At 37.4% G+C, this 60,948-nt stretch overlaps 1 protein-coding gene across 3 annotated transcripts; it reads left to right on the top strand.

Annotated features, from left to right (window-relative positions):
* The first annotated feature begins 33,787 nt into the window (after positions 1 to 33,787).
* LOC108997936 (FH protein interacting protein FIP2) lies at positions 33,788 to 58,852 on the top strand. 3 transcript variants are annotated; one of them, XM_018974320.2, is made up of 11 exons: positions 33,788 to 33,943; positions 34,115 to 34,224; positions 40,131 to 40,265; positions 40,372 to 40,530; positions 41,418 to 41,501; positions 41,699 to 41,745; positions 41,827 to 41,900; positions 55,481 to 55,539; positions 56,281 to 56,340; positions 58,157 to 58,237; positions 58,512 to 58,852. In XM_018974320.2, exons 1-11 carry the CDS (start codon positions 33,844 to 33,846, stop codon positions 58,563 to 58,565), a joined length of 963 nt encoding a protein of 320 aa, XP_018829865.1. In that variant the 5' UTR covers positions 33,788 to 33,843; the 3' UTR covers positions 58,566 to 58,852. The 3 variants fall into 3 exon arrangements, with proteins under 3 accessions (XP_018829865.1, XP_018829866.1, XP_035545489.1); XM_018974321.2 differs by having other exon boundaries at positions 58,157 to 58,219; XM_035689596.1 differs by lacking the exons at positions 58,157 to 58,237; positions 58,512 to 58,852 and adding an exon at positions 57,803 to 58,001.
* The last annotated feature ends 2,096 nt before the right edge of the window (positions 58,853 to 60,948 follow it).

Raw genomic sequence — 60,948 nt, forward strand, 5'->3', positions numbered from 1 at the left:
AGACATGAGCTTATTTTTTTCACTTTGTTTCTGAACTTTGAAAAAGAGAGCGAATATGAAATTTTGTACATAAATTATGTTGAGTAATGATTTTGTTCTGTTCTGAAGATTTTCTATACTTTGATATGATCTGATGTGATTTCTGAAAACCTCTAGCATAACATTCTGTTTCTATTTCTGTTCTGTTCTGACCTCACCACAGGTGTAAAATTATGGCCTTTATTCGGGTTGGTACCAACTTTTCTGTTTCTGGTGCACCCACTTTGGAAATAAAGTGGTTTTCTGCGTGGTCTTTCCTATGTGCACACTCAGAGCTCTGTGAATGAATAAGGGGAAGATTCACATTCTGTTTCTACTCGGTTAGCTACCGGGGTTTGCACAACCCTACCACGGGGGTTAAACATGGTATTTATTCCGATATGATAAGATAAGATGTGATGTGATGTTTATGCTATGCCAAAGGGATTTTTATTATGAATACTTTCGAACTTTCGCTCTGATATTTTTGATAACATGTTCTGACGCTGCATTTTGAAAACATTATTCTGATTCTGCATTCTGAAAGAAAATATTTTTGTTCTGCATTCTAAACTCTGTAAATGCTCATGTTTACACACTAGTATATGTCATTTGCTTACTGAGTTGTTGATAACTCACCCCTTATCTCCATATACTTTTTCGATATTTTTTATGATTCAGCTGGAGAACAAGAGTAGAAAGTTTTAGCAGGTGTGATGATCAGAGTGGAATAAGTACTCGAGGGTACAAGTGCTTGTTTGAGAGTCGTAGTTAGTAAACTGAATTTATGTTTTGGATATTTTGATTTGATGAGTTAAGGATAATTTCGAATTTTATAGAGTTTCTAATTTATGTTATTGAGATTTTCTTTATTGTCCCTATGCAGGAACTTAGATATTTGGATTGATTAAATTGATTAATATTTTTATTGGATTTTTCAGATTTTATAGTTGTACTATTTAAGTTGATTTGAGGTATTAAGAGTTAACTCTCCGGATCTCCGGGAACGGAGCGTTACAGTGTGTGTGCATTGCATGGGCTGCCGAAAACCCTACACTTCCCTAGAAGATTTTCTTTTCACCACACTTTTTGGACAAACAAGTGATTGGTCCTTTTTGGCATGAAGAACCTTGCCCTAGCCGTCCACTTCAAGGGATTTCTTACACAAAACATCCTTCTAGAAGCCTTGGGCGTGTAGCCTGCCTCCAAGCTTGATCTTGCTCCTTCCAAGAAAACTTTTTTACCTACCACCATGCATGGAAGACACTTGGCAAAAAGCAACCTTTTTGCTCCCCCATTGTTGACGTCCATGGCCTCTTGGCCTTCCCTTGTTTTATTTTCTCATATTCCTAATCATTTCCTTCTAGGTTCCTTCCCCATAGTGACATGCGTGAAAGGCTTCCTCCACAAGTAAAAATCTTCATGCATGCGTGACACATGGCAAAAAGGTGCTAGATTTTCCTATGATAGGCGTGTAAGCCAAAACCTAGCTCCTTCTCACCGCTCTTCCCTTATTTCCATCTAGATTCATCAAGTCCTATACATAACCTCATTGGATATTAAGTACCATGCATAAACCTCAAGTTGGGCGTGAGCCCTAATTTCATTGGGCTTCAAAAACCCTAATTTTCTACAAGGGCCAAAACTTCTCTTGGGCTTTGAAAAATAATTTTACACAAAAGCCTCGAAAGTCTTGGTCATCACACTTGGGGACTTCTAAAATATTGGACCACCCTCTTAACAACAAGCTTTAGCCACTGTTGTATTGATGTTGTTACTTGATGTATAGGGGTGATTGGCACTAAGTTTCAAGGAATCAAGAATTTTGACTAGCGATACAGGAGACAATACATGCGAAAGCTTATGGTTTCGGGAGACGATCTATGTACTACCAAAGTATGGTAAGAGTTGACTTGGTAAGTGTGGGGTTGATTTAGAGAACGATGTCTATGTGGAAGCCTTAGCTTTAGACATGTTGATAAGGTCACTAGAGTTCCTAGCAGAAATGTTGCACCTTGTAATATGATGGTTTAGGAGTATGTTTTAATGAATATTGAGGAAGCTGCTTGCGATTTGGAGACCCTATAGGAATAATTATTACCACTACAGTCTTTCATGGGGAGATGCTTATGCCATAGGATGCATCGATGATTATTAAAAGGTTGAGGTCATAGGAGCTTGCAGGTAAGCAAAAGCAAGTGTGATAATGGTTTGGATGTTAGTTTTTAGGCGTCAATCATGATTAGTGTGATTAGACCTATGAGGCACTAATTCATAGGATCCTTGGATGTTGTAGATTAATTTGGTGGAATTGAAAGTTCTGATGATATCTTTGGGGTTGTAGATGACGTATGGTACTAGAAGAATTGATCATTGTCTTTTTATGTGATTAGTGATATAAGAACAATCACATTATGAACTCTTGTGTGTGATTTTGTTTGAATCTGTTGTGACCTTGTATGCATCAACCATACCCTAGAAACAGGACATGGCACGACATAGAAAAAACCTCGCGTATGTTTGTGTCTTCAGTGGTGCAGATGAGAGAAAAGAGAGAGAGCATAGTCCCAGGAACCATTGCAGGTGAAGAGACCAAATGATGGCTGCTCACTGGCAACAGATGGAGAAGTTTGAGCACCATCGCAGTCATGTAAGGGATGTGGACTCTCGAGGAAATATTTTTCTATGCCAAGCGTTACAACCTTAGCACGACCCGTTGGTATGGAAGGACGCCAAGAAAACACGTCTACTCAAGAAGCAGGGTCTAGTCACTCTACAGAAGCTCCCGCAAATAGATATATGCCCTTTGAAACTTCGGACACGTCTATTGATCCTATTCGTTTCCATGAGGAGAATTAACCTAACGAGGATACGGAACTTGAAATAGACCATAAGTTGAATGAGATGCGGGTGAACATGTGTTTTGATTATGACTTAGATGCAATATTCTATTTTTTCACAAGATTCGGTAATAGAAGAGGATGACGTACCACCCCTATTGTCATCAGAAGATTCAAGTGGTTAATATTATTTTGAGTTTTATCACGTGCCGATTTCGAGTATGAAATCTATTTTTAAGGGGGGAAGGATGTGACACCCCGAATGTTTGCTAAGATTCCATTCGTAGTTCTTGTGGATATTATTTACCTATTTATTTATTTATTTGGATTATTGGCCAAGTGTTGAAAGAATTCGTTAAGCCACTTTCTATTTTTGTTGGATTGGATCTTGGAGTTCTAAGTTAAAAAACCCACAAGAGAAAAATAGAAGAAAAGGCTAATAGGAATTCGGCCCATCAAATTTAGCCCATCGGCCAATAGGAATTTGGGTTATTGGCCAAGTGTTGAATGAATGCACGCACAGCATCCAATGAAGGGCGATTCTTCAGAAACTTGAGCACAACGAAATAGCGAAATGGTTCCGCTGAACGTGCGATCTCCTCTTTTGAAAATAAAAAATAAACCTCTCCTTGCACCGTCTTTGGAAGTCTAGGCGCAAGCACCATCTCAGGCATGGCTTTGTAAGCAAAGAAAAGTTTGTAGGTATACACTCAACTTGCTCTCGATTAATACTTGTATATATTTGTGTAAATCCTTTCATTGTTATGGTTGTTTTGATTGCTATTTCTTGTTTGCTTGCTTGAATATGCTTATATGACCTTGGAACATGAATATGATATGAATGGTATGATTCATTTTAAGAAGAAAATGGCAAGAATGTCCTTTACATGTTTCAGTTCTAAGGAAAACATTGTTGTCAATTTGTGATACTTGATGATTTGGCTATACCATGCCTTAGAAGTTTCGGATCTTGGCCAAACACCATGATTTTATATTTTGTTTCGTTATGCTTTGATTTCTAAGCAAATATGTTTGAAAAAGAAGCATGTTTAAGTGATGATTCTTCATGTTTTTGCACCTACATGTTTCAGCCAAGGGACGTTTTCATAGTTCAAAGTATGTGTTTTGATAGTCCATGTGATCTATGTTATCATGCCATGAATTGAACATGTTATGCTTGGTTATTCCATACACATCATTTCATACGCCATATGTCAAGTGTAAGTACGTGTAACGCCCCAATCCCGAAGGTCCGGAGAGTTAGCTCTTAATATTTAAAATTTACTTAAATAACACAACTATAAAATCCAGAAATTCCATAAAATATTAATCCACTTAATCAATCCAAAAATCTAAGTTCCTCCATGGCGACAATAGAGAAATTTCCAATAACATAAATTAGAAATTCTCCAAAAACTCAAAAACATCCTCAACTCATCAAATCAAATACCCAAAAAAATAAATCAGTTTACTAACTACGACTCTCAAATAAGCATTTGTACCCTTAGGCACTTATTCCACTACGATCATCACACCTTGCTAAACTTCCTACTCTTGTTCTCCAGCTGAACCATCAAAATTATCTGAAAAATAAGTGGAGATAAGGGGTGAGTTATCAACAACTCAGTAAGCAGAGGACATATACTAGTGTGTAAATATGAGCATTTATAGAGTTCAAAATGCAGAACAAAAATATTTTCTTTTAGAATGCAGAATCAGAATAATGTTTTCAAAATGCAGCGTCAGAACATGTTATCAAAAATATCAGAGTGAAAGTTCGAAAGTATTCATAATAAAAATCTCTTTGGCATAGCATAAACTGAAACATTACATCTTATCTTATCTTATCATATCAGAACAAATACCATGTTTAACCCCCGTGGTAGGGTTGTGCAAACCCCGGTAGCTAACCGAGCAGAAACAGAATGTGAATCTTCCCCTTATTCATTTTCGGAGCCCCGAGTGTGCACATAGGAAAGACCACGTAGAAAACCACTTTGTTTCCAAAGTGGGTGCACCAGAAACAGAAAAGTTGGTACCAACCCGAACAGAGGCCACAGTTTTACACCCGTGGTAAGGTCAAAATGGAATTGAAACAGAAACAGAATGTTATGCCAGAGGTTTTCAGAAATCACATCAGATCATATCATAATACAGAAAATCTTCAGAACAGAACAAAATCATATCACAACATAATTTATGCACAAAATTTCATATTCCTTCTCTTTTCAAAGCTCAGAAACATAATGTCAAAAATAAGCTCATGTCTACACCAGTCATGATAGAAAATAATTTTTTCTTAAACAGAATCTCATGAGTAATGCAGAACAAATAACTAAGGTAGTTCAAATTTCTTTTCAACATCAAATATGTATATTTTCCAAAAATAACCTCAGCTCATTTTATTTTGATGCAAAGTCTAGCATAGGAACCCCGCTTACCTGGACTTCTTAGCTTGTTCGGAAATTCCTTCAAAATGTCGAATAATAATTAATCGTCACCTAAAAAATAATCACGTAATTCTCGTAAATTTCCAATTAATCTCATATTTCAATATTTAATCCTAAGCTTCTAAAATAACCTATTTAATTCCTCAAAACCTAAAATTTCAAATCATCACTTTCTAAAATCATCATTATTGATTTAATAACTATAACAAAAACATTTAAGAGTCAGACCTATTTATTATTGAAAATCAACTATAAAGTTTAATACTGGATAATATAATTATCCCAAAATATTTTTAAAATAAACCATAACTATTTTTTAAATAGACTAAATCATATCTAAAGCGTAATAAAAATAACATTACACCAATATTGTTTACTCTTAAAATAAAACTTTACTTAATAACATGATGAAATACATAAGTGATTTTCTATAATCATAATTAAAATGTTCAAAATAAAATTTCACACTTACTATAAAAATAATACGCTACACTTAGTATAATTTAAAATCCTATATATTCTCTATACAACATCTTGTACATCCCACAAAGACCACGTAAAACATCTTAACAACAAAAATCCCAACTACAGCCATCCAATAAATGGGCAATATTGGAATTACTAATCAAAATATTTCCTAAAACTACGGAAGTTTAAGGAACAACTAAAATCATACTAGAAACAAGGCAACATTGCGCAGTTGGAGAGTAACGGAGGACCTACCGAGAGAGAAGATGTGCGGCGCTGGGTGCGGTGGGAGGTGCTGCACTCTGCTGCTATGCACTGGACGAGAGAGAGAGAGAGAGAGAGAGAGAGGTGCATGGTGAGAGAGAGACAAAATCAAGATATACAGAGTGAAACACGGTGTGTGCATGGAGGTGCTACCGAGAGAGTTACGCGCGGCAACGGCCTAGGTGGCTAACGACGGTGGCACGGCTAGGCGTGGCTGAGATGCTGGACTACGACTGCCCTTTGCGCCGCGGAGGAGACGTCTGAAAGGATTGGTCAAAGAGCAAAAAAATTTCCGTGCTTGGAGGAGCAACCAATTACTCTGTTTTTGGGACCCAAAACATAGCAGTTTCGGTCTACTAAGCAGGTGGTTGTTCTTGGCAATTGGTGGTGGTGCAGTGGTGGTGAGGAAACTGGGAGAAAAGGAAGAAAACTAAAGCAGCAGCTCTAGCTTTAGGTGGAGGATGGCTACGGGTCTGTGTGTGACAAGGCTTCTATGTTGGGCGGCTTAGTGTGGGGTACGGTGGTGCAGAACATAGTCTTGTGTGAGGCGTTGCTATGGTGCACTGCTGTTGTTGGGCGTTTCCAGAACGTGGAGGCAATGGTTGTCTTTCGGTGTTGGTGGTTAGCGGTAGAGGGGGTCTGGCAAGGTTGATGAACGATGAACCGAGAATGCAGAGAGGTAGTGAACAAGAGGTTACAGTGGGTGATGGAGGCTGAGGCGTGAAAAAGAAGAAGCGGCAACTCTAGCTTTTTGTTGAGGATGAAGAACATGCAAATATATAGATGAATGGATGACCAAAAAAAAAAAAAAACCCTAGAGAGCCGAGAGAGCCGAGAGAGAGAGACATGTGCGCGGATGTGCCGTGTGTGTGCATGGAGTGGATGGAAGAACTTACGGTTGAAAAAGAAATATAGACAAAAAGAATAAAACGTGCGGAAAGAAAATAAAATAATGTGTGAAGAAAATAAAATGAACTAAAAATAAACAAATAAAAATAAAATAAAAAATTTGAGCATGATTGGGTCCGGGTGTTACAGTACATATGCCTTAAGTCTCATGTCACATGCATTTAGGGAAAAGCGTTTCGAGAAAGTGTTTTTCAAAGAAAATAGTTTAAAAGTTTTATCATGACCCCAAGTGCTAGGACAGGAGAATGTCCTAGTGGAACTCCTCTGTCCACTCTGGAGTGCTTAAAAATGGAGTGGTAACCCATGGGTTGACAAAGAATGACAACGAGCCTCAAATGGATTCTTTTTAAAGAATGCCGGAGTGAGAAAGCGCCTAATGCTAGTGGGTGCATAAGGCATGTAACCTGATGAAGTAAGGTTGAGTTATTATGAAATCTCTGTTTATGTTGTATTCATCACAGTGTACGGATCGTTGATGGTGTGGTAACTAGTAGGAACACGTGGTGCAAAGGGGAACCGTGTTGTGTCCACCCTCTGAACAATAATAGGAGCTCATATGTTATGGATAACTTGATGAAAATCTCGCGATATGATAAGATTCACTTGATGAAAATCTCATGATATGATAAGGATCACTTGATGAAAATCTTGTGATATGTTCTGATAAGGCAAGCTCTTATTAAGATCAACATGAAAACAGAAGTCAAAGAAGCTTTCTAAAAATGTTAAAGTCTCTATTACAAGTCTATTAAAAATGGTCAAGTGCATAGGTCAAGTTCTAGTTAAGTCATATTACAAGTACATGTTCGTGCACGCATTTCATGATATACTTCTTGTATACTTGTGTTAACTATTTTATGTTACGTGTTTACTTGTTGAGATTTCTTGAAATCTCACCGTGGTAGTTTTCACTCTCATTCCCAAACCGGAATGATAGAACCTTTAGTAGGACCAGGAGTAGCGAGTCAGGATAATGATGAAGGCAAAGGATGAGCTCAACCTAGAGGAAAGAACGGATCCAGTCATGACCTACTTGGAGATAGCTGATAATAGAAAGATGTTTTAATGATTTTTTTGTTAACACCTTTTTAGAATACTTGTTATGTTAAGTGTAAACAAAGAGCTTGATACTCCATTACTGAGAAGTGTGATTTAAAGCTATGAATGAAGAAGTTGGGATATTAGTTTATTTTGGTACAACATTTAAATGACTTATTATGGTGCGATTTATTGCATACTACTAGTATTCATAGGTGCATGGTATCTTATCTGTCATGTACGAGGGGTATGTAGTCTTGTGATGCATGTCATGATGTTTCAGTCACTGTCCAATCGCAAGTAGGAGCTGCAGGCGCCACAATATATATTGCATGTATGAATGTTTTATTTTATGATGAAGCATTTTAGTATCTCTTGGTTATGATGAAGCATTTTGGTATTTCATGTATCTCATGAAAGTTCTAAGATTTATTGACATGTCACATGCATTGGGATTGTGAAAACCCTTTCTGAAAGGAAAATAGTCTACTTTAAAAAGTAAAGTTTTTATCACAACCCCAAATACTGGAACGGGGGAATGTCCTAGTGGAACTCCTAGTCCTCTCGAGAGTGATTAAAATAGAGGGATACCCCTGGATCGACGAAATACTGTCAGCGGATCATGAATAGTACCTAAAACAAAAGGATATCGAAGCGGGATCGCACCTAAAGCTAGTGGGTGCACCACCGGTGAAGGCGAAATGCGAGCTGCCGTATATGAAAGTCAAGACGTAATCACCTTGGTCAAAGTGGCCAATGGTTAATGCGGTAACTAGCAGGGAACATATGGTGCATAGGGGAGCCGTGAGGTATCCAATGTTATGTTATAAGTCAAAAAACTTCGTGAGCTCATAAGTATGTTAATGAACAAGTATGAAATGATGAAAACATGTTTATGAAAGCAAAAGTTATGAAATGTCATGTTTTTATACGAGGTCTTTGAAAGGTCAAGTGCATATGTATAAGTTCATGTCCATGCATTCATTGTTAAGTGTGCTGCAAATGCTTATGATATCTGTTGCACGTTATTTGTTTTACTTACAGAGATTTCTCAAAATTTCACTGTTATATTCACCCACTATCATTCCTCACTAGGAATGATAGAAGTTGTGATAGGTTTAGTCAACGCAAACAACGTAGAGCAGGTACCTCCTCCACAGAGGATTTTGCCTAAGATGGTTATAGGCTCACCTGAGCCTTCCATTTTGGACCATCTCGAGTCTATTGATAAAGTAATTACTAGGGGTGGGCAGTAGGGCCCACCCATGCAGGGCGGGGGTTCTGTCCAGCTCAAGCGGGGTGCGGGGGGCCCTGCCCACACCTCAGGGTTCATGCGGAGGTGGGGGACGAAGGGGGCAAAGCCTTGGTCCACTTTTCCCCTGCCCCGCTTATATATATATAAATTAAAATTATATATATATATATATATAAACCATAAGTAAGTGAAACGGCGCCCTTTTTTCCATGACAAAACAGTGTCGTTTCACTTTTAGAGTTTAGTTAAGCCTTAACTAAAAAAGTGAAACAGCGCCGTTTCACTTTTTTAGTTGATTCAGCCCCAACCCGCGTCCAGACACCTCCTCGAACTCTCTTCTCTCTCACTCTCAGACTCACTCCCTCTCGATCTCTCTCGCGCTCTCTCTCTCGCTTGATCTATTCTCTCTCCCCATCTCGCACAATTGCACGAGCAAGATCACACGGACTCTAGTCACTCCAGTCTACACCTCCATTGACTCGTGCGAACCTATTTTGAAAGTTGAAACTTCGCATTCGCCGCCACTCAAAGGTAAGAAATTCGAAACCCTAGATTTTAGTTTTTTAGTTTTGGATTGAAGATTGGAGGAAGGATGGGTTGAATCGGAGATGGAGGATGAGAATAATTATGAACTTGTGTGTTGTGGAGAAATTTGTGCATGTGTTTGATTCGTTGTGTGTGTTTGGTTGTTTTTTTTTTTTTTTAGTTTTTTCACTTCCTGGCCTCTGGGTGTTCAAATTTAGAACCCTAAATCAATTTAGAGTTCCAATCCGAAACCCATTCTTTCAATTTAGGGGTTTCAATTTAAACCCCTAACTAAACCCCTAAAATTTCAATTTAGGGGGGGTTCAGTTAATTTTCAATTTAGGGGTTTCAATTGAACCCCTTAAATTTAAAATTAAGGGGTTCAATTCGAAACTCCTAAATTGTGTTGGTTTTGCACTTTGTCTTGTTTTTTCATGTGTGGTGTACTATTATGATTTTCTTATATCGTGTGTTGATTGATTTTATAATTTTTTATTGTATTGCGGAATCAGGAATGTCTTCTCAAAGGGATTTCATTGATAGCTCTCATACCCCTACTAGTACCCCTGCCCCTACTAGTACTCCTGCTCCAGCACCTAACCCTACTCAAACCCTAGGGAGTGGAAATACACCTTGCCCCGCCCCCAAGCCCACACAAAGCAAGAAACCTATTTCCGTAGTTTGGTCTCATTTTACCAAACTAGAGGGTGGTGACCCCAATAACCCCAAAACTAAATGTAATTATTGTGGGAAAATATATAGATGTTATTATAGGAAACATGGTACATCCCAGTTAAAGATCCATCTAGAGGAACAATGCAAGAAGAGTCTAATATTAAGATCCTTACTGGAGAACAGTTAATCTAGATTAGAAATTGGACTGAAAAAAATGGCGGATGGGAGTAGTGGGGGTCCAACGTTGAAGGGGTATACAAAGTATAATGCTGATGAGTGTAGAAGGAAGTTAGCTCGTATGGTTATCATAGACGAGCTACCTTTTCAGTTTGTGGATGGGAGAAGGTTCCAAGAATTTGTCCAAAAATTGGAACCTAGATTTACGCTTCCTTCTCACCACATTGTGGCAAAGGATATTAAAAAGATGTACTTGAAAGATAAAGATGTGTTGAGGGGCCAATTGGCGGGTTTGGTAGTTTGCCTCACTACCGATACTTGGACTTCTGTCTAAAATTTTAATTATATGTCTTTGACTATTCATTTCATTGATTCTGATTGGATTCTTCATAAAAAGATTATCAAGTTTTGCCAAATAACTGATCACAAGGGTGAGACGATTGGGAAGGCCTTAGAGGCCTCAATAAATGAGTGGGGGTTGGCACGAGTTTTGATAGTCTCGGTTGACAATGCCTCATCTAATGACATCACCTTGGGATATCTGAAGACTTATCTTAGAGAGGCAAATAAGACATTATTGGGTGGTGAATATATGCATGTTAGATGTTCTGTACATATCTTGAATCTAATTGTGACTGAGGGGTTGAAAGATGTCGATGACTCGGTTGCACGAGTTAGATTGGCTGTGAAATTTGTGAGGTATTCTCCTTCTAGATTGGAGAAATTCAAGATTGCTGCGAAGAGTGTGGGTATAACATCGAAGAAGGGTTTTTGTATTGATGTTTCTACCAGATGGAACTCAACTTTCTTGATGTTGGAGGTGGTCCAAGAATATAAGGCAGCCTTTCAATTATTGGGTGATGAAGACATTCAATATGTCAAATACATTGATGAGCACGGGGGTTTAGGAAAGCCTAATGATGATAATTGGGAGGTAGTTGCTACTTTTGTTGATTTTCTCGGGCTTTTTTACGATGTCACGTTGAAGTTATCTGCTTCTTTACACCCTACATCCCATGAATTTTGTCAACAAATATGTAAGGTAAAAGAAGAATTAGACGACATGTGTAGGGGTTCCAATCTAAGGATGAGGGGGATGACATTGACCATGAGGGTCAAATATGACAAGTATTTGGGAGATTTGACTAGACTAAATATTTTGTTATATGTGGCTGTTATTCTTGATCTCCATCTAAAACTTCAGGCATGTTATATGGTTTGGGACTTGTGCATGATCAGGCATGGACTGATCTTATTGGTGAGATGGCCCGAGATACCCTTTATAAATTTTATGATGAGTTTAAAAGTAATTAAGGGTGGTACTGCATCTACTACACCTACACATACCCCAACACCTCCTCCAGACACCGGGGCAACAAAGAAGCGTAGATTGGCATGGATTAAGACCCTCGCACATAATCCAACCCTACTCCATCAATCTATGGAGGTGGTTTCAGAATTAGATAATTATTTGTCAGGGGATCTTATTCAAGATGATAATGATTTTCACATATTAGGATGGTGGAAGGCAGCATCAAAGAAATATCTCATCCTCTTTGAGATTGCCCGTTGTATGTTGGTCATCCCTATTAGCACCGTTGCCTCGGAGTTTGCCTTTAGTACCGGAGGGCACATATTAGATCCTTTCCGCAGTTCATTGTCTCCTACAATTGTGGAGGCATTGATATGCACACAGAGTTGGACGATGAGAAAATATATTTATATTCCGGATGTTTTAGATTTTAAAGAGACCGACGAAAAGGGTGGTGATTAGTCTAGATCTAGACTATCTGGTAATTATTGTTTTTATTTTATTATTTTGATTTATTTATATTCATTTCAATTTCATCAGTATTAATTTTAGTATTGATTGTTGTAGCAACATATGAGACGACTCAGACGATATCTACCTCTACTGCAATATCTATATGTGTTCAAGCCTCAAAAGACTACCCATTCGGCCGCCCCAAATGTCACAATTAAAGACCCAAACCGCTCGCCTCTTTTTTTAGATTATTAATTTCTTAGAATATTGAAATTTGAATCAGTTGTACGCATTATGTATTTGATTTGTAATTTTGTAATGTTGATACAATGTCCCTTGGACCCTTGGACACTTTTTGATTTTGTAATTTTGTAATTGTTTAGACTTTCCATTTTATTTTTATAATAGCTTAGTTATTATTATTATTTTTTAGTTTATTACATAGTAGACTTGTAGTCTATAGTAATACTTCATTAAAATCTTAATTATATAAAATTGTGTATGTATATGTTATTTTTATTCATGTAACCTTTTTTTCTTTTCTAAACTTTTTTTTTTTTTGAATTATCTCATATTTCTTGGTCCAAAATGGCCCAGAAGTTGTTTCTGGGCCATTTTTGGCCCATTTCAGCAGTTGTTGGGCCAAAAATGGCCCAGATATTGCTTTTGGGCCTTTGGCCCCGTAGGGTGTCAGAGGGAGGACGGAGGACCCCCTCCACCTGCACCCCGTTATCTAGGACGGGGTCCCCCACCCTCGCACTCCAAGGGTGGGGTCGAAAAACCTCCTCCGACCCATGTGGAGGTGGGGGACGGGGTGGGGGCTACCCCGCCCGGTAGGGGCGGGTTGCACCCCTAGTAATTACTGAGATAATTGAAGACATAGAAAAGTTTAGAAGGTCCCATACTAGGGACAAGGACTAGGTTTTAGAGAAGCGAGTGAGGCTCGAATCTCACTGAAGATCAAGACAATGTTATGTGACCACTTTTGGGAAAGGATCTTCTGTTTATTTTTTAATGTTTGGTCCCGTGTTTTTGGGAGTTCTTTAGAAACTCGTATCAACTACGATGACTATTGAATTATGCAATAGTATTGGGATCTTATGTTTTCGGTACCATGACCAATGTTTCCTTTAAATTAACTTAAGTTGACTTTCCGCTGCAATATATTGCATACTGTTAGTTATCAGTAGGTGCATAGCATCTTATTTGTCATGTACGAGAGGCAGGTAACCCTGGTGTTGCATGTCCCGGCGTTTCAATTTCCGTCAAATCCCAAGTGGAGGCTGAGGGTGCCACAAGAAGCCCCCTCAAACTTGTGAAATCTATTTGCATCCCTCGCCACGAATACCACGTTCAAAACTTTTGACAAACCTTTGATGAAGGCATGACAATCCAAACATATATAGAATAAGCATCTCAAAAAACAAAGAAACATAGAAAAAATGTACATAGACTTGTGTGATTGAATTATAGATTAAATTATCATAGTCGATCAACTACATAAGACTTGGCTAAAGTTTACAAAGTCGATTGAAGTGCACAACCTATTTTCATTACACAGGTTGATTTAGCAACATACAATTTACATGGTTTTCATCAAAACATGGTGTTAACAACATACAATTCTCCTCTAGCAGAGGAAGTATATCCGCCAATACGAAGAACTCACACCTCACATCTCCCTGCACACAGTGTGAACTCCCAATTAACATGATAAAATACACCTGCAAGCAGCAAATTGATATGCAAATATGATAAATATAAAGTTGTTTTACCGTATTATAGTTTGGGCAGGCAAAAAATCCCCTTCTAGGATTTTTCTTAGTGTGAGACGTCTTTAGTGGTGTTTTCAAACCACACCAACAAGTTGGTGACTCCATCATAAAATCATTAACTAAAGATGATGATTGGGATGATGCCATGCATGATTCTGAAAAATCAAAGACAAATTGTCAGCCCTTAGGCAATTCCCAAAGTTTATTATTCTAATTTTATCTCCAATCAACTGTTTAGTGGTTTGAATCCTATTATCCAATGTCAACATGTTGAGGAACTTGATCGAGTTGTAATAAGAATGTGTTGTGAAATATATGTTAAATAGTTGTCTTAGCATTAGTTTAGAACATAATTGAGTAAGTGAGTGATCATCTACAAAATGAACATATTCTCAATATTGATCCACTATGTTCCATCCAAGTTGGCGATGAGTTAATGCAAATATGAGCCACAAGAAGCACTCATTGAGCAAATCTGCTCCATTCCTCGACTCTAGCCATGACTGGACTTAGTTAAGTTTATAGAGTATTTTTACTATATCAGAAAGGTAAGGAGAACTCTACACTCAATGCCAAACGCCCATTGATCATTCAATAGATCTCTCTACTTTGTGGGCATTATATTTTAAAATTTCCCTGTGAGCAGGGAGAATTCTCACAGGGAAATGAGTTTGTTATTGAAAGGGAAATCAGGTTCAAAAAGAGAAGGGAGGTTACCTTTTAAAATTTCCAATGTTGGTAAAGAAGAAGTGCTTCAATAAAAAGGATGAGAAGTTGCCTTTTTGAATTTTGTAAAAGGTAACCCCTATTGTTTTTGAACCTGATTTCTCTTTCAATAACAAACTCATTTCCCTGTGAGAATTCTCTTTTCTTAGTTTTCTATTCTCTATATTATACTACTCTCGTTTACTTTCAACAACATGAGTTTTTATAGACTTAAAAATGTTTATGAGAATGACAGTAAGATTGTTCATCCGGCCGGCCCAGTACGAAACCTGGGTAACCGGCCGGAACCCGCATCACCCCTAACCGGCCCAATCCGGACTGATTACTGTATTACACCTGGGTATCGGATTTTAACCCCGGTACTCGATTTCAATACTAAAAAAAAAAATGCTACGCCTCACTCAGCCGGACCCGTGTCATTTGAATCTCATCTCTCTGCACTCTGCTCTCCCCTTTCTCTCCCTTTCAAGCCATGAAACCCTAGCCTTTTCTGAGTTCTCCTTCAAGTTTTGCCGCCATCTCTCTCTCTCTCACTTCGATACTTCGGTAACCCTTTCTCTCACACTTCGATAACTCTCTCTCTCTCTCTCTCTCGATCTTGATCTGTGATCCATGTCTTTGAACAAATCTCTTGTGGGTATAAGGTATATGCTGTTATTTTGCTAGATCTACTATTTTCTTTGTCTCTCTCTCTCTTTATTTTGTTAGATTTGCTATTTTTTCTCTCACGTGAGGACTCAACAAAAGAGAGGAGTCCATTTCTAGCCGCCGTGTCTCTCTATTTCAAGCTTTGGTTGTCGTCTCTCATGGAAGTAGATCTAGTCTTTCTTTCTGTTTTGGTTGACTTCATTTGTGGTAGTGACTTTAAACATTGTGATCTGTGGGCATGTGGAGTCTCTGTGAGAGACAACGAGAGATTGTTCTGGGCAAGTCTATCTATGGGTTCTTTAAGTTTTTGATGGGTGTTCGAGAAAGTTACACTGTTTGTCTGAGTGGTGGGTAGGTTTGCTGGGTGTTCGAGAAAGTTACACCAAAAGTCTCGGTATTTGAAAGATTTTGATGGGCTTTGTTTTGTTTTTTTAGTTTTTCTTTGAGGTGTTTGTAGCATCGCATTGCAATTTGTGTTTTGAGACTTTTGGTGTATAACATTGTTGTTATTGTTGTGGTTGGGTTTTTTTTCTAAATGAAATTTTATTGACTCATACCCTTTTCTCATATCTGCCAAAGCATTGGAAGCAGGACATTATAACCTGGCGTTTTCCATATTTATGTTGTATGTGTTGTTTTTGTGGATTTTACATATGCTGATTTTTGTTGTGAATCTTCGCATGAACTTTGAAATCCAGCTTTTCCTTATATATCAACTTAATATGATATGCTTATAAGCCAACGAGGAAAAAAAAAATCGGGTACAACCCGTAACCCAAATTTTCGGGTTTCAAAAACCCGAATCCACCAGGGTTCCGGCCTAGGTCTGACCCGGACCAACCCAGTCCAGGTTCCGGCTCGAGTTTAAAACCCAGGTTCCGGTCCAGGTATACCTAGTTTCCCGGGTTGGAACCCGGATGAACACCCCTAAATGATAGTAAAAACCACTAGATGTGAGACAAACTAGAAAATCAATTGCCTTCAATCTCTAAGATGATTTCCAACATTACAGTACCCTTATTAACATGATATGGATAGCTGTAAAAAGCTCCCAATGCATTTAACTCATGATTAAGAGGAAGAGTCTCTTCCAAATGAAAGGAGTTTTGGGCAACAATGTGGTCCATTGCAATCATTTTTTGGATTTCGAACCTACCCACTATTAAGATTGAGAAAATAGACTATTAGGAAGGAAATGTTAATTTAACATTTTTTTTATAAGCAGGAAACCCTAAGTAATTAGAAACACAATATATCCTTCAACTATAGGATACAACAAACTAAATTAAACTATGGAGTAAACAATCCTCCAATTTAAGGTTCATAGTCATTCTTTTATTCCAAATGAATAAAGAGAATGAGAGTATTGATGTGAAGGGAAGGTTGGAAAAAATCATAAGCAACCATTATACTCAGATAGTAAATCGAATAAACATGTTCTAAAAAATCAAAAGATCACAAACTCGATTATTCTTCTCATTTCCAAAAAATGGAAAAGCAAATGCAAGCAAACCATACTATATTCATATGTGAGAACAAAACTTCAGAGTCTCACTCCACTTTCAGGCAACCAACTTTCGTCAATTGAAAAAACCACTCTGATTTGAAAAAAAGTGCAAATGTTAAGCTCTCGATACCTTATACTTCCCGACATGAAGGGCTCAGTCTTTAAGCATGTACAGGCAAGAAATCGGTGGGGTTGGTTTAGAGCTGCCGAGAGAGAGGTTTGCGCAAAGCCATGAGAGGCAACATCTAAAGGAGGGTACCATTAGTTTATAGCAAGTATAGAGAGAAAAAAAAAAGATGGACTAAACATAGAAAAAAAAGAAAAAGAAATGTATGCTGAACCTCCAGCAGATCTGAGGGCTCAGTAGACTGAGGGAGGCTTCGCGTTGGTGGACTGAGATGGGATTGAGGGCTTTGTTGGTGGAAGTCGGGACCGAGGGCTTGGGGACTGATCTCCTTGGGAGGGATAAGGTCATGGTGGGGAGGGCTGGGTCGTGCTTGGTTGAGGTCTGTGGTTGTGCTTGGCTTCGATGGCTGAGGTTCGGGAGGGCTTGGGGTTGGGGGGGCTTTGAGGGCTTGGGGGTAAAATGGCTGAATGAGGGGAATGAGGGCTGAGAGACGGAATGGAGCAAACCGGTTTAGTTTTGTTTGTGAACCTAGTATACACGTCATGTGTGCAATGGATGCAGCTAATGTAACGCTCGTCCCTGAGGGTCCGGAGATTTAACTCATGTTACCTGATAATCAACTCCAACATTGCTAATATACTTCCAAAAGCTCCAAATCAAACGTAAACACTTCCAATTTAAATAATCACAAAAACTCATTTATCAAAACCTCGATACAGTAACCAAGAAAAATATCAATTTTTCTACAAGTCACTCAAACTCACATTTAACAATATAATTATAGACACTAAATTCCCAATATTATAAAGAAATTTTGATTCAAACTAATTTCCTCAATATAATCAATTCTTCAAAATGCCACCTCATCAGAACACAATGAAATTTCTTAACAAAAATTGACAATACTCATCGAAACTTTCTATTTTTAATCCTCTATTCTTAAGTCATCTCACTTAATGCTTTATAGTCTCGATCTTCAGCTGAAATATCCAAAATCATCTGAAATTATTGGAGACAAGGGGGTGAGTTATCAACAACTCAGTAAGTAGAGAACATATACTAGTATGTAAACATGAGCATTTATCAGACTTTGAATATTTTCTCTCAGAATGCAAAATCAGAAAACTTGTTTTTAGACTGCAAAATTGAAACATGTTACCAAAAATATTAGAGCGAAACTTTCAAAAAACATTCTTATTCAAAATTTTCTTCGCATAGCATAACTGAAACATCATGTCAAAATAAAATTATATGTTTAACCCTCGTGGTAGGGTTGTGCATTCTGCGGAAAGCCAAGCATAAATCACCATGAATATCATTGCACTCAGAACAGAAAACCACTATTATATCCCGTAGTGGGCCAGAAGTAACTATTGTATCCCATGACAGGGCCAGAGATTACTATTATATTATGTGACATGGCCATATATCAAAGTAAAACAGAATCAAAATTAGAATCAGAGTCAGAACAAAATCAAAATCAGAGTCAGAACAGAATCAGAAAGTCATGCCAAAGGTTTTTAAGATGCCACATCATATCAAAATATAGTACTGAAATTCAAATCATTTCACATTTTCCAAAACAGATTCAGACCTTCTTCAAGTCACATGCAAAATTTATCAAATTTTCATATTCGCTCATTTTTCTCAGTTCAATAACAGAATACCAAAAATAAGCTCATGCAGAACAAATAACTGAAATAGTTTAACATTTCTTTTCATAACACAACATGCACATTTTTAAAATTGCCCTCAGTCCATTTTATTTTTACGCAAAGTCTAACGTAGGAACCTCGCTTACCTGTACTTCTTAACTTCTCTGAATTTCCTCACAACAGTACCAAACGCATATCAATCATCACCTATAGAAAATTTATGTAATTTAAATAAATCTCCAATGAATAGATATGTTATATTTACACTTGAAGCACCTATTTTAACTCCTCAATACTTAAAATTCTCTTAAGTCTAAATATCATCACTTTTTAAATTTATCAATATCCACCATAACCAACGTCAAACTCAAAACACCAATATTTAAATCCAAAATAGCCAACCAGACTGCAGAAGATTTGTTAGTACAAAAATATATTTAAATCTCAATAAATTCTTTGGAAAATTACTTACATTGCTAAAATATAATTTTTAAAAGATCAAGGATGATATGAACCCGTAGAAATGGAATCCCTTGTACCCACAATCAATTTGAAAACATACCCAAGAAAACCAAAACAAGTCAATGGATGGAGAATCTAGACTTGTTGAGAACTCGTTTCAAAAATCTAGATTATATTAAAATCTAGACATGTTGAATAACCTGTCTCAAAAACCCAGATTACAAGGAAGAACGCCACAAAGGTTTTAATTTGCCTTTGATAAGTTCAAAAGTTCATTCAAGAATAAGAGGAGATAAACTCAACTCACAATGAATAAATTTATCAAATTTCATAAACTAATTGAAATGAGGCTACAAAGAGTATTTAAATCCAAAACCTAATTAAAACCCTAGTCAAAATAAAGCCTCATCTTCCAAAAATATCCTTGAGTGAATAGTATCGCGGCTACAATACGACGCTACAGTAACTTATATATCTCAATCCTCCAAAAACCCTAGGTTAACATAAAATCCTTTCCCAAAATACCCCTGGGCGAAATACAAGGCCTTACCAAAAGAAACCCTAACTGCAAATTAAAACAATCTCTAAACTACCCTTAAAAACTTCTCTTGAAATCCTAGTCATAAAACATAAAACATATGTGAGCCAAACATCCTCAAGCCTCATTATTCTAGACTAATTCTTATAACTAATAAAATAAGTCATTTTAATAAATTAAACAAGGTCCAAACAATAACTCTAGCTCATGTCTTCCATAAGTTGTATTAAGTGGATCAAAACTGGATCTTCTTCTCTAAAGTCCATATTCAGTGTTGGAGTCTTGCTAGCTTCATCCCAAGTGGATGCACTAATCTTTGCATTGCCTCATTGATCTTCTTGGCTCTTGACCTTAGAACTTATAATGGATTTTTAAAACTAGGTCCATCTTGGTGCCCATCAAGGAGGTACTAGAAGTGGCGGCACAACAATGCAACAGTGCAAAAATGGACAAGGGTCGTAGGTATAAAAAACTCAATTTTTGAATGGGGACAAATGAAGGCTTGGGATGGATAGGGAAGGATTTAGGGATCTTGGTGAAACTACTGGTGGTGGTGGTTGGTCGTGGGTGGCGGCTTGGGCGACGGTTGAAGGCCAAAACACCCAAATAACAAATGGGGATGAAGGGGCTTCAGCGGTGGCGGATCTGGACTGAGGATGAGTGGGTTAGGTAGTTGGGAGGCCGTCAGGGTTGTGATGAAAAGATGGTGGCCAATGGCGGCGGCACGGCAGCGTTGGAGCACAAAAACCGCTCAGCTTGAAGCTGTGCATAGAGGCTAAGGGTGTAACGCCCCAAACTCGGGTGACTTGGAGAATTACTACCTGTCACTTAAAAACATATTTCCCAACACAACTAAAATAAATCTTCAAAAACTTTATTAGCAAACTCAATCTCATGAATTCTAAATAACCACATTGAAAACTCCACAAAGTCATTACCGTAGCAAAAAGATAAACTAAAGAGTCCACAATCTCCCGGTAATCATAACAAACCAAACTAATAATTTCATAAGTTTTACTAAACCCAAAATATAATTAAATCTAAAAGACATTAAAATTAAAGGACATCCGAATTCCTTCTTTTAACATCCCCTCCTTAGCTTAATCATGCTCACCAAACTAATCCCAATCCTTAGTTGGACTATCCACATCATCTGAAAATATTATGAAGAAATGGAGTGAGTTATCAACAACTCAGTAAGTAGAGAACATATTCTAGCGTGCAAACATGAACATTTACAAAGTACAGTATGTTATCATGCAGAAAAAAATATGTTTTCAAAAGTAACAGAGCGATGGTTTTAAGACAATTAAAACCTGTAATACTTTGGCATAATATAAACTTAGCATCATCATCACATCAAAACAGAGCATCTTACAGAGCAGAGACCATGTTTCATCCCCGTGATAGGGTTGTGCTATCCCCAGTGGCCAAACCAGGCAAAGACAGAGGTGAAATTTTTCCTTTATTATTCTCGGAGCCCCAAGTGTCCACACATGAAAGACCACAATAAAACCACTTTGTTTTCAAAGTGGGTCCACTCAGAGACAAAGAAGTTGGTACCAACCCAAACAGAGCATAGCATAACAGAGCAGAGTAGAGCAGAGACAGAGTCAGATACAAAATCAGTACACCATGCCAAAGGTTTTCAGATGCCATATCAAAACAGAACATAGTACCAAAACATAACCAGGTCATTCTTACATACTGAAAACAAAAGTCTGAGCATCTTTCTAAATAAATACACAATTTTTCAGAATTCTCAAATATTGCTCTTTTTCAGATTTCAGAGACCTCATAACAAAATTTAACTCATGTCTACACAATGCATGTCAGAAAATAATTTTCCTTTTCCACACAAAATATCATGAGTATGCAAATAAACGACTGATGTTGGTTTTGTTTTCCCAAGTTCTCATTTCATCACAAAATATGTAAAGTTTTCAGAAAGTCAACCTCAGTCTTAATAACTCGTATAAAGCCTAGCATAGGAACTCTGCTTACTTGACTCCTGCAGCATATTATCTATGTCTTGAATTCGACATCTAAAAATCTTGTCACCTATTAATAGAAACAAAATATATACACTGAGTATTAAACGACAATTGGCATAACTTCCATCTAATAATTAAAACCCATAATCCCAACCATATTATAGCAAAAACCACTCACTAAGACAACCATATAGAAATCTGGATAGCCCGCATTTCAACCCAAAATACTATATACTAATCTTAATATTGACCTATACACACACCAAAGTCAATGTCAAACACAAATAATCAAAATATCAACCCCACTTCAATGGCCCCTAACTCCAAGCAATTACCAACAACTCAACCAAAACAACAATATAGTAACTCCAAACAGTTTAACCTCCACTACAAGGGTCGTATAAAAAAACCCGAATAGTACAAAAATAACCACTACTCAATCCCGATTATCCATTAAATTCACTGCATGTCCCACCCAAATAATCCAAACTCAGAACATTCCAACACATGGTGTTCGCTTATACAAAGAAAATGCCCAAAGAAAAACCCATGGACTACAATAAATGAAAACATGACCCAGAAATTTCATTGGAGTGAAATGAATTAATTCAGGTGAACGTGTGTGTGCGGGTGAGAGAAACAGAGAAAAAGAATAAGTTACCGGTGAATAAAAGTGTCACCAGTGGTGGCTTTGATGGTTACAAGGCTTCAGGGATTAACGAACAAGCAGCATAACAATTACACAACAAACAAAAGAAAACTACACTGGAGAGAAAGAGACAGTGCCGATAATGAGGGCCCTGAGTTTCGGAATCAAGGTGTAAAATGAGAGAGAGAGAGAGAGAGATATATATATATATATATATATATACCTGAAGACGAAATACTGCGCAAGAGGGAGAGAAGAGCCGAGTCTAAAGAGAGAACACCAACTATAGAACTAGTGGGATGCGAGAGAGAGAAGCACAGTGATCTGTTGCAATGGAGGGATGCGACAGAGTGAGAAACTGATTTTGAGGGAAAAACCGAAAGTGAGGAAAAAGAAAATGGAGAAAATGCTAGGGCATTACCTCCGGACTCACGAACAGACCCAACGAAAAGGAAGAGATGAAATCGGGAAAGGAAGTGGGTAACGTGAGAGAGAGAGACACGGGGGAAACCAGAAACCGAAATAGAGAAAAGAAGGAGAAAGAATCGGGGAGATGAGGAAGAAGGAACTGCTTACCCAAAATGGCGACGTTCCGAAATACATCTAAGAAAAGGCTGGGCCTCTCGCACACTGGTCCGGACTCACAGGCTGGGTCTTACAAAGGGCGGCAAGGAAGGAGTTGAAAATGAAGGAGAAAGTAGTCGGCCGGAGGGGAAGAAAATGGGAGGGGCGGTGTCGCTCACGGATGGTGCGCGGCGGCGCTGTGGGTGGACGAAGAAAACAGGCTGGGGAGAGGGGAGGGTGGTGTCGCGCGGGAGGAGAGAAGTAGAGAAAAAGAAGGAGAAAAAGAAAAAGAGAAGAAGGAAAAGAAAAAGAGAAAAAAGGTAAAAGAGAAAAAGAAAAAGTGAGGGAAAGAAATGAGATACAATCCTCACAAGTTGGGTCCCAAAATTGATCTAACGAAAAGAATTTCAAAACAGAAAGCTGAATAAAATAATTTAAATGCAGAGACTAGTTAAAATAAAATAATAATAAAAATCCCATAATACAATAATTTTAAAGTCCAACATTGAACTAATTTAAAGTAAATAGCAATTTAAATGCACACCATAATAAATTTCACAACTTTAAAATCATAAAATAAATCTAACAAAAAATCTGATAAATTTAACAAGAGAATCAATATTTAAAATAATTAAAATAATTCTGCAATTAAATATACTAAAATACGGGGTATCACATCCTCCCCCCTTAAAAAAAATTCGTCCTCGAAATTTTCTTAGCTAATTGCTGCTACTTCCAATGAGCTAATCACGCTTTCGCTGCGTACTCTGTGTTGAGTTGAATTCGAGCCTACACTGCGTTGTGTTGGTTTTGCCTCGTGCCACCAAATCAGTCCTCTGAGGCGGGTTGGGGTTCATGCTCCCATCTGGTTGCCTTGGGAATCTCTGACGAGGTGGCTATGCTTCCCACATCGAAAACACTGTCCAGTTCTCTTTCTACAATCCCCAAAGTGTATTACGCTGCATGACTTGCAGGAGTTATTCCGTTGATTGTCCTGCACCTATCTCTGCCCTGAGTTGCTACCTTCATTTCTCTTCTTCCATGGCCCTTGATCCATACTAGAGGATCCATGTGGAGTAGCTCTCTTTCTCTGTTCCTGCAACTCAGCACTTCTCTTAAGATTCTACTCCACTAGCACCGCTTTATGTACCAAGTCTGAAAAGTTTTGAATTTGTAGAACCATAACCCGTTCGTAGATCCTGTGATTTAAACCCTCTTCAAACTTCCAGGTTTTCTTCTCTTCATCGGGAATCAAATATGAGGCGAAGCGTGATAACTCTGCAAATTTTGCAACATACTGGTGTACTGTCATGGTCCCTTGCACCAAGTGAGTAAACTCTCGGGCTCTAGATTCCCGGTTTGCTTTCAGAAAGAAGCGGTCGAAGAAGTTTTGCTTAAAGTGAGGCCAGCTCACTACTCCAGTTCCATCAGCTTCTCTTATGGCTTTCTTAGAGTTCCACCATCACTTCGCTTCTCTGATCAATTTAAAAGCTGCAAATCGAACTTTCTGTTGATCGGTTCACTCCAAAACATTGAATATCTCTTCGATGTCCTAAATCCAATCCTCAGCTGCATTGGAATAGCCTCTTCCATCAAAGGTGGGTGGATAAGTGCGATTAAATTGCTCGAACATGCAGCTCTTCTCATTGTTGTTTTCGTTCAAATCTTTCAGGTTTCGTACTCAACAATGAGCAGCCATGTTGAGATCTTAAACTTGGTTAAATGTTCTAAGGAAAGAAAACAAAATATGTATAAACAAAATATAAATACCAGTTAAAATATTTAAAATAAGTTAAAGATAAATAAATGAATCAATAAAATCTTGAACTTGTTTTACCCATTCTTAGCCATATCTTTAACCAACTCATATAGTCCTTCCTACCAACTATAATTGTAAACCCGACATCGCTCTAAACTCCCGTACGTCTTTAGAATCGAAACCTACAAAATCTAAACCTTAAATCTTATAAAGATTATCTCCTATAGTCCACAAAGTAAGCTTGTCGGATCCAAAATCCCTAAACCTCAAAACTCAATCATAAAGTCTATAAAATCTAAAACCTTAAATATCCACATAATCAACTCTTATTCTTTATAAATTTACAACTCAAATCTGAAGTTTCTTTCTAAACCCACAGATATCCAAAACTCAAATGTTTGTAGTCTGCAGAACCTCAAACCTTGGCTCTGATACCAATTGTAATGCCCCATTCCCGAGGGTCTGGAAAGTTAACTCATGTTACCTGATAATCAACTTCAGCGCTGCTAATAGACTTCCAAAAGCTCCAAATCAAATGTAGACACTTCCAATTTAAATAATCACACAAACTCATTTATCAAAACCTCGATACAATAACCCATAAAAATATCAACTTCTTTATAAGTTATTTAAACTCACATTTTAACAATATAATTATAGATTCTAAATTTTCAATATTATAAAGAAATTTTGATTCAAACTAATTTCCTCAATATAATCAATTCTTCAAATTGCCACATCATCAGAACACAATGAAATTTCTTAACAAAAATGGCCAATACTCATCGAAACTTTCTATTCTTAATCCATTATTTTTAAGTCATCTCACTCAATGCTTCATAGTTTTGATCCTCAACTGAAATATCTAAAATCATCTGAAAATATTGGAAATAAGGGGTGTGAGTTATCAATAACTCAGTAAGCAGAAAACATATACTAGTATGTAAATATGAACATTTATCAGACTTTGAAATGCTGAACAATATATTTTCTCTCAGAATGCAGAATTAGAAATCTTGTTTTTAGAATGCAAAATCGAAACATGTTACCAAAAATATAAGAGCGAAATTTTCAGAAAATATTCTTATTCAAAATTTCCTTGGCATAGCATAACTGAAACGTCATGTCAGAACAAAATTCTATGTTTAACCCTCGTGATAGGGTTGTTCATTACGCGGAAAACGAAATAGAACATAAATCATCATGAATATCATTGCACTCAGAACAGAAAACCACTATTATATCCTTTGGTGGGCCAGAGGTCACTGTTATATCCCGTGACAGGGCTAGATGTCACTATTGTATCTAGTGACAGGGCCAGAGGTCACGATTGTATCCCTTAACAGGGCCAGAGGTCACTATTGTATCTCATAACCGGGCCAGAGGCCACTATATTATATCCCGTGACAGAGCCACATATCAGAACAAAACATAATCAAAATTAGCATCAAAGTCAGAACATAATCGGAATCAGAGTCAGAACAAAATTAGAAAGTCATGCCAAAGGTTTTTAAGATGCCACATCATATCAAAACAGAGTACTGAAATTCAGATAATTTCACATTTTCCAAAACAAATTCAGAACATCTTCAAGTCACATGCAAAATTTATCAAATTTTCATATTCGCTCATTTTTCTCAGTTCAATAACAGAAGATAAAAAATAAGCTCATATCTACACCAGTCATGCCAGAAAATATTTTATTCTTATACAGAATCTCATGAGCAATGCAGAACAAATAACTGAGATCATTTAACATTTCTTTTCATAACACAACATGCACATTTTCAAAATTGACCATAGTCAATTTTATTTTTATGCAAGGTCTAGCATATGAATGCTGCTTATCTGTATTTCTTAACTTCTCTGAATTTCCTCACAACAGTGTCAAACGCATATCAATCATCACCTATAGAAAATTTATATAATTTAAATAAATCTCCATTGAACAAATATCTTATATTTACACCTAAAGTACTTATTTTAATTCCTCAATTCTTGAAATTCTCTTAACTCTAAATATCATCACTTTCTAAATTCATCAATATCCACCACCAAAGTCAAGCTCAAAACACCAATTATTTAAGCCCGAAATAGCCAACCAGACTGCAGAAGATTTGTTAGTGCAAAAATATATTTAAATCTCAAGAAATTCTATGTAAAATTACTTACAGTGTTAAAATATAATTTTTAAAGGATCAATGAGGTGTTAGAAGTGGCGGTACAACAATGCAACAGTGTAAAAATAGACAAGGGTCATGGGTATAAAAATTCAACTTTTGAACAAGGGCAAACGAAGGCTTGAGATGGATAGAAAAAGGCTTAGGGGTGTTAGTGAATCTACTGGTGGTGGTGGTTGGTCGTGGGTGACGGTTGAAGGCCAAAACACCCAAATCAGAAATGGGGATGAAGGGGCTTCAACGGTGACGAATCTGGGCTGAGGATGGGTAGGTTAGGTAGCTGAGGGGTCGCCAGTGCTGTGGTGAAAAGATGGTGGCCAATGGCGGCGGCATAGCGGCGCTGGAGCACAAAAACTGCTCAGCTTGAAGCCGTGCGTGGAGGCTAACAGCAGCATGAGAGGAGTTAAAACTGAAGGGGGAAGGTCGCCGGCCAGAGGGGAAGAAAATGGGAGGGGCGATGTCGCTCACGAACGGAGCACGGCGGCGCTATGGTGATGAAGAAAACGGACGGGAGAGAGGGGATGGGGTGTCGTGCGGGAGGAGAGAAGTAGAGGAAAAGGAGAAAAAAAAAGAGAAGAAGGAAAAGAAAAAGAGACAAAAGGAAAAAGGGAAAAAGAAAAAGTGAGGGAAAGAAATGAGATCCAATTCTCACAACTTGGGTCACAAAATTGATCTAATGAAAATAATTTCAAAACAGTAAGCTGGATAAAATAATTTAAATGCATAGACTAGTTAAAATAAAATAAAAATAAAAATCCAACTATACAATAATTTTAAAGTCCAACATTGAATTAATTTAAAGTAAAGAGCAATTTAAATGCACATCATAATAAATTTCACAACTTAAAAATCATAAAATAAATCCAACGAGAAATCTGATAAATTTAACATAAGAGAACCAATATTTAAAATAATTAAAATAATTCTTTAATTAAAATAGACTAAAATACGGGGTATTATAGCTAAATAGTGGTTGCTGTGAAGAATTTTTGAATAATTTTAGCCTCCTTTGTTTTAGCAATGAGATGAGATGAGAAGAGATGATAAAGTTTCATAAGCTTGTTATTTCCCATGGAGTTCGTTAGGCACGTCAAGGTGGAAGCAAAATCTTTTGTTTTCTCGTGGGAAGGGGCCAGTAGCATACGTATCACTGAATGTAGTAGAAGATTGGTCTCATCCATCGTAGTAAGCAGGGCTTTGGCCACATGGGTGGTCCAGATGGTGGAGGAAGGGTTAGTCTCTAGTCGACGGGTTTCTTTCTTTAGGCAAAAGAGGATGGGAAATGGAGTTCTGGCCATTCAAAGGCACGTAAATGCCAGGGGGTGTTTCTTGCACTTGGCAGAACTCGGGTTTGAGAAGAAGAGGGGATCAGTGATGATTCCTGAAGGCTTGAAGGGCAGTGGTTGGGAGGATTTCGCTTACAACATGGGTAAACTCGCAGGCCACCATTCGAGAAGCACCCCTATCACTGGTTTGCATGATTCTGTCCTGGAGGAAGAGAGTCCTCCTCCCTCTAATGGTGTATCATATGCAGCGGCACTGAGTTTGCCGACAAGGAGTGTTATGGCTGATAGGTATCAGGCTATGGGTGAAGGGATGGGTAGCGTAGAAAATCTTTTTAGCAGACCTATCGCTGTCAAGGGTGATTTGGGAGCCACTGTCGCAGGTCCTGTGTTGGGCGACGTAGAAGGAGTGTTGTGGGAGGTCAGAGACCATCTGTCAGGTCTTGCAGAAGAAATCTCTACTCTTATGAGTAAAGTTGACTGGGGCTTAAGTGTGATAATGGGCCAAGGAAGTGGGAAAGAGGCCACTGGAAAGGCTTTTGATAAGGATGGAAAAGAGGCCGCTGGAAAGGGCTTGCACAGGAAAGTCCTCCCTGGGTTGGGCCCACAAGTTTATGAAGAGGCCTGTGTTGGGCCCGCAAATGGGAAGCTCGTGAAGCCCATTTGGTGGCCTAAGGCTCCATCTCGGGCCCGAGCCTCCTCCTCAGGCTCGAGCGGTCCAAGCCTGCCGGCACCCTCATCGACGACCTTGCCGGCACCAAAGAAATTGCCTCCAGTCCTCGTTGACCCTACCGGCACTGTCACTGTCACTGTCGACCCTACCGGCGCTAACAGCTCGCGTATAAAGGGCACGATGTCGACGACATCGACAGGGCTAGGTCTAAATGACGCCGGTGGCAGTTCTCAGGACTCCAGAGGTTCAAGATCTTCAGAGAGAGGGTCGACCTGCCCAGTCGCACCTTTGGGTTGCATCCAAGACATTGTCACGGCTCGGGAGGATGCTTCTTTGAATCCCGTAGTCGAAACCCATGATGGCCAAAATCCATTCGAAGCACCTGCGGTTTTGTTGGAGTTGGTAGCTGAGCCGCCGGCACCCTCTAGGTTGGTTTCTTCTTCAGATCAGACTGTTTCTTCGGGACTGGAGTTGGTAGAAGAGCCCTGTGTCCTCGAAAATGCTGGCTCTTTGGTTTTGTTTTCTGCTAATAGGGATGGGGAGGATGAACCTACTCCACTCTACTCCTTTCATCCCAATGTGTCTGATTGGGTTATTCAGAGAGCGATGGACATTAAGCATTTGGTAGGAATTTCTTATGGGGATTTTGAAGCTGAATTTATGGCCCTACTTACTGCTGTAGAGGCTGTGAATGCCCATTCTAACTCTAATCAAGCCTTGGCTTTGGCTAAAAAAAAGGAAAGAGAACTCAAAAGGCTAGATTGGGCGATGAAAGAGGATGGAGGTGAGAAGAGCTCTACTCGAGAGCGTAGTAAGGGGAGGGGTAAAATGGTTATCCCATGAAACCAAAAATAATATCATGGAACGTGAGGGGGCTGCATGATCCTAATAAGCGGCTCCAAGTCAGAAACTTACTTCGCCAATGGAAAGGGGATATCACATGTTTACAAGAGACTAAGTTGGAAGTTATTACAAGACAAGTAGTTCGCAGCTTATGGAGAGGTCAACATGTTGGGTGGTCTTACCTATCATCAAAAGGAGCTTCCGGGGTAGTTCTAATTATGTTTGACACAAGGGTGGTGGAAAGGGTGGAGGAGTGTGTGGGTGATTTCTTGGTTGCATGCTCTTTTGTTAATTTAGAAGATGGCTTCAAATGGGCTTTCGCTGGTGTTTACGGCCCAAATATTGATTCAGAGAGAAGATTTTTGTGGGAAGAACTGGTGGGAGTCATTAGTTGGTGGGAACTTCCAAATTGCATAGGGGGGACTTTAATATATCTCACTTTCCAAGCGAAAGGTCGGGAGCTCCTCACATCACTCCAGCCATGAGAGATTTTTCTGATTTCATTTCAGAACAGGAGCTCATGGACATTCCACTATTTGGAGGCTCGTTTACCTAGTCCAACAACCGTGATTGTCCATCTTGGTCAAGGATCGATAGATTTTTGCTAACCCCCGATTGGGAATCACACTTCCCGGACGTAGCTCAAAGAAGATTATCCCGTGTATGCTCTGATCACTTCTCCATCATCTTGGATTGTGGAGGCATCCAAGGGGGTAGAAGGTATTTTAAATTTGAGCATATGTGGCTTAAAACTGATGGTTTTGTAGACAGGGTCAAACATTGGTGGACTTCCTATAGTTTCCAAGGCTCTCCCAGCTTCATTATTGCAAAAAAGTTGAAAGCGCTGAAACAGGACCCAAAGCAGTGGAATGAACAAGTTTTTGGTAATGTGTTTCAGCAGAAGCGCTCTCTTATGGAGGAACTACAAGGCCTAGAAGGCGAGGAGGAGGCCAGAACCCTTTCTGAACTTGATAAAATTCGCAAGAGACAGATTGTTGCTGATCTTGAAAGGGTTACTTTGATGGAAGAGATTTTATGGAGACAGAAATCAAGGGTACTCTGGCTTAAGGAGGGGGACAAATGCACAAAGTTCTTACATAGGATGGCTAACTCTCACAGGAGGAACAATGCTATTGATACACTAATGGTAGATGGGGCAGCTTCTTCGGATCAAACGGTTATAAAAAATCACATTGAACAATACTATCAACAACTCTTATCTGAAGAGCATAATTGGAGACCCAGAGTAGATGGTTTGTCTTTTTCCTCTTTAGACCAGCAGAGTGCAGGGTGGTTAGAAAGGCCATTTACAGAAGAGGAAGTGAGCAATGTTATTAGAGGTATGACAAGTGATAAGGCTCCCGGTCCGGATGGGTTTACTTTGGGTTTCTTTCAAGTTTGTTAGGAGGTGGTCAAGGAAGATATTTTGCAAGTTTTTCATGAATTTCATTCTAATGCTAGATTTGAAAAGAGTCTCAATGCCACCTTTTTAGTCCTCATTCCTAAAAAGGTAGGGTCTAGAGATGTGAGAGACTATCGCCCCATTAGTCTTGTGAATGGGATGTACACGATTCTATCCAAAGTATTAGCTAATAGACTAAGCTTGGTGGTGGAAAAACTAATCTCGAAGCCGCAAAATGCTTTTGTCAAAGGTAGACAAATTCTGGACTCGGTACTTATTGCAAATTAACACTTGGATGGCCGATTGAAGTCTAGAGAACTCGGGCTTCTTTGTAAGTTAGACATAGAGAAAGCATATGATCATGTTAGTTGGAAGTTTCTTATTTACTTACTTGGAAGGTGTGGTTTTGGAAGGAAATGACAGAAATGGATAGAATTTTGTATCTCTTCAGCGCGTTTCTCTATCTTGGTAAATGGATCACCAGTGAGTTTATTCAACTCCTCTCGTGGCCTGAAACAGAAAGATTCACTTTCTCCTCTTCTTTTCTTATTTGTCATGGAAGCTCTCAGCAAGATGATTGAGGGCCTGGTGAATGGTGGATTACTCCATGGTTTTTCGGTGGGGAATAGCATTCTCAACATTTCTCACTTGTTATTTGCCGATGACACGCTTATCTTTTGTAGTGCATACCTTGGTCAAGTCCAAGACTTGAGAGCGCTACTCTTTTGTTTTGCTGTTGTGTCAGGTTTGAGCATTAACCTCGCAAAGTCGGAAATAGTGACAGTAGGGGCTGCCCCCGATATGGAGATTTTAGCTACTACCCTAGGATGCAAGATATCTTCGCTTCCTATGAAGTATCTTGGCTTACCGTTGGGGGCCTCTTTTAAATCTGTAAGGATTTGGAATGATGTAGTCGAAAGGGTGGAGCGTAGATTGGCTGCTTGGAAGAAGGTATACTTGTCGAAAGGTGGTAACTTTGATTAAAAGCACTCTTTCTAACCTACCCACCTATTTTTTTTATCTTTGTTCCCACTCCTTACAGATGTGGCTAACCGTATTGAGAAGCTACAAAGGGATTTCTTATGGAGTGGATTGGGGGAAGAATTCAAATTCCATCTGGTTAATTGGTCAACTGTTTGTACCCCAATCTCTGGAGGAGGGTTGGGTATTCGCCACTTGATGAAATTCAATCAGGCTCTTTTGGGTAAATGGTTATGGAGGTACCAAAATGAAAGGGAGGCCTTATGGAAGTCTGTTATAGATTCTCAATTTGGGGAAGCTTGGGGAGGATGGTGCTCGAATGAGGTACGAGGCTCTTATGGAGTGGGTTTGTGGAAAAACATAAGGAGCCTTTGGGGGACCTTTCGAGGACATGAACATTTTGTTGTAGGCGATGGTTCACATGTCTGTTTCTAGCTTGATATATGGCGTGGTAACCATTGTCTACGAGATACCTTCCCTGCCATCTTTGCGCTTGCTAGAGTAAAGGAGGCTTCGATTGCCGACCTTCTGGTCTTTACAAATGGCACCCCTCAATGGAATATTGATTTCATTAGGACAGCCCATGATTGGGAGTTGGAGTCTATTATGGAGTTCTTTGCGGCATTATATTCTACAAGTATTCCAGGGGGCTCTGGAGACAAGATGCATTGGAACCATTCTAAAAAAGGTATATTCTCTGTCAATTCTTTTTATCAAGAGCTCACGAACTCAAGAATGCCTACGTTCCCGTGGAAGAGTATATGGAAGACGAAAGCTCATTCAAAAGCAGCTTTCTTTGTCTGGACAACATCTTTGGGCAAGATTCTCACCACAGATAATTTGAGGAAACGATGGGTTATTGTTTTAGATTGGTGTTGTATGTGTAAGAAGCATGGGGAGTCAGTTGATCATTTGCTTTTACACTGTGACGTGGCCAAGGTTTTATGAAATGATTTTTTCTCAAGAGCCGGTTTGTCTTGAGTTATGCCTAGTAGATTGGTGGATTTCCTCGCAAGCTGGAGAGGACTATACAGAGACTCTCAAGTAGCGGCAATTTGGAGATTGGTACCAATATGCATGTGTTGGTGTATTTGGCGGGAGAGAAATGCTAGATGTTTTGATGATCTAGAGAGAACAATGGATGAGCTTAAAGTTTTCTTTTTTAAGTCATTGTTCCTATGGGCGGGGGCTTTAGTTGGTAACGGACTTAGTGTCCATGACCTTCTTCTTTCTATTGTAACCTCTAGCTAGGCATTTTTTCATGTATACTTCCTATGTACCTGGGCTTGGCCTATTTCTATGAATACAATATCCTTGATTACCTATCAGAAAAAAGAAGAGATGATATGATATGATATGAGTTGAGATAAAAATTAAAAGTTGAATATACTAGAGTTCATGAGTTTATCAATACAGGCTAATAAATAAATTGAGTTTTGATATGTACAAGCAAGTTTGCGTACCAATCTACATACTAATATTGTTGTCTTAGTATTTAAAATTCAAATTAACACTATTTTTAATAAAATCTACTTTCTGACTAATCATATTGAATAAGTATATATATTAGTACGCAAAATCTCTTATTATTAGATTTTTCTAAATTATAATTGGGCGGAATGAAATGAATTGTTAAATCGTGGCACAGCCAATAGCTAACTTTCTTTGATTTCATGTATTACGTGGTAGAGCTATGAGTACGTTGAACAGACACTCCCAGCCCATTGCTGAGCCTGAGCTACTGAACATGACGAAGGGCTCTGATTCCTCTTCTCTGGTTCATCTAAATATTGGTCAGCTCTTTCCCCACCCCTCTTTCTCTCTTTCATATTTTTGAACTGCTCTTTCCATAAAATGATAACCCTAATTTTCATATTTTTAAACTATTCCGGCAGCCGATCAGAATATCTGGGTTGTTGGGATTGCGGTTACTGAAATCTGTGTTTTGTTTACTCGTTTTTCAGGGGGAAAGAAATTTTGTACAACCGTTGACACATTGACTCATCGCGAGCCCGATTCGATGCTCGCCGCGATGTTTAGCGGTCGCCACACCGTGTGCGAGGACCCCAGAAAGGTATGCAGATTTTCTTTCAGTGGTTTGGCAGAAATAAATTTCCCAATGCTTATCATGTTGCTGTACAAATAAATGTTGCTTTCCGTTCAAGAATTATTGCCCCGTGCAAGCGTAATCTGCTGAAAAATTTCTGGTAAGCCGTTAAGGTAATTTGTGGGTTTGAGTAAAGATTTGAGCACATTATTTCTTTTCAGTTTACATTCTCATAGACCTTGTAGCTATTCTTTTTGAATTGCTAGTGGGTTTTGAACCCTCATTCTCGAGTAATGTTACATACAATTTTGGAGTGTATAACCACCATGCAATCGTTTTGAAAAGAGTGAGGTCTATTATTAAAAAATTATTTTTTTTTGTGTGAGTCCTGTATTTATTTACTTTTTTCAAAGTGATTGCGCGGCGTTTGCCCACTCACGACTGCAACTATCATTTTTCCTCTTGAAAACACCCTGTCCATTACACATAAAATGCACCATTTTCATTTACAGATGACACATAAAATGCATCGCGTATCATTTACAGACTACAACATTTCATTTATAGTCTGAAAACACAACGTTTCATTAAGTAAAAATGTCCCGTTTTGCCTATTCTTTTATCAACTGTCAACACCTCCAGATTTCCTTCACGCACCCATAACAATTCTCCCCCACTTTACAAAGCCTTGATCACAAGGCTGCTACTGTCATGCCCCTCCTCACAACACCTTGTCCACAAGGTAAGGATACAAGTCCTGAATCTTCCACAAGGATTCCGAAGAACTATCCTCTGGGAGTGTTCCTTTCCACTGTATGAGATCTTCAGTGATAGCTTGATTGCCCCTCTTCTTCAATCTCCTCTCCAAAATAACTTCTGGTTTTGATTGAATTATGCCTTCTCTGTCAACTGGTGATAAGGTTGGTAGTGGTGAAATGTGCTGGCCAATCTTCTTTTTGAGGCATGATACATGAAATACTAGATGGATCTTGATGAAGCTGGTAGATCCAATTTGTAAGCCACTGCCCCCACTTTAGCTAAGATCTTGATGGGACCATAATACCTTGGTGCCAACTTCAAGTTATACCTCAGTGCTACTGGGTTCTGTCTGTATGGTTGCAACTTCAGAAATACCCAATCCCCTTGCTCAAAACTTCTTTCAGTCCTTTTATTCGAGCTTTTTGTTCAAATTATCCTTTAATTCACTCAAGATTTGCTCCCTAGTTTCAAGTTGCTGATCAATTGCAGCATTAACAATCGTCCCTGGAACTAGAGTTGGGCTCCAACTCCGATGGAGTTAGAAAGCCCAACTCCAAACTACAACTCTAACAAAAGTCGGAGTTGAAATTAGGCTCCGGCTTTGACTCCGATTGGAGCTTTCGAAGTAGGAATCGGAAGTTGGAACTTCGATAGGAGTTGAGCCTACCCAAAGGCCCGACGGAATGTTGTTTCAGGCTGGGGAAAAAAAAAAGTGAAAAGAACCCTAAGTACAATTTATACAATTTAAATAAATCAATAGAATCAATTTAAATCTATAAACTAAAAAATGTATACAATTTAAATAATTCAATAGAATCAATTTAAATCCATAAACTAAAACATATATACAATTTATACATTTAAACTCAAGGAAAGAAAAACTAAATTATTATTTGAGATTATTATTAGGCTCTGACTCGAACTCCGATTGGAGCTTTCGAAGTAGGAATCGGAAGTTGGAACTCCTGCCCAAAGGCCCAACGGAATGTTGTTTCGGGCTGGGCAAAAAAAAAAAAAAAAAAACTAAAAAAAAAAATTTAAAAGAACCCTAAGTACAATTTATACAATTTAAATAAATCAATAGAATCAATTTAAATCCATAAACTAAAAAATATATACAATTTATACAATTTAAATAATTCAATAAAATCAATTTAAATCCATAAACTAAAACATATATACAATTTATACATTTAAACTCAAGGAAAGAAAAACTGGATTATTATTTGAGATACTTATAAAAAACAATTAATGGAAGCAACAAACAATAATAAAGCCATAATGAATTATTATTAAAAAAAAACACCTAAATCTATAATGTAAATTAAAATACATCATCATGCAAGCAAAAACACCTAATTCCATAGAATCATAAACATTAAAACACAATGCATGCAACAACACAAGATCTAGAGGCACACCCCTGCAAATTGCAAACATTAACATACGTATGGTATCGTCACAACTCCCTATATGCACTGTGAGTACTTGTCGGTGACTGTAGTACAACTCATGTTGACACTACGTCTTTGTCTATAGATGTCGTAACCCAATGCATTAGTATCATAACATTTCATTATCAAAACATATCATCATAATGTATGCACCCACTAGCATTAGGTGTCATATATGATTTCGCTCGGACATTCTTTAAAAAGAATCCATTCGAAACCCGTTGACCAATATTTGTCAACACAGGGGTCACCACTCCATTTTTTACTCACTCCAGAGTAGACATAAGAGTTCCACTAGGATAATATTTTCATGCTATGCTTGAAAAATGTATTTCATGACATGTGCATTTGTAGTAAACTTCATGTGAAAATGACATTTATATGCAATATGCTAAAATAGTGAGAATTTCACATGTCATGTAAGCAAGTAATCAAATGTTCAATGATGTATCATATGATGTTTCATGCTCAAAATGACATTTATAATATGAATGTCACGCTTATACAAGAATCATAAATAAATTATATAAGAGTAAGTTAGAAGCTAACTTGCAAACTTTCCGGTGTTAGGAAATTAGTGCGGCTGTAATAAGAGTTATTTTAACTTAGGAATTGCACAACTAAGGAATATGTTCATAATAAAATGGGTTCAAAATCAGTATTTACAAAACTGCCCCTATACTTTTCCCAAATTGCCACTTAGGTCCTAAATTTTCACTATTTGCAATTTGGTCCAAAATTTCACAAACTGCACATTTTCCATGTTCTAAAACCATCTATGCCTTTAGAATTGCAAGAACCAACTCACAACTATGCCAAATCCAATCAACCCGTGGCATGCATTTTTTTTTTTTTTTTTGTTGGCCTGTTTGTGATCTCAAGTCTATAACCTCTATGGATGCATGTGTGCTCAAATTTCATCAAGTGCAACCATGAATATGATCTTAGAGACATGTTTTTAACTTAGATTCAGGTCACACGAGTTCGCTCAAATTTCATCAAGTGCAACCATGAATATGATCTTAGGGACATGTTTTAACAGATTCAGATCACACGAGTTGATCCCAACATTTATGCATTGGTTAACACCAAAATCAACACAAAACCATCAAACCGAGTGTATGCATGATGTTTCTAGCTTCTCTTTGTCAATGTGGGTTTCAAAGCCTAAATGAATCATGCATTCTAATTTTCATCTTGATAACAAAGCATTTCTGGATGCTTCACAATCATGCTTTGGAAACTTAGCCAAGATTTCACAAGATAAAGTTCAACCAAGTGGAAATCGAAACATGTTTGATGATCAACACAGGATATTGATTTATAAACCTATCATGACATGTTGTTTTCCTCAAATTTAAACCCTTCAATACATCTTCCAAGACATTAGTAAACATATAAGATCATATCAAGACATGTCATGGCTATAATTTCATCCCAAAACAATTTATTCAAACCAAGACTCCAAATCTGAACTGATATGCATGTCCTCAAGTTAAACCTCATATAACTCAATCAAATCTTCGTTCTCATGCCATAATTCAAAGCCTAACATGTCAATCGAACACCCAAGAAAAGATAAGAGTAGGATTGCTTACCCAAACCGTGGCTTTGAAGGCTCTCAAGAACAACTCACTTACATAATCTCACACTCAACTACTTGGTTTCACCCTTCTCTCACACTAGGAGAAATTTACTCTCAAGAACACTAAGAGAATGCTTGAGGAAGTTGTGTGAAGAAGTGAGGGGTGAAGGTGGGTATTTATAGGACTCAATGGAGGGGTGATAGGCAAGGAGGGGCGTTGGTTTGCTGAAAGGAAGTGAGTGAGATTGGTGTGTGTGGGTAGTGGAGTGCTTGATTGCATTTTAAGGTTTTTCATGGCTTGGTCAGTTGAATAGTGGCCTAAACCACTTGATTACCTCATGGAAAAGAGCTAGGTGCAGGTTTTTGAAAGGTTTTAGAAGTTAGATGAGAATCACATGAGAGATCCAAGTTGAAAGCCAACGGTTTTGGCCTCACCAAAGCTGTCCAGATTTTGATCCCTCTTTTGTCCCATCCTCTTGGTCTGGTTTGTGGGCATAATTACCACCATTGAGTGGCCTTCACAGGTGGGTGAAGAGGTTGGGTTGATTGCCAATTGGTTAAGCTTGAGCAGAAAATGAAGGAAGTGTTTGGATGTGCATGGGTTTCGGTCAACATGATCTTCATCACCGTCCTATTTTCCAATCAGTTTTGATGCTCATGGAAGGGAATTGGCCAAGCATAAAATTGAGTGTTTTGTAGGACTTTCTTAGGGTGAAATGGGCAGAGGTGGTGGTGTGTGGAGGTAAGTAAAATAGGTGCAGAAAAGTTTTGAAGAACCAAGGGTACTCGGTTGGAATCTAACTTCACTTCCTAGGTGAATAGTGGTGATTTTGGCTTGGCTTATGTAATAGTTTTTGACCAACACTTAAGGCCAATTTTAGGTGATATCATGAGGTTTGAATGGTGCAGAAATATTCTTGAAAAATTGGTGGAAGAGGCATGGCTTTGGTGGCTTGTTGAAGGGTTGCATGGTGATGCACCAAGGGTGCCGATTGGTGGGTTGTGGTGGCATTGACATGCCTTGGCTTCAAGTGACATGGGTTGGATTAATTCTAACCTTCAAGGGTTGTCTAAGAGTGATGCAAAACTAGTGCAACAGACAAAAAATTCAGATCTAAAATTATGAAGAAAAGTGTTTGAAGAAAACTATGCAAAGTCATGATGTTTGAGTTACTATTCATGGGTCTGATGACTAGTGAACTTAACTCAAGTTAGAAGCCTTATCATGGTTGAAAGGGAACCCTAGGGATGTGTGGGTTGAGCTTGGGTTTAAGGGAAATCAATGGTATGGTGTATGTGGGTCCCATTTGGAAGAATGAAATAAAATTTAAGTTTGGGCTTCATGGGTTGGGTTTTTATTGGGCCATATGAAGAAGCCATGGTTGTGTTCTTAGGAGTGGGCTTATTCATGGGTCTTATGTCCGGATTTATAGGGCCTATCTTTGGCCTCAAAGGCCCACTAGGTTGGATCCTAATCTTGGGTCTTCCTTAGATTGGTCCAATAGCCTTCACTCTTACCTATTTTGGCCCAATAGCCTTATGTCCGTTACATTAGGCCTAATATCTAGTGCCCTTTAGGAAGGACTTAAAGTCTTATATCTCCCAAGTTGGGCCTAAGGCTTTTAACATCTATCCTTAGCCCATCTCATCCTTAGCAAACTAGGCCCCTAAATAAAACACTCTTGGGCCTTCTCTAAATCCATCCTTGACCTAATTGCCTAGCCCATCAATATGCCATATGTCATTCTTCCATTAGCCTCTTGGCATTTTTCCTCAAATTAATATAGCTTTAATAATTCTAACTAAACCTAAGGTGTGAACTCTTATGCCAATATAAGTCTTAAAATTTTCTTTAAAAAAAATCACAACTATACTAGCTAGGATTAAGGGTGCTAAGACCAAATCCTACGGTATTTTTAAGTGGGGTGTTACACATACCAGTGTGTGGATGCATAGTTTTCATTATTTTTTTGTGCATACTATATATTGATGCTACTTTTCCAAGCATCTAGAGTTTCCTGTTTCTGCTCATGGAGGTGAGAGTTGTTTATGAAATCAAACTATGCATTGCTCTTTTTCTGTTTGGTTATTTGTTTTTTTTTTTAAATTCTATATGTCATATTGGTTTTTTGCAGGGATATGTTTTTGTTGATAGAGATGGAAAGCATTTTCGGCATATTCTCAATTGGTTAAGGGATGGCATTGTTCCCATGCTAACAGACTCTGAATATTTGGAGCTACTGCGGGAGGCAGAGTACTATCAGCTACTTGTATGCCATACTTTAATCTAGTCAGTTGTGTCCTTTTTTTCTTGTCGACTTACGTGGTGTTTTCTCAATGTCATTCCACTGAATATGAAATTTTAAAATCTTTCAGGGACTAATAGATGGGATTAATGCTGTTTTAAACAAGAGGAAGAAGGAAGATGATGAGTTCAATACTGAATTGACACGTACTGATATAATCAAGTGTATACAGTCTGAGAGAGTCAGATTTCGAGGGGTTAATCTTTCTGGTCTTAATCTTTCAAAACTGGTAACTCTTCCTTTTACGGGGCACTTTAAAAATTTCATGTTAAAACACTTGTTTGTTTCCACCTGCTGGGATTTTGTTTGACTTCTGACATTGTACAAAGTTTTCTTTGCAGAATTTGGTTTAAATAGAATTTGACATGGTAGATGATAAATACTTTGGTTTAAATAGACTTTTCATTTGATATCAGTTATCACTGAATAGCTATGGGGCTCATTTATCACTGAAACCTCCATCTATATTTCAAAAACAAACAATTTGGTTTCATTAAACAGAGGACCTGTCACTCCCATTGGGCAAAAAAACGTATTTTGAGACCAAAATGAGCTTAAAAACCATATTGGTGAGAAACAAAGGTACAAAAAAGTGGTTATTTCTAGCAAGAATCACCAGAAATAGCCGTATGGGAGAGAGAGAGAGAAGAGAGGAGAGAGAAGAGAGAAGAGAGAAGAGAGAAGAGAGAAGAGAGAAGAGTTATGCACCTACTGAGTGCAACCAAAATTAATGATTATCACTCCATCTTTTTAGCACCAAAAACATTTGGTTAATTGCAATTTTCTACTATTGAGCTTATGGTTGGCTGTAACAATAAACTTATAGATGTCATTTTAGCAAATAATATAAGAAAATGTATGTTAATGTAAATAAAGATTATGAAAGATGAATCATTAATTGATTCTAAAATCTAAATTGTGTTTGTTAATGTTGTAGTACTTACAACACAAGTAGGTAAATGCTTTACTGTCATGTACTCAATGGAGGCGTGCTACTGCTAACTTTAATGCTGTTTAATCTGCCCCATCAAGAATTTTCTATATGGCGGTGAAAGTTTCAAGAAAAGTATTTGTGAGTTACTGTTCTGTCTGAAAGTCTCTTTGGCATATTTGCAGGACCTGTCATTTGTGGATTTCAGCTATGCATGTCTTAGAAATGTGTTCTTCTCGCGTGCTAACCTTCAATGTGCTAAGTTCCGGGTAGGTTCCATTTTAATGCTAAATTGCATCCTGTCTTGTGATGAGAGCTCGCTACTATTATCTGTTTTTGTTCTCAAGAGCCTTAACAATAGGTTATGATTTGTGCCTTTTGTTTTTGTTTTTTCCTTTTGTTTTTGTTTTCAACATGTGTAGTCCCTTTATTTCACCAATTTAACATTTGTATCTGATTGTCGTAGGATGTGGATGCTGAGGGCTCCATCTTTCACAATGCTACTTTGCGTGAGTAAGATACTGAAGCAGTCTTTTTCATCTAGATCATATTTTATAAATGGCCCTCATAATGTTTTTTTATTGCCTAGGGAAGGTGTGAATTTACTGGGGCAAATCTTCATGGAGCTTTATTAGCTGGAGCTAATCTTCAAAGTGCTAATCTCCAAGGTAATTTTTCTTTTCAGTTTTCAAATATTTTTTTGGTAGGTAATGATAAAGTTTTATTAATAGAAAAACAGTAAGTATAGTCCAAGTACACAGGAAGAATACATGGAATACACCTATCAAGCACTAGGCATTAGAAAGAGAACCAAATTATGAAAACTATGCCCATTTGTAACAACCCTTCCCATAGGCTAGGTTTGTCACGTACATTCATAGCATAATGCCTGGAAAGAGATTTGAAATTATGAAAATACCTCATTTATTGAATCATCAAACTTAGCATGACAGTCTTTCGTAATATAAAAGCTGAAACATAATGAAAATGGCATAAACTAGTTCTATGTGGTGATCATTATTCAATTGTCTGAATCATAAACTAAGTCCTAATGAAAATATCACCTATTCAGGTCTAAGTCTCTATAATTAATCTACTCCTTGCCTTCCAACTCTGCATCCTTGCAATCAATATATGGGACATTAGGGTATGTTTGGCAAGTGGGATGAAACACAAAATTCTCATTTAATCTCATCTCATGATTGCAACTTTTTCAAATTCCTACACAAAATATAATAAGCAATTCAACTTTTTCAAATCCCAAAACAATAATAATATTAAAAAAATAATATTTTAAACTTTCATCATCTTACTATCCAAACCTACCTTAAAACATAAAAACAGAAACAAATGAGTCGAAGACTCATTAATAGCACATCATACTGTAAACTTAACTTAGCTTAAACATTAGGCTTAATTTAGAAAACTTTAATGTATTGTAACATATGCAGAATGAACATAATCATGGAAATTCATGAAACATGATGCATGCGTGACTGACTCCATGCATTTCCTATCAATTGTACATAACTTATTCATCTTGTCTTTCACTTATTTAGTGGCCATAATTATATGTGTGCATTGATCCAATTGTCGTTGACCATATATCATATCATAACATGGGGTGAACCACACTTGGGTCCGTGACACTGTATAATGTATCATAATATGTAGTGAAACACACTTGAGTCCGTGTTATCACATAACATATGGTGAACCGCGCTTGAGTCCGTGACACGTATATCATAACTTGTGGTGAGATACGCTTGGGTCCATGTCACCACAAAACATCATAGCTTACATGTGGTGGACCATGTTTGAGTCTGTAGCTTGCACATCCACTCATAATATAAGGCCAACCTTAAAGTTTGCTTGTCATTCATGTGTTTTCTTATTAACTTCCATAATGCATGTAAACATGTTTGACTTTATGAATTTACATGACATATTATTATGCGTCTTACGCAACATAGCATAGTATAGCATAGACTTGGCATAACAAGATCTACATTACATGGCATGCATGTGATTAGGGCTGTAAGTAATTCGGTCTGGACTGGCAAAACCGACTGGACCGAACCGAATTGTCCCAAAATATGTGGATTGATGACATTTGGTCTGGTCCCGGGATCTACAAATTTTGAATCGAACCAGACCGAATTGGACCGAACCCCTATATATATTTTTAATAATTTAATATATTATTTTTATATGGTAATTATATAAGTTAATGATGTAATTTTCATATAATTTATTATCATTGACCATATAAAATATAAAATAATATGTACTATCAATTAATAATAAATCATAAATCATGTGATAATTTATGTCAATATATGTGAATAGTTAATATATCATACATTCATACATACTCGACTATTTATACTTAATTAAAATAATAAGGTAATTTTTTTTAAATACCTAAGTTGCAAGCAAATATGAATAATCTATGTACAATGAAATTATTTGATATTCATTAACATTGACTCGAGCGGGGTGTTGAGCATGGTTTGAGCGAACACTGGGGTTTGTGTCTCGTTTGAGCCAACTGTCACGCGAGACTTGAGCGAACTCACGGGTTGAGCTTTGCTCGAGCCCATTGTTGAGTGCATCTCGAGCGAACTTATGGTTAGAGTTTTGCTTGAGCGCTAGGTCAAGCGACACTCGAGCGAATTTACTGTTTCTTGATTTTTCAGCTCCAAAACTAGTCTCCATTCCAACAATTAATAATTATTCATATTAAAGAGTAAAGTTAGTAAGTACTAAGTATCAACATTATAAATTTCATTACAGTAAAACATTTTTTTAATGAGTTACTTACATAATCCACATTAATAATTTACTTAATTTTAATTTAGTAATTTAAATAATTTTTTTTATTAATTTATTTTAAAAAAAAAGATGAAAAAATAATAAAATAATTAGGCCGGACCAGACCAGTCCGGTTCTTATGGAAGTTCGGTCCGGTCCAGGGAAAATGATGGACATCACCGGAACAGACCGATTTACACCCCTACGTGTGATTTTCATGAGATGTCATCCATTCTAACAACAATCAACAATCAATATCAGCATAGCATACATAGTCTCATTATCCATGCCATGCCCATATGGTTGAAGATATCATCCCACAAAGATGTAAACCTCGTCCCCCTAGGATTAAGAATAATGCCAAGTTTAGAAATCCAAGGCACCTACTAACCTTTAAAACAATACTTTGAAGCCTTGTATAAAGAATTCCATAAATTTAAATAAATCAAAATCATCATTCATTAAAATAATGTAAATTTAAAAGGGTCTACAGAAGGACTTAATAAAATAGTTCGGAGTCTTATGCTTAACAAAACAATTTATTAATAAATGAAAGCATAAATAAAAAATCTCCATAACAATCTAGGCCTCTTCCCCGTCTCCTTGAGTAAAGTCCTGTCTTGAAGCGTTACTCTCACGTTGAGCTTAACCTAGGGTGGTTAAAACATTTGAAACTCATAAATATAAGTCAAATACTCAATAAGCAATACGTCATATAGCAAATATTATATGAACTTAGGGTTTTCTTGAAAAACATGCATATGAGTTCATCCAATTAATCATCTTATATGTATATTTGTCCAATCCTGTGAATAAACATGCATTCTAATGCCATAAAACCTAATTCTAACATGTGTATTTACTAGCGCTATATGAAATCCGAATTTTACTAATTTCAATGATCTCATGGCAGAAATCTAGCATACATGTCATAAATGTGTGTGTGTGAAAGAGAGAGAGTTACCGAAAGGAACAGCTTGATCAAAGGGTTGAGTTGGAGTACACGTCTTGGCTAAGTGATTTCTTGTTACGGTGTGAGTGTTGTAGCAACGGTTATGGGGCTTAGAGTTTTCAGTTTTGACACAAAATGTATATAGAATTTCGTGGCCTTGGAGGGGGGCATGCTTGGAGTTCATGTAATTGGATGTAGGCTCTCATATGGGGTGTATAAATAAAGAGTTTGGAGGGTGTAGAGTCGAAAGGGTGTGACAGCCCTAGTATTGTTTAGTGGACTGTTTGAATGTGATTTGGAGTCATTGTTGCCGTAGGAGTTGGGGTCTTTGGGTGAAGGGAGACTTGTGTTACCATAGGTCTTGTACTTGGAGTAGGACTAGACTTGTGCATACAACTAGAAGTGTAAGGCAAGTAGGTTTTGGGTATGAATATGTGGACTGAATTTCATGAGCTATCTATGGGCTTGGCAAGGATAATACTTGGGTGTATTAAATACACGGGCCTAATGGGCCTGGGCTAATGAGCTTGGTAGGTTTGGGCTTAATCTCTACACTATTAGGTCCTCAAACAATTAGGACTGTTCACCTAACATGGCCCGACCTGAAAACTACCCTTTTGACCCGATCCAACCTAGGGGTATCCCGTTTGGACGTGCAGACGATTAGCTGATTAGCCGACCCTAAAAGTTTTTCCAGAAGAAACGGGTATTTCGACCTGATTTTTTATTTTTATTTAATGATTTATATATATACTAGAAAAATTTGATTACCATTCTATATAAAAAATTTGAAATGGTCTCTTCCAATGCTCTTTTGTGATTTTGTACATGAGGTTGTGATCGTGCACTAATTTGGAGAATCTGTTTGTTTCTGAATTTCAATGTAATTAAAATAATTATTTACCCAATTATATTTTAAATTAAATGAAATTTTATAAAATAATTTATAAAAATAAAATTAATTTATAAAAATATCTTCAATTTAAAATATAGTTATATAAAAAGTTTTACGGATATTATTACTCTAATATAAGAATGAAATATGATTACTGAAATGAGATCATTATTATTTTATTATTTTTTTAAGCAAAATGTTAGGTTTATTAAATTCCTTGGGGGCAATGGAATAGTTGTCGAGTTTCAATAATACTTAAAAAGAAAAAAAAAAACTGCAGAAAATAAAATGAACAGAAAGTAAATAAAGATGTGATGTGGTCCACAAATAAACGATAGTCGTGTATGGCAGAGGGCCCCACTTAAAAAAAAAAAAAATTAGAAGAACAAGAGGTGGTGGAGCCCCCACTCCCCGCAGCCAAATTGTATTCCGAGTATCGGGGAATTACCCCATACCGAACCGTTTTAAACGGAACAAAATGGAAGCGGAAGCATTTATCTGTTTTGTGTTTTGGGTTGGTTAATTCGGGTCGGGTTGGGTCGGGTCGGGTTAGGTCGAAAATTCGGGCCGGCTTGGAACCATAGCTTAAATGTTCAGCCCTGCAAACAATGCACATGGGCTTAAAGGCTAATTTCAAGCCTAAACCTTATTAATTCTACAAATAGAAATCCTAATTATAAATGTAACCCTAATTTTCCTAAATTAGAAACCTCAATATTTTGTGTTACACAAAGACCTGCCCACCTCACAATGTAACAATAGATTATCCCCAGTTTCCCCATTTTTCTTATATAAATAACACTAATCCATAATTATAAGATTGCGTTTCATCAAGTTGTCAATGGTAAGAATTTTTCCAAGGGATGCAGTCCAACCAAAGAAAGCAATCTTGGGGGGAACTTCCAAGGAAAGTGGTTACTATGATGACCCGAAAGAGCCTAATGAAAAGATCAAACTGAAAACTTCTTTCCATTGGAAACCAAACCTTCGTATGCATAATTCCGTGCATACAACAAACTGAAAAAATCAGCAATGCTATCAAGTTCCCAAGCTTGTGCCAATCTAATCAAGCAAACATTCCATGAGATTGAGCCATTGGAACAATCCACCATAGCCTCCTTATTACTTGCCAACAGGAAGAAAATGGAAAAAGCACTCTTAAGGGCCCTATCACCACACCATACATCATGCAGAAAACAAATACTAGAGCTCCTCCCAACTTAGAACCCCCTCCCCCCACCCCTTTTCTATTAAGTTTCCCACAAACCTACTCCATACGAACCCCTAAATTTATTAAAAAACCACCTCCCCCTCCCCAAAAAAAAAAAAAAAATGCACTTCCATGCTTGGATTCAAGAACCACCCTCCACAAAGTTGCCTCTGCATGGTACCTCCACAACCAATTTCCAAGGAGAGCCTTATTAAAGGTCTTGGTTGGAGTGGGGTTTTTGGGTAGAGTTTTAGTTCTACGGGAAGCAAGGGGTTGGGCTTGGGCTTGGTGTATTTTGGGTTGTTTTTCACGGGCTTTTTGGGTTATTAGGGGTTTTCTATTATGGGCATGGTGTTCTCTTGTATACATTCAGTGTACTTGGTTACTTCTTTTGATATATATATATATATATATATATATATAATATTTGTACTTATAAAAAAAAAAAAAAAAAAAGGTCCTCAAGTTTCGAACCTTCAAACCCCCACAAACAATCGAAGAGCAACCTTGTCCCAACTAACAAGATGGAACTTCGCTTCATCCCCAATTCCTCCCCAAAGAAAAGCCCGAGAAACTATTTCGAGAACACCATCCCAAATAGCCTTCACCATAAAAGTTTCCCCCAAAGAAAGTTTCCTTCTAATATGCTAAAAGTGAACTATGATAAATCTGAGATGGTACCGATTGGAGAGGTTCAGAATATTAGGGAGTTGGCTGACACGTTGGGTTGTAAGATAAAGTCTCTTCCTATGACTTACCTGGGATTACCTTTGGGTATAGCTCCGAGGGCAAGCTCGATTTGGGACACAGTAATTGAAAAAATAGAAAGGAAACTGGCAGGGTGGAAGAGAATGTACTTGACAAAAGGGGGTCGGATTACTTTGATTAAAAGCACACTTTCTAATCTACCTACTTATTTCTTATCTTTATTCCCTATTCCGGCAAGTGTGGCGAGGCGTCTTGAGAAGTTACAGAGAGATTTTCTGTGGGGTGGAACGGGAGACGAGTTTAAACTTCATCTGGTCAAATGGGAGAAGGTATGCCATCCTATCTCCAATGGTGGTTTGGGTATCAGAAATATGCGGCTGTTTAATCGGGCGTTACTTGGTAAATGGTTGTGGAGATATACCAAGGAGCCAGAAGCCCTATGGAGAATTGTGATAGAAAATAAATATGATGGTTTAGGGGAAGGTTGGTGTACTAGAGAAGTTAGAGGGGCACATGGAAGGGGGCTATGGAAGTATATTAGAAAAGGGTGGGAGGTTTTTTATCGACACACGAGATTTCAGGTGGGGTCAGGTGCTAGGATCAGATTTTGGAAGGATACATGGTGTGGTAACAGTGCCCTCAAAGAGTTGTTTCCTATTCTCTTCCAGATAGCAAGTGCCAAAGAAGCTACAGTGGCGGAGGTCATGGGAATTTCAAAAAGGGGTATCCACTGGAATATCAATTTCAACCGGGCGGCACAGGATTGGGAGATGGAGATTTTTGCAGAATTTTATAGTTATCTATACTCTTTTAGTCCTAATACCCAGCATGAGGATAGCCTCTGGTGGATTCCTGCAGGAAAAAGGGTTTTCACTGTTCGTTCCTATTATAAGGTCCTTACACAAGCGCCAGGGGCACAGTTTCCCTGGAAAAGGCTCTGGCGACACAAGGCCCCTCCAAAAGCTTCTTTCTTTGTGTGGACAGCGGCATTAGGCAAGATTCTTACTACAGATAATCTGAGAAAGAAGAGGATAATTATCGTAGACTGGTGTTGTATGTGTAAAGGAGGAGGTGAGGCGGTAAATCATTTACTCTTGCATTGTGAGGTAGCTAGGACGCTCTGGAATGAGGTATTTCAAAGGATGGATCTCGCTTGGGTTATGCCGGAATCCGTGGTGGAAATATTGGCGTGTTGGACATTTATTCGAGGTGTGCATCAAATCAAAGAGATTTGGAAGATGATTCCTATTTGTATCATGTGGTGCCTATGGCAAGAGCGAAATGAGAGGACATTTGAAGACAATGAGAGATCGATGGAAGAACTAAAAATTTTCTTTTTTAGGACTCTTTGTACTTGGGCCATTGCTGTGGACTTTAATGGCATGGAATTTCATGATTTCCTAATTTCTAACATGCCTTTGTAAATAGGGCATACATTTTTGTAACTGGCAGTTGTTGCCTTTTTGTTAATAATACTTATCTTACTTATCAAAAAAAAAAAAAGGACCCACAATTACCATTTCAAACTTCAAAATTTTCACCTTCCAACCCAAAACTGCTTTGAAACAACGTAAGAGTGCCCTCAAATATTGAATATGACCCCTAATCCAGCTCACAAGGGAGCAGAGTATCTTGTGGGAAAAGAAGGTTAGAAATAAGAACATCCCCACCAAGAACCTGATAAGAAACCACCACCAACAGCAGCATCAATGTAACACCCTGTTCCCCCAGGGTTAAGAATGATGCCATTTTTTAGAAACCTAGGGAATCTTGTGTGCTTCTAATCTTGACTAAAAAAATTTTCTTCTTATCGAAGTGCCATATAAAAAAGATTCCATAAATAAATAAAATCAATCTTTATTAAAATATTTTAAATCAAAAGAGAGTATGTGGAAGCACTTATTAAAATCAATCAAGTCTCATGTGCTTATCAAAAATAACTTATTAAACTAAAATCATGAAACTGAGCATGTCATAAACTGTCTGGGCTTCTACCTCGCTTCCCTAGGCCAAGTCCTATCCTGCAGCTCCATGCTCATAAAGACCCATCACCTAGGGTGGTTAAAACATAAAAACATACAAAAATGAGTCGAGTACTCAACAAGCAACACATCATATAGTAAACATAATATAACATAATGTTTCTCGGAAAACATGCATAACATAGGTACATACGTAAGTAACATGAACATGAACCTGAAATGTGCATGAAATGCCCAAACTTGTCTTTAACATGTCATAGGTCGGTATCTACTGTTGACCCTCATGAGCTACGGTTAGCGAATCTTAGTAGATTCTGATTCCGCCGTACTGGCAGGTTGTGGAATCCATACATAAGGAAGACACATTAGGTGCGCGTGTACATCATGACAATGCAATATGCCCTTAAACATATAGTACCATCTTCATATCATAACATAGGTCATTATGTATCCTAACAATCATACTTCATAATCGTACATACACACACTATCATATCTTGTGTTATCATATGATAGTCAAATTTCAAATGAAATTGTGCCTTATCATATCATAGATTTCAAATGAAATCGTGATCTTTCTTAAAATGTCATCATACATGTTTTCTCACATAAAATATGACCATTATAAATAATTTGATGCATATCTATTCACATAAAATCATGACTTTTCATAAGTATTTTGATGCATAACTTTCACATAAAATCATGACTTTTCATAAATATTTTGATGAATAACTCTTCACATAAAATCTTGGCTTTTTATAAAATTCTTGATGCATGTGTTGTGCAACTAACATGAAACTTATGCATAAAATAATTCATTTATAAATCTATCATGATAGTCAAAAATCATATCCTTCATGACTTGGGTACATGAAAAGGAGCTTTCAATGGAGAGCATACATGCATAATACATTTTATAAAAGACATGCCGTTTACCGTATATACCTGTAAGGTATGATCATGCTACTTATCTAATTTAATCAAATATTTTTGGGGCGAAGCTAATTACCTAAATTTATAATTAAACACGTACTTCGTAATTAAAACCTAAAATATTAAAATAACTTATATTTCCTAAAAACCTAAAATTATCATAACCCTAGAATGTCATCGCTCCCCGAAATCATTGTTCTCCACATAATTTCTCCAACTAATTACACGATTAAATTCTAAAATTTATCGATGGTTAAACAACACTAGTAACTTTTACTAATTAGCCATCTAGATATAAATGGCCCCTAAACCAAAAAAGTCCTATGTTTTAGATAAACTCCTTTTTCCATTTGAAAGAAATGGACAGGGCCTTATTGAGTGGGTCACAATTGAGAGGCATTGTGTGGCTGGGCAGCTGTGTGTGTTGGTTAGGGGAAGAAGATAGGAGAGAGAGAGAGAGTCGTGATGGGCTAGTGAGAGAGAAAACCGAGAGGTAGAGAGAGATTATTTGAGAGGTAGGGAGAGGAACCGAGGGCTCTTTTCCTGTGTGGCCGGAGGTGGTGCTAGCTTTTGTGGCGGTGGTTCCCATGATAGTTGTGGGTCCGTCACAGTGGTTTGGAGAGCCTTACTTGGTCAACGTCATCACTCTGTTTTGAGGTTGGAAAATAGAGGGTTTCGTGCCGTGCGATGCAACCATGGTGGGAGGTGCAAGGGGTGGAGTATTGGCATGGGGAGGCTCATGATGGTGTTTATGAGGGGCGGCATGTGCTTTGTTTTAGGTTATATAAAACAGACAATTTTGTAGCTCATGTTCAATTGCCTTACAGTGGTTGGCTTGGCTTCACAATGGATGGTCTTGGTTTTGGTTGCGTCTGGTCGTGGCTCTCGTTTTCTGCTGGCGTTGCTGTGCAGAGGTGACATGAAAGGATTGGTATCTATGGGACTCGCAGTTTGTGGAAGTGGAGGGCAGTGGCACGTTGCTTTGTGAAGGCCATGGGCTGCCGTGACCTTTGGAGGAACCGTACATAAGGAGGGCCTTGGGCAGTGGCTGGTGGGAGCAACCCTAAGTTGAAGATGATGGTTTAGCCATGTGATCTCTGTGCTTGGTAGGAAGGGTGGGTCGATGGCAACCCTAGCAGCGGCTTGGATTGCTCTACGTGAGGGGGTCAAACTGTGCATAAATGTGTATACTTATGTGTGCGTATATACTTCTGCCTTGAACCCTAGTGGAAGATGGAGATGCGAGTGGCTTGGAGTTTATAGACAAACTGGGCCTTGTGTCCAAAGGGTTTGGGTCCATTTTATGGGCTTGGCCCATGGGTTCAACTAAAATCCAGGGCTTGCTTATAATTTCATGGGCTGTCACAATAATCCTAGAACATCTTAAATTTCAAAATGAGCCCAACACGTCCAATAAATACTCTTGGGCTTTTAAAATAAATTCTTGGTCCTAATGCCAATTACATATAGGCCCTCTTGGTACATAAATATTAAATGGGCTTTAACCTAACTATTGAGCCCAATAAAATTTCCATAATCCATTTAATTAACTTTTGGGCCTATGGTGCATTCAAAATTATCCAATAAACCTCGATTGGGTCTCTAAAAGTATTGGCCCATTAGTATCATAAAAATTATCCACCAAACCTTAACGGGCCTTAAAATAAAGTTTTGGGCCTATGCGTTGAAGTAAATTTCTAGCCAACCTCAATAAATTGTAGTTCTTGGGATTATGCAATAGGGCCCATTAAACATAATTTAGGCCCAACAAAATTATCCATATTTCATCTCTAATAATTTTGGGTTGGGGTGTTAGAATCAATCATTTTGCTAAGGGCATCTGTGACAATGACAAATAGAAAAGGAGAGGGGGGTGGGTTCCCTTGTCTCAATCCCTGTGAAATATTGAAGAAACCCTCTGGGATGCCATTCACCAAAACCGAGAAGCCAATTGTAGAAACACAATGCTTAGTACAAGAAACCCATCTCTCCCCAAAGCCACATCTCCCAAGTAGATAACACAAAAATTCCCAGTTCACATGATCGTAAGCCTTCTCCATATCTAGTTTGCATAATATACCTGGTACACCAGTTTTTTCTATTTTACCGATCAAAACAATATTCCCGGTACACTAGCTTTGAATCTACTATCCAAACATTCATTAAAAATAATACTTGCTTGTTTGATAGTACGCATCGAAGTTGACAATCTATATTAGATTTTCATTTTGCTCAATGCTGAGGCTGTAGTATTAGTTATTTTCTTAATGCTACATTCTTTCTTGCAATGGAGCACCCATATGTCGCCAAGAGTTACCTAAAGGAATGCCGGAAAACCCCATTTCCAGTATTTAATAATAGAAAAGAGGTGGCATGTGGGTTGATGAAGTCGATCAAAAGATAGATAAAATTTGATATGAACAATATAGTTTTTTTTTATTTTTTATATGAACAATATAGTTTTACCACACTAAATTATTGGGCTCATCTTCCTCTTTTTCTTTCATTTACTTATAAGAAAAGTAATGTTCCTCTTTTAAGTTTTTCATTGTCAATAAAAGGAGTCCCTTTTTCTTTACTTACTTTCATGTGCTATTCTTTCTGCTAAACGTGAGATTTGCATGAGTGAGCAAGCTTGAATATGAAAAGAAATAACATCACCCCATCATAACTAGCAAGGCAATGATTATGCGAACTCTGTTGAGAGGTTGTTATGTAAAACAATAGCGGGAAAAGATGATCCATAGCTACTATCAAAAGAGCACAAAACATCTGATTTTGAAAATCGGCAGAGAGGCTCTTTGCTTGAATTGCACTTAAAAGAGGTGGGCAGACTCATTTTGAGTTGATCCCTTGTTCGAGGGCTTTGTTTTAGAAACATAGTGATAACGTTGAATCTCCAATTGGGAGTCTACTACATGATCTATAGCATATGAGTGAATATAAGAAGCTCCAATAGTGACTGTTCTTTTGGGATATTGTGCAGATGCAATTAGAACATTAATGGGTCATCATAAATTTTATAAAAATGGGTGTTGCAGGAATTGTGGGGTTATGTATTGAATCAACACTGGATGTATGTGTGCAAGAGGAGTTCCAATTGTTGACTAAGCTCTCTTACTAACTAAAATGAATTTGGCTTGTGTCTAGTTAAAAGATCATTGGGTGTGTCCTGTTAAGCCAATCAACAGATGGGATCGATTGTGAAGGACGTGTTCTTTTTTTCATTGGATGAAATTCCTACTCATCTAATATTGCTTTAATTCTTCATTTTTCTCAACAATTCTTTGAATTCTTCATACTTGTAGTTTGAATTCACATCATTGAGTATTAGTTCAAGATTCCAAAAGTGATGTGAACAAATATTCCTGAATAATCATTTGATATTGAAGAGAATTTGCATACCATGGTGCCATATGTGGTTGATAGGTGATTGTTGATGTTAGCATAGAAATATTTTTTGTTCTTTCTGAATAAAAAGGAATAACAAGAGTAGGATGGGGGCAACCAGAGGTGGTCTCGATACCTAGGCATGACAATAGTAGCACCCCTCCTGCTGGGAGCCTGAAAGGAGGCCTAGATGATGGGAAGCCATGGGCGCTTCCCCAAGTCGGGTTTGAGCTATAACTTAGATCTCAGCCCCCATTAGGGAATTCATCGTTAGCATAGATGTCAATATATTCATCTTGTGAGCTTTTTTGGTCATGGCTTTTTTTGTATATTTTGATCCAACATTGTACTTTGATTTGATTAAGGATATCAAATATAAAAGATGTATTAATTTAGTAAAGTACAAGAGCATTATATAAGATACCATGTTTACATTATATATAATAGATGATTGCTTGGTTCTTATGTTGTATAATACTCTAAAATAAATTGAGCCTAAAGGCTAAAACTTATTACCATCTTGCTTTTTAAATCTTTTTGTTGTATTTTATTGATGTTTTGTGTTGTACTTCTTTCTTTGAAAATGCATGTTTTACTTCAATTGTGCATGCGCTGGTGCTTTGCGCTTAGGCTCTACATGTCGTTAGCACTTAAGTGTGCCTAGCACTTTCATCTGCACTGATAAGAACTTGACATTCTAATTGAGATAATGTGTTGATAAAGAAATTGATCCGTAAATAAATATATTTTTTTTAAATATTGGAATCAGAAATCAATTGGAATCCTGTCGCTGGAGTAATGTGCCCGAGTTCTTCGGATTCATTTCGCCCATAGCTCTTAGGGTCAAGATGATTCATTAGTTTTTATTACAATTTATGATGCTTCATTATTTTGATCTTTTTCTATTTAATGGCAAACAAATCTTAGAGCCCGTGGTCTTCTTTGTTTTAAATTATTACCGAGAGACTTCTTTGACAATTGGAGATGGTTATACGTCCGGCCAAAAATTATAACAGCGTGAAAGATGGTCCCTATTTGTCTTGTGTGGTGTATTTGGAGGGAAAGAAATGCTAAACATTTTGAGGATTGCGAGCGGCCATTGGAGAAGTTAGAAACTGTTTTTTTTCAATAGTTTCTTCCTTTTGGTAGCTTCTATCGATTTAAATGGGTGGAGTCTCTTTTCCTATTTCTAGTTAAGTGTTTCTCTTATATTCTACCTGTGTACAAGGTTCATGACTTTTGCCTTTTCTTTTTTAATTAAATCTTTGATTACTTATCAAAAGAAAAACTTTTAGCAGCGAGAGCTTGCATTCTGAGGTAAAATTGGATTCAAAGTAAGCGTTTATCTTGTCATTCTACAGACGCTTGTTTGGTTGATTGTAGCTTCTTCGAAGCAGATCTGCGTTCTGCACACCTCCAGGTTCCATATCTCTGAAATCTTTAAGCTGTGGTGGACTTGAGGTCCTCCGTTTCTCTTTATGGTTTTCTGGTATTTAGTTGGGCTTTTACACAGGACGACACAAATGGCTATTACTATAATTTATTTTAAAAAAATCAAGTAACACTTATTTGTAAAGTTAGCTTATATGCTACTAACATTTTTTCTTCTTGCATCTTTAATAATAAAACTTCAAGATGGATTAAACTTGAGAAATAGAACTTTCATAACATTGCTTAATTTTTTGGTTTAAGTATTTTTGTGCTATAATTATTGTTTCTTATTGTTAATTTGAAGCAAATTTGATTGAACCTGTTTCGAGAGAAATTGTGAATTTGAAGGAATTAATTAAAACACTGCTTCAACTACATGTTTCATGCATGCACAATATTTTAGTCCCTTATGGTTCAAAATTTTCAATAGGGTATTGGAAGAAAGTTGTACTGTGTTAAATATCCTTTATCCTTTCGAGAAGATATAGTTAAACTTTTATGAAATTTATATCTTGTATGTTTTCATAGTTGGACAGGAGTTACTTTTTTTCTTCCGAAAAGGGGTGTTTGTTTGTCATGCTCTGGGACACTGTTATAAGATCAAATTGTTGACCCGCAAGTGCACCTGATTAAATTGTTGGGATTCCTGATCAAAACATCAATCCCTTGGGGATTCTTGCTTCAAAGTTGCATGATATTTAACTTCTGAATTCTTAATATCTCTTCTCAGAATGCGGACCTTACTAATGCCAATTTGGAGAATGCTATTCTGGAAGGAGCCAATTTAAAGGTAAATGTTTGTTTAGCATTTTATACGTTGGATTAGGAAAGAATTCTTATGGTAATGGTTTTTTCCTTATTTTATTCTTGGGGTGTGAAGTAATCAGATAACCAATGTCCTATTGACTCCAACATACGCCTTGTGGAAAACCCGTCATTGGCATAGATGCCATCAATTTATGACTTGCTTCAATCCCTTTATTATATGTTTGCCCGCTTGTGTGTTTGTATGTTGCTTGCATGCCTGAACTTGCCTTATCTGCAAGTCATTGCACATTTTTTAAGCAGAAAAAAAATTCTGGCTTAGCTACCTTGATGTAAAGAATAGATAAAATTTTCATCACATATCCGCATGAGTTCTTTATTTTATCCAGTATATTAATGGAATACACAATTAACTTTGGGCTTACAACCTCACAATATCAACTCTCTTTTATCTTTCATAGTTTTGTACCTGTCCATCAGAATTGACAACCACATTGATACATTTATTTTTCCCAATCCAGTCATGAATGATCAATCAGAAGTTGCTAAAGAAAGTTTATCCTGGCAACCAAAGATGAGCCTTGCCTATTTATCTTGGATTGCATACGTACTCGTCCTTCCATTGAAAAAAATGAGCCTTGCAGTTTTCTTGTTAAATTCTATGATTTTAACTTCACTTTGGTGCATCCTTGTTAATTTCCGTAACTGTAAAATTCAAATCAGACTTGGTAGTCAAATCCTGATAATGATACTGTGGTAGAGTTTATACCAACAAGAATACCTTAATGTAGTTACAATAAAGAAATAAAGTTTTGCATTTTCTCTAAAAGCAACTCAAAACAAGCTGCCTTATACTCTTGATGCAATATTATTCAATCTATGCTGTTTTCTAAACGGTATCATTTTATCAATGCATTGTCAAATTATCTTCCCATGATTAACCAATATTACAAGGAAAAAAAAAAAAAAAATCATGAACTTGGAGATTTTATGATGCAAACTTTTTGTGGCTAAAGCATTTACTACAGCCACAAAGAGATTCCATAAAAGTAAACCAACAAACTGACTTGGCTTGATATGGTATGTTAGATTGTCAAGTAGATTTAACGTATTATTTGAAGCCATGTCAGTTTTCTAGGTTTACTTTTATGATCTGTGTCTATATTATGTTCCAATTGAAAAACTTTTGTCTGTGGTTTAAAGGGACTTTCATGGAATAAAACAATTTAAACAGGGACTCGGAAATCTTTTAGCTACTGCTTTTCACCTTTTTTTTTTTTCTTTCCTAAATTGGAAACTGCACAATTTAAAAATTTTATAGGTGGACAATATTAAGTAACTAGCAACGTGGGATGAATACTTTGTGATGGCAAATCAGTACCTACAGCTCGCATGTTCAAAACATTAATAGAAAAACAAAATGCCAACTGGCTTTGCAAATTTAAGTTATGAGGGATTTTATTCGGCATTGTTGTTGATGTGCACAGCTATCTTGGTGGAGATGGGCCCCTTTGACACAGAATAAAATAGCGTCTGAAGATTAGAGACTCCGAGAGTTCAGTCCAAATGCAATAGTGACTTGTACAAGTTTTTCTGTGGCGTGCCTTTGTATTTGAAGCCAACATTGTTGATATTTATGTGCACATGTTTGTTTACATTGTCCGTATGATGCCCTGAAATATTGTTTGCCATGTGCTTATGTGTCTATTGTTTCATTTAGAATATGATAATCACTTGAGCATGAAAACATTAATTAGTCATACACAATTAAAAAATGTTACAAATTAAAATGAAAAATGTTCTCTTTTAACCAATTCTTCCACATCAACTACATGTTTCAGGGGGCAAAGTTGAGTAATGCAAACTTGAAGGGTGCAAACCTTCAACGAGCATATTTACGGCAGGTTAATCTTCGAGATACAGTATGTGAAGCAAACCAGTATATGGGTTGCAAATTTATTTATCGTGAGATGATTCTTATTGCTGATGGATATGTGCTTTGCTCAGAACCTCTTCCATATGTTTTGGGGAAGAAAAAATATTCGTATCAGCCGGAAACCGCCGCACACTCAATGCAATGAGTGAAAAAAAAAAAAAAAAATACCCGTGAGGTGTGCTGCAGCTTCCGGCTGATGCGCAGCAAACCTCTTTGGGGAATTTCTCTGTATTCTATTCACTGTTAATTTTTTTCCTCAGCGTTTGGAAGGCGCAAAGCTTGATGGTGCCAACTTGCTTGGAGCAATCAGATGAGAACTGATCCAAGCTGGATTAAACTACAATCAGGTCGACTGTTAGTTAAAAATATGCGGAGAAGTGTCTTATCTGCCTTGCTCATTCTCCCGCCAATACTGAATTATCTCATTGAAAATCTCTTGTAAATTGTGGATAGTGTCTATGGAAATTTCTTTAATTACAGAAGTCTATGGTGTGGCACTTGATTGTAATGCTCAGAGCCGATATTAAAGAGTGGGTTTGTGAAGATGCCTCAATGGCTTCTTTCGCTAGTGCAAAGGCAATAACAACGATGTTGTGGTTTATAGTATGTCCCGCTTAAAATACGAGCATTGCTACACAACTTCCATCACACTCTACACTTCATATTTTTTTAAATTTTTTAATTTTGTAATATTTTTTTAAAATTTTTTTTGAGTTTATTCTTTTTAAATTATTTCAAATTTTTTATTTATTATTTATATAATAAATATTTAATAAAAGAAAAAAATAATAAAAATTAAAAATAATGTGGAGTGTGGAGTGTTAGAAAGTTGTGAAGATTTTTTGTTAAAATACACGACATGAATGCTGCCGTTAATGGGTTATTGGCATGTATGTTGCGCAGTAATATGGCTAGGGGTGTTCATAATTCCTCCATAACTGTGCCAAGAGTTTAGGTCAAAAAATTTGGAATCCTGAACTGTTTGGCCTGAACTGGAAGTGGTCTTACGCTACTTCCTGATAAGACAGCAGTCATGCCGGACACATAAATCAAGGTTGTTTTATTAGGATTGAAATGAAATGATAAAATATTGTTAGAATATTATTTTTTAATATTATTATTATTTTAAAATTTAAAAAAGTTGAATTGTATCATTTAATCGTTATAATTTTTTTAAATTTTTATATAAAATAAAATAAATAATTTAATTTTTTTAAATTTTAAAATAAAAATAATATAAAAAAAATATATTTTAATAATATTTTATTTAATTTTTAATTTTTATCTGATTTTATTAACAAAATAAAAAATGGACTAAGCATTCTATTATTAAAGTCTAACAGGTCATTGCAGGTCTATACGTGGTTAAATAGTGTTTGAGGGAGTCAGAGACGCTGAAATTGTTTCGTCATACCACCACAGCATATCCACCAGTAAATGTACAAATGGGGAACCGCACTCTTCAACTTTCAATGATTCTACCTAGCTGGAGGTCTCTTTTTTAGCTGCTTGAGAACCATTTTGTCCTTTCCTTTCTGAAGGGTAAGGCGACTGTCCTTTCCTCGTGGTAGGGTAAGGCAGTGGGTAATTTCTTCAACAAAGCATCTCTGTTTAAGAGAAGCATTGAAAGTTGGTCATCTGATTTCTTCATGGAGGATGAATTAGAGAGACTGTGGGAGGATTTTAATCTCACAGAGGAAGAAAAATTGGAAATCCCTTTAATAGAAGAAGATACCAAGAGATCAATACTGATGGGTAAAAGAAGCTTGATAATTTTGCTTCTTATGGAAAAAGGTTTAAATAGGGAAGCATTCAAATCGACCATGATAAAAATATGGAACCTAGAGGGTTGGATAGCTTTCAGTGAGGTGGGGCATAATAGGTTCATAATTGAGTTTCAGAAGGTGCTGGATATAGAACGTGTTCTTAATGGGAGACCTTGGTCTTTTGACAAATACTTGATTTGTATTCAAGAATTTGACAGCAACACACCTCCAAATGAGATTAAATTTACACAAGAACCTTTTCGGATTCAAATGCACGGTATGCCTCTTGCAGCAATGACAATAGAAGGAGGGGAAAGTATTGGAGCCACTGTGGATGATGTTATAAATGTTGATATAGATGGAGAAGGTATTGGATGGTTAAAATTCCTAAGAATTAAAGTGAATTTTGATATCACAAAACCATTACCAAGAGGAAGAATGATAAAGATGGATGGGAATCAAAGATGGATAGAATTCAAATATGAAAGGCTACCTATTTTATGTTTCCAGTGTGGGATTCTCAAGCATCCAGATCGTATCTGTGCAATTACAAGGGCTAGAACTCATACAAAGATCATAGAAAAGGCTAAATATGGTCAATGGCTAAGAGCTACATCAGTTAATTCTTTTGGAAGAGGAGACAAAAGATATGGGGGAAGAGGAAACAAAAACCAAGGGATTCCAACTCAATTTCATTCAGAGAAAGGTGATATTAGGGAACTAAGAGTCTACCAAGATACAATCTCATCTCTGGGGGATGAACAAGGTACAAACATTCCTCAACCATCTGACTTAGTCTTACCCAAACCTGTAGAAAACAACCAGATAGAAATGAGGTCCTAGCAGGAGTTTGTTATGAACACTGAGGATCTTCAAATTGGGCAGAATATCAAGAGGAGCAGAATTTGGAACTCCATGAACACACTGACCT

The sequence above is a fragment of the Juglans regia genome, chromosome 4 (assembly GCF_001411555.2).
Source record: "Juglans regia cultivar Chandler chromosome 4, Walnut 2.0, whole genome shotgun sequence".
Lineage (NCBI taxonomy): Eukaryota > Viridiplantae > Streptophyta > Magnoliopsida > Fagales > Juglandaceae > Juglans > Juglans regia.

Bases quoted from the DNA above. Each gene is read 5' to 3' on its own strand.
- LOC108997936 (XM_018974320.2), top strand. From the start codon at position 33,844: ATGAGTACGTTGAACAGACACTCCCAGCCCATTGCTGAGCCTGAGCTA. The intron at 34,225-40,130 runs GTATGCAGATTT...GGTTTTTTGCAG, and splicing joins TGTGCGAGGACCCCAGAAAG to GGATATGTTTTTGTTGATAG. The intron at 41,502-41,698 runs GTAGGTTCCATT...TGATTGTCGTAG, and splicing joins TTCAATGTGCTAAGTTCCGG to GATGTGGATGCTGAGGGCTC.